The following is a 72,089-nucleotide window of genomic DNA, read 5'->3' on the forward strand; positions in this document are numbered from 1 at the left end:
TTAGACCAATTGGGATTAGATGAGGTTTAACATCAAGACACTGGTTAATTTTTTGAATTTTTTTTACTGCCTGACCCATTTGGTGCCAGTCAGTCTTTTGCTCCTACCAGTATCCCCATCACACAAGGGCAGTAAGGACATTCATACCCCTTTTTTGTACGTGTGACACATACAAAACATTCACACCGCCAGCCGCCAGCGCCATTCAAGGGCCCATCACTTTCACACGCCCACATATCTGACACAGCAACTACAGAAAATGATGGACTGCGTAGAGTGTCACTCAACTAGCAGTGTGTGTAGTGACCAACAGAAAGTAACTACTCACACACCGCCAGCCGAGTGCCAGTCCACCCACACCACCATCCAAGCACCAGACCATGCACACCGCCAGCCAAACACCACTCAGCGCACACCGACTGCCAAGTACCACTCCACGCACACCATCCAGCCAAGCGCCACTCCACACACACCGCCAGCCAAGCACCACTCCGTGCACAGACAGCCAAGTACCACTCCACACACACCACCAGCCAAGCGCCACTCCACGCACACCGCCAGCCAAGCACCACTCCGTGCACAGACAGCAAAGTAGCACTCCACGCACACCACCAGCCAAGCGCCACTCCACAAACACCACCAGCCAAGCACCACTCCGTGCACAGACAGCAAAGTAGCACTCCACCAGCCAAGCACCACTCCACACACACCTCCAGCCAAGCACCACTCCGTGCACAGACAGCAAAGTAGCACTCCACGCACACCACCAGCCAGGCGCCACTCCACAAACACCACCAGCCAAGCACCACTCCGTGCACAGACAGCCAAGTACCACTCCACACACACCACCAGCCAAGCGCCACTCAACACACACCGCCAGCCAAGCACCACTCCGTGCATAGATAGCCAAGTACCCCTCCACGCACACCGCCAGCCAAACAACACTCAGCGCACACCGACAGCCAAGTACCACTCCACACACACCGCCAGCCAAGCACCACGCCAAGCGCCACTCACCGCCAGCCAAGCACCGCTCCACGCACACCATCCAGCCAAGTACCACTCCACACACACCACCAGCCAAACATCACTCCGTGCACAGACAACCAAGTACCACTCCACGCACACCATCCAGCCAAGCACCACTCCACACACACCGCCAGCAAAGCAGCACTCCGTGCACAGACAGCCAAGTACCACTGCACGCACACCATCCAGCCAAACACCACTGCACGCACACTGCAAGCCAAGCGCCACTCCACACACACCGCCAGCCAAGCGCCACTCCAAACACACCGCCAGCCAAGCACCACTCCGTGCACAGACAACCAAGTACCACTCCACGCACACCATCCAGCCAAGCACCACTCCACACACACCGCCAGCAAAGCAGCACTCCGTGCACAGACAGCCAAGTACCACTGCACGCACACCATCCAGCCAAACACCACTCCACGCACACTGCAAGCCAAGCGCCACTCCACACACACCGCCAGCCAAGCGCCACTCCACACACACCGCCAGCCAAGCACCACTCCGTGCACAGACAGCCAAGTACCACTCCACGCACACCACCAGCCAAGCGCCACTCCACACACACCGCCAGCCAAGCACCACTCCACACACACCGCCAGCCAAGGCAGTAAGGACAAAAAAAGACCAACCGGCACCAAGGGAGGCGGACAGTAAAAAACAACCAAAATTAAACCAACATTGGAACAAAACTCAAATCCTAGGGCCTAGTGGGACAAAAAACAGGAGGCAAAACGTCAAAAAAAACAGGCCGATTTGCCCCAAGGGCGGGCAGAAATTCAAAAACATAATTACTTGCCACCAGGAAATGACCCTTGCCCAAGGGGTCGCTTCCTAAAAACTAAATTTAAATTCCCTGGTGCTAGTGGGCATTTTCTGCCCCCCCCCCTGGGGGCAAAACGGCAAAAAAACGGGCCGATTTGCCCCCAGGGTGGACAAAAAAACAAAAACACAATCATGGCCACCTGGAAGCGACCCTTACCCAAGGGGTCGCTTCCCAAAACAAACACATTGCCCCAACAAAAATCCCTGGTGCTAGTGGGAAATTTCTGCCCCCCCCCTGGGAGCAAAACGGCCAAAAAATGGGCCGATTTGCCCCCAGGGAGGGCAGAAAAACAAAAAGTTAATTGGGAGGCCACCTGGAAGCGACCCTTGCCCAAGGGGTCGCTTCCTAAAAGCTAAAAACAAAATCCCTGGTGCTAGTGGGCATTTTCTGTCCCCCCTGGGGGCAAAACGGCAAAACAAAACGGGCCATTTACCCCCAGGGGGGACAGAAAAACATAAACAAAAAACATGGCCGCCATCTTGGCATCAAAACACAACCCTGGTGCTAGTGGGGAATTTCTGCCCCCCCCCCCCCCTGGGGGCAAAACGGCCGAAAAAACAGGCCGATTTGCCCCCAGGGGGGTAGAAAAATGAAAACATAGTCATACCCCGCCTGGAAGCGACCCTTGCCCAAGGGGTCGCTTCCTATACACTAAAATTAAATCCCTGGTGCTAGTGGGGGCATTTCCGCCGCACGATCGCGACGCTGTGCGCGATCGTGAGGCAGAAATGCCCTACAAAGAGACATCAGGGGAGAGGAAAATCTCTTTCCTCTCCCCTGATGCCTCTTCGCTGCCCCAAACCCCCGCCAGACACTTGAAACCTACCTTTCCTCCAAGCGCGCAGGAAGCAAATGGCTTCCCGAACGCTGGGAATCCCTGATGATGTCAGCGCGCGCTGTGCGCGCTGACGTCATCAGGGATTCCCATGGGGGGGCGGAGGCGGCAGCGGAAACTCTTCCGCTGCCGCCCCCAGTAAAGCGAACAAGATCGGAGACCCTCGGGGGGAGCGCCAGCGCTTCCCCCGAGGGTGGGGCTGATGACGAGCTGGCCTTGTCATCCGCGCACGACCGGTGCGCGCCATGACGAGCCCAGCTCGTCATCAGCCCCGAAGGGGTTAATACTCAAACGATGTATGCATTATCCAATGTCACAGTTTGATGCCAATGTCTTCTGTGCCTGTTTATTTTCTGAAATTCCAATAAATAAATAAAAAAAATAATAAAAAAATAAAGTAGGAAAGGTGTGAATGTCCCCTACTGCTCCACAAGTCTGTGAGCATGACATGTATTACTGCTTCCAACAAGCCACGTACCATGCCTTGCCTGATGGCGCAATTCACAGGCAGGATGGCAAAGGTAAGTATGTGGCTTTTTAGGAGGCAGCTATTGTGTTCCACGCTTTCATTTAGGGCTGGCAGCTCGGATAACACCGGGCAAGACAATTCTCTGTAGCTAGATAACCTAAGGAAAACTGATGATGCAAAATGACACAAGAAAGGTTATATTTCAAAAACCCTTTGTTATTTAAAACCTATGTGATGTTCTCCTGACTTGATAAATGGCTATAAGGTAGGGCTTTGTAAACGTCACCAGAACTCCATAAAGTTTCATATATTTTGGGGATTTCCATACATAAAGTGTGTTACTCTGCATCAATTCTTGTATAATCTGTAATACATCTGCCCAAAACATGAGCCTGCTCATTCTGGCAATGCTGTGACATGTAACGGCAGGCAGCCACTGATGCCTGTAGCGCTTACCTCACCGGTTACCTAAACAGCTCGCCCAGCAGTCAGGTGGGTCTGAATGCTTACGTTCTCAGCCCAGCCTGGCGTACAAAACAGGAGTGAAGCCATCACCACCTTTTGTTGCTGAACCGCCAGCGGTTTTATAACCTGTCGCGCGCGGCTCCCCGCTGGCCAATGAGGAGCGCCGCCGCTGGTCACGTGGACGTGTTTTATGTAACTCTTCTACAAGCGACGGTTATTTAGAAGCCCGGTGGGATGCTGCTCGGCAAAGAGCTCGGGTGGCCGCGCGATAGGAGAACAGGCGATCCCCCGCACCTCCGACGATGAGTCAGGAAGACGGCCAGCTCATGCTGGAGTTCGCCGCCGAGGCTTTCCAAGCGGGCAACTTCGAGTTGGCGGCCGAGATCTACGAGTGCCAATGGAGGGAGCGCGGAGACGCAGCCGGCTGGGACTGGGAGCTGCTGCTGCGCACGGCCGATGCCCTTTGCGGGGCGGGCAGGGTATCAGAGGCCTTGACCCTGTACCAGAGGGCGGCGGCGTGTGGGGAGGTGGGAGCCGGCCGCCTGGAGGCGGTGGTGCGGGCCCTGGCTGAGAGCGTACGGAGCCGTGAGGGCGTGTGTGGGGAGCGACTGGAGGGCGCCTCCGAGTTCCTCTGCCCGCACTGCGGGGGCTTCTTATGCGACCCGGTGTCCCTGCCCTGCGGGCACACTTTTTGCCGATGCTGCCTCGAGAAGGACCCCGCTATGGTGGAGATCGACCCCACGAGATGTGGCCCCTCCACAGCTGCGCACGACCTATCCGTGAGTCACACTGTCAATTGTCAACCTGGCGATGGGGGGCACACCCCCGCGGAAGAGCTAGCCAATGATGATATGGACTGCGAGGGGAGTCACGCCCCCGCGGGGCAGGAGAGCGCTGGAGGGCCCCTGGCCAAGGACTCTGAAGAGGGAGCTCCCCCAAATTCTCATCAGACTGTGTGTCCTCTCTGCGGGGAGCCCGTGAACCCGAACACTGTCCGCGCCTACCGCACCAATGTAATCCTCACCCATCTGCTGACCAAGTGGTACCCCTCTCGGGTGAAGGCCCAGCATCTCAGGCACGAAGGAAACGCTCTCTATAAGCGGAAGGAGTTGGCAGCAGCCCTACGAAAGTACGACGAGGCCCTGTGTTTAGGTAAATGCTGGGGACATTTATACTAGATGTCGCAGTTCAATGGCGCTTTTACAGGCGTTACCCGTTATATATGAGATGACCATGGTCAAAGTAGGGTGATGGTGCTAGGCAGCAATAACCTCCATTTCACATTGGAGTTGTTCGAGTCGGGCCGAAAATACATTGAGCTTCCCTGAAGCATCCACGAAATGTGGGAGGTGTTCCTAAATAAGAGGGATGTCCAATGTTTGTGCACGAATTCAGAATCCACTACGGAAGGACTACTCAAGATTACAATTTAGAATAATTGCATGCAAAGTGATTCGATGTGGGTGTTGTGAAAATAAGGCATTAGTAGAGGTATGTTGGACGTCTCAGTTCTATACCACTCAGCAAGTGCTTAACAGTAAGATTATACGAGCTGGGCCGTAGTATTTCTCACAGAGGTGGCACAAGTTTTCACATATTGAGCGTGCAATAAATGCAATAGTTTCTTGTCAGTACAATAGCAAAAGAAAACCCGTACTACTGATGTGAACTTGAAATCATCCAGTAATCAATTCAATTGCCGTATTTTACAGGTTACTGAAAGGTCATTTTCTCACATCCCCTGTGACAAAGAAATATGTGAAATAGTTACAATTATTGCGAGTAAGAGGGCTGTAAATATATTTTGGGGGAGGTAAATCTGACATTCACTTATTTGGCCTATGACTGGTAGAAATCTATGTTCTACTTTGGCAAGAATGGATGTGCTTGTTGGTTGAACGTTTCCTACTATACTGATAACATTTGACTGCTCCCTTTCCTACCCTCTTTTTCCATACACACATTTTCCGTTTCACGCCTCTCTTTATGCATCCGACATCACCGCGGGTGCGCACAAAGTACCATATACGGGCACAAAAGTAAGACCCAGGTTAAGAGAGAGGACTATTTTGACACATTTATGTCCTCATCTTATAAATGTGAATTTTTTTTCTAGCGTGGCATATTTTTCTCGCTCTGTCCTTTGGGTTATGTGGTGGGGACATGAATATACACTGGGAAAGAAAAGTGGGTTCCCGTTTCAATGTGAACATATTGTTCATAAACCTTCCCAGTTGTTTCCCGACCCAATTTGCTCAAGGGCGCTTAGTACCCGAAAGAATCGAGTTAGCGCGCAAGCTGGCTGTGAATATAACACACAAAGCACATATTTTCTGGCCCGCTTTTCTTGCATTTAAGTGCGTACACCTAGAGATGTGTGTGCGTTCCCTAAAAGTACTGACTTCAAGAACATGGTAAGCATAAACTTGGACTCCTAAAGAGATCTTTCTGTGTGAAGCTGCCCTGCGCCTGCTGTCCGGTCAGATCCCAGGGTCGAGTGTCCCTGTCCAGGGATGCTCCATGCTCCGCACAGTACTTCCAGAGCCTAGGTGATGTGTGGTGGTGTGTCAACTAACGACGGTGGCTCTAAAAATAGATGTGATAACCGAGAGGGACAATAGGAGCTCGCAGTGATAACTTTTCAGTGAAAGGTGAAACTAGGTCAGCAGCCCAGTTGCGTAAGCAGCTGCTCTGGATTCCCTGCCCGCGTGTGAACTGGTTGTGTAACTCGCATGCTAACAAAGACATCACATGGGCAAGGCTCAGGAAACTGCCGAATTTTAATGACTTCTGCTGTTCTTGTCGAGCAGTCGTCATTTCCATGGAATGACTACAGAATAGTACTATGTATCAGGGCCCAAAGTAAAATTGTTATATTTATAGTAGGCTGCGGAAATCATTACGTTGCCCACTTCTCTCTTGAAAACACAGGCACTGCTTGCTGCTTAAGAGCGCTGAATATCACCTACGAGGCCATTTCCACGGATAATGGGAAGACCGGGTACTTCGTGGGTTAACGATCGGGTGTGAAACAAGGCAGGGTCAAGCTGTAAACTCGACTTCTCAAGATCACCGAATGGTGGATCCTGATAACAAACTTTCTCCCTGTGCTTCTGTACTTTTGTTTGCACGAATTAATGGGACTTAACAATAGGATGCTTTATGAAATAATGGACGTTTACATGGTCAGTTTAAACCCTCCTATTGATTCAGTATGTGTGCTCACGACCCAACTTCTGCACCGTATGATACTTATTGTATAGTAAGCCGCAGCAGTACATTGTTTTGGATTACTAAAAAGCCTTTTGATTTCGTAAACTTTGAACGTTAACTGGTAAGGATGCCTAGTAATTCATTAGAATTGTTTATATTGAAGCTCTTAAGCCGTAGTGTACGAGCTATGACTGTCAGCTGAAAAGGCACATTGTATTTTCTAGAGATTATATGTTTAGAGGAAATTACGCTATTTGCTGCTCTTAGTATTGTAAAAGCAAACTTTCTCCTTTTCATGTTTTCTATTTATTACAGCAAAATATGACCACGTGCTCCACAGCAACCGTTCTCAGATCAATATGAGTCTGAAGTGTATTGAAGCTGCATTGCATGATGCTGAAACTGTGTGCAGAATCCAGCCATTGTGGTTAAAGGTGAGCCCATGAAGAAGGCAAAGGTTGTGTTCATGCCATCACTTGCCACCTTCATTATTCTCTGCGCCTTTGCACTTTTCATTTTATGACCTGTTTTTACCCCTTCCTCCACATTTTTGTTATTAGAAATAAGTTGTGTCCAACCTTTAAACTATTCTGTGTGGAATGTGTTTAGTAGATTTTGAATTTGGCAAACTAGAATGAAAATAAGGGACTTGGAATCTTTGTCTAGAGATGACTCCATGCCAGACTGTGACTCTAAATATTTGTTGATGTCCGTGCTTACTTTGTTGAATGTACTTTAAACCGTTTGGGAATGCCCTCATTATTTGGTAATTTTGGTCACCGCGTTTTTCAATATGGTTCAAATCATGAGTCGTGATCACATGTTGTTTTGGGAGTATCCCAATTTTATAGTAATTAGTCAGCAAGTAGGTCAGTTCTTTTCTACAAAGTAAATGCAATATATAATTTTCTGTTTCTAAGGGTTTCTTAATCATTTGGTAGACAGATATGCTATAACATTTGTTGCGTGCTACTAATTAATGAAAGAGGGACCACACCAAAGGCTACCTTTAATCACCAATAAATTCAGTGCTTGGGGATCTCCTGTACTAAGCATTAAAACACTGTATACACATAGTAACTTTAAGACTTAAGAAAATTCTGCAAGTAGTCACAAATGTGTGACTGTTTTGAAAGCAATAATTTGCTCTCATTGTAAAAGTAATGGACAGAACATTAATTGCAATTCCAGCTTAATATCTGTGCTGAACCAAAAAAACTATAGCATGTTTTAAAAGGCTTTTGGATCCACGTATTTCCTCTTTTCCACTGCTGAAAACTCCATCTAGTGGAATGTACATTTATATTGTGTACTATTATTTTTAGGGTCATCTGAGAAAAGGCCATGCATTAGCCAAACTTGGGAAGACTGAAGAAGCTCTAAGAGAGTATTTGTTTTGCCTTGCCTTAGACATGAGTAACAAGACTGCTAAAATGGAGGCCCAGAAGGTGAGTTTTCACTGTCCCTTTTTGTAGTGAAAAAGTTAAAGAAATTGATACTAACTCCTAGCATTTTGTTATTTAGTCTGTTTATGAGGATTTATTAGCCCAGGGCTCTCAGTAGGCAGTTGGAACATACACTGATAATACGAATTTTGATATTTATATGTGTAAGTCTACCAACCAGCTTTAAACACTGTCTGGGCACCTCTGTTGCAGGCTATCTTTATTCAAAGTGTATGATAAGAAATATCCTCGCATGTTCAATCACTTTTGAAATAAATGTGTATCTAGAAGAAAGTTAATACATAGACGATTAAATGATATAACGAAAGCAAAACATAGGGAAAATATCAAACTTACAGACAAAAACCCTAATATGCTATTGTTTAATATTGGATCTAGAATTCCAACATGCAAGTGTTGGTCGTGCAAAAGTATATGACTTTGAATAATACAACACAGTATTTGAGCTAGACATCTTTGTTCAGCAGTCTTATTGTAGGATAATTGACCATGAGTATTCTGGATTTGCTGATTAGCTGCTCATGGGTTGTTACAAAACATTCAGGAAATAGTTCTAATCTAGCAAGAGTGAAGTCAACCTTTATTGCTACTCTGCCTTTGTCTCCTTGATGTACTTTTCAGACTGGAGCTAATAGTGCAGGCCTGGATACTTTCTGATTGTGTCAAAGTCTTTTTTGAATTCAGGGCTGTTTTTTTTGTTTTGGGTTGCCGGTTCGTTGTGGTTGGATTTGTTGGGGCCACACAGACCACAGGCTTCAGCAATGTTTAAAAGTATGTTTTCTTTACTGTTATCTGCTGTCCTACTCTGCCATGGTTCCCCTGTTGCGTTTCTTCTGTTTACGGTGTAAATAAAAACATTTGTATATAGCTGTTCCATGTTTCTGTTATTGTATGAAAAGTCGTTTAACACTGAAAAGGAATTAACTTTTTTAAAATACCTTTGTACCTCCCTTTTTACCAGTTTAAAATCTGTCCAAAGCACTGTTTTATGATGAAGAGAATGTGATTCAGGGGTAAAGCATAATTGATACTTTGCTAGGTTGTTTTTTTGTGTTAGATGCTGTATCCCCCATATAACACTAATAATGTAAGAAACTAGGGGTCTCATGTATGAAACTCTTTTGCAATGAAAAAGCCTGGAAACTGCAAAATAACAAGCTTTGCCACCACAAATTACTATTTTGTTATATACAGAACCCCTCATTAAGAGTCAGAAAAGTCTGTCTGACTTGTATAAGGGGATTAGTGACCAGATACAAATCGTAAATATGAAGGGGCATGAATTAGGCGTTCTATTTGGGAGTTGTAGTGGAATTTATACATTCTTTGTGATAATTAGGCAGCACCAGGGAAAGCGGTGGGCAAGCAGTCATCTAGTGTCCCACTCCCACACCTCCCCGCCTTCCTCTTGATGTGTTGCCAAATGGAAAACATTTTTTTTAAATGAAAAGCAAACAAAAAAATTGCACCTATCCTTTTAATGTACATGGGCTGCTTTTATTTTATTTTTTGAAGATGTTTCTTGAATGTAAGAGGAAATGCAAGGATGGTTGGTGGCATGCTGACCCTTGGATGCCACCATCCCTACAATTACAACCATTCATAGGAAGTCACAAATTTGAACCTGCCTCAATCAATACTCACTAGACATGTCTTTTTATGACCTCCCTGCAATTGTACAATTTGAAATGCAAGCTATTATTACCTAGGTCTCTTCGCTATCTTTATGGCCATTTACAAACCAGTCAGTGTGCAAACTGTACACACTGGTTTGCAAATGAGTTTTGTACATTGAACCCCTAGTTTGCTAGCTGAGAGGCTTCACGTTTGCAAATACCAAGATTTAAGAAGGAACTTATCCTTGTGGTATTAACAGCGATAGGCGAAGGAATTGATTGCACTGATGGTGTGCTTCATGGCATGCCTTAATATTGATTAATGAAGCAGCATTGATGCGTCAAGTCGACATTTTCAGCGTCTTTGAACATATGTTTGCTTCTATTGTGACAAAAAATGACAAAAACGTGCAATTATATGCTAGAACCAAGTAAATGTGGTTTCCTTTTTTCTTTACAACAGCTCCTTCTAAACTTATTTTCACTCCTGTCCGGAACGTCTGAAGGACAGATACCAGATATCCTGCAGGTGTTGTCACATCATTCGAGGTTAAAAGGAAATATTCTGAATTCATGGTCTCTGGGTGGTGCCAGCAATTACCCACATAGTTCGTTAAAGGTAAATCACAGCTTGTTAGCCATTTTCTATTTTTTTGCTGTTTTTGTCGTCGGTTAAAATGAATGGGGGCGGGGGAGGCTTAAAGGAAAATAGGTGTTGTATATTGTCTGTGACAAAGAGCAAATATTTGTCAGGCAGAATCCTCATTGGGTAGCACTAATCTGTTATGATATTTGAATTCTTAACAGGAATGAGGATGTGCGTGTTATATTGTTGTCCATTTATCTGCTATTTATTTTGTCGTGGGGAAATATTTCCGCTTTTCTAAAACGAGGATCACTTTATTCTCTTCTCTACTTTGATCAAGAGAGCTCCATTATTCTCTTATTACAGAACTGTGGCTATTTTATTTTTGGCAGAACATCATTTAGCGCCATGTCATCAAGTTCCTAACACTATAGTAGACGGATTTTGTAGCGGTCTTCCATTTAGTATTTTGACAATGATAGCCAACATAAGCTAGGGGGTTACGCATGCAAACAAATTATGAAAATAATGAAAACCCTAGCAAGAACTTGCATTACATTATCTCTGATTCAGTAGATATTATACACATTACTTGTCAGAATGTATGTTTTATTTGTGGTTGTATTTTGATACAATTATTTCTCCAGTCTTCATACTCAGAGTAACTCGCATGTTAGGTGTGAGAAGCATAACATTAAGGATGAGACTTTCTTACTCTATAGCTAAAACTTTGGGTGTTAGGCTAACATGCCTTTTAGATTATTGAGCGATCTGCCTTACTTTCTTACCCTATGCAGTTTATACTTGTGTGTTTTATAAATCTGTTTCCTTTTTTTAACTGATGCGTTCAGAGGCAGTATCGCCTATTGTTGCCGATTTGCATTGTATCAGTTGGTCCAATGGATAGTAGAATGTTGCATTTCTTATTTATAACCTTGTGATAGGAGGACTCAGTGTTTGATGCATTATTTAGAGACCATACAGTCGCAGTGTCTCTGTATCCAAAGTACCATCTCCTAAAGATAACATGTTTATTTCATCTAGGTGATCATGGAGCAGAAAAGGGATTCGAAAATCCAAGAAGATCCAGTACCTACCAGTTGTGATCTAATGAAGTCTGTACCCAAGGAAAATAAGATGAGCTTTCTGGACGTTGAAAACAAGCAGTCTTTTCTACTGGAGTCTGCGAGTCACAACGTCTTAAAAAGGAAACACTGTTCCTATAATACAAATGACACAAGGAGCTTAGAAATACCCAGCAAGCATCTGAGAAAAGGTAACTGTGATATGCATGGTGCATTCTCGGTACTTACCTCATCCTTTCTCCCTCATTATCTTGCACCCAGCCGGTCATCTGACATTGTTTTCCTCGTCTCCCCGTCCGTGTCTCCTTCCCTCCCCCTCCTTCTTCTCCCTCTGTGTTTCTTTGACTCAAACTGATGTAACTATGTAACCGATAACTCGCTGATTCAAATGATATAACTATGTATCCTGTAACTCACTGATACTCATGTAAAGCGCTCTGGTACCTCCGGGTCTAGCCAGCGCTATATAAAACTTTGCAAATAAAATAAATAAATATATTTTATGTATTTACCAGAAGAATGGCATTTGAATGCAAATTTTTAGCACGTCCCAAGATGATGTAGATCTGAAAGATAGTAAGCATTTGAAAGCTACAAATTGACTAACATGGCGTTCATATATGTACAGTTAAGAGACTGCAGCCTTGTTTAAATGCCAATTGGAAAATATTGCTTTGTTGGGCCTATTCAAATATTGTTATTGGAACGGTTTGTCAATTTTGCATTTTAGACGTACCTGGTACTCAAAGCTCCGAGACAGAACAACCCATGCCAGCAGAATGTATTGACCCAGCCGACCTGGACTGTTCATTGTGCATGAGGTATCAATATCTGCCTGCTGAGCGCCCTGACCTGTATTTTACACTTGGCACAGTTGATTTCCTTGTTTGTTAATTATGGATTCGAGACTAGTTTTTCTTTACAACCATTACTCAATGAATATGGTGTAAAACTAATTCAGCAAATATGCACTGTAATGTTTGAAATAATTGTGCAACAGTTAATTGTGTACAGGAAGGCGCAGATTACTGAGCATTTTGATTCAATTTCTTTTACCGATATGTAGGGTCGCATTTTCTCATTATTATTATTGTGATCGTTTTTTCAGTCCTACAAGTATATAGATCATCACCTCTCAGTTAAACTGCTTTGACCATTCGATAGTCTTACGTCAAAGGTCAGAGTTCAGAAGTGATTTACTGCAAAATTTAGAGTTCTGACAGGTTACGTTGCCATCATTCCCAACACTGTGGGCCTTGCATAATGGATGTGATTGGAAAGCTGTGAAATATAAAGATACCTTCACAATATTTAATCCATATAGTTCAGTCTCCTTGCTGTCTTTGCCGATATCAGTTTGCTGCACGCCTTCTAATTTCTCCACTATTGCCTCCATTATACATGAAACAAGGTGTACATAGTTTTCCACCTTACAATTATTGGTGGGTATAATCTCTACACCACCTACCATGGTATTACCTGTAGCATGCCTCGGTGTAAACAATGTAGGGTCAAATTGGCATATTAGTCGATTGTGGTCACTTTCTAGCCATTGGTCTAGGACCATATTCACCCAAGCTACATTAGCATAAAAAAGTAAAACATAGTTGCTAATGATTGGCCTTTTGCCTGAATTAAGCTTTTATCTGCTGGAGAATCTGATTGAATCAGTATATTTAAAGAACATAGGTCACAAGCAAACATACATCATACATAGGAAGCACTTTCATGCCTGCTGTTTTTTTATGCCAATGTCAAAAGCAAAAGGGGGAGAGTAGAGGTAGGCTAGAGTAGGGACCTGTCCTCCACGGCACTATATAAATAATCAAGAGAGGCACCCTCTAAAGGGGGATTCTTTACAATATCTTGCAGGAGATACGAAAAGAAAAGGTTTTATTTTTCATAAAACCCTCACCCACCCAGGTTGCCGCTTGGTGGCATGCTTCATCATTGGGTCGATCCCTGTCCTCTGCGGACAGTGCAATGCTGCTACCAACGAATACGCGGGAGCACTGAATTGTTAAATATAAGGGGGTCTCTATGCACCTAACCACATATAATAAATTTAAAGGGTGCGTTGTTGTTGCAGAAATGAAAAAAAAATACAAAATTTGTGGTCCAAAAACAAATGTATTCCCTACTTCAAAGAAGGTACGTTAAAATCCGGGGACATGTGTGAAAAACCTTAGGCGTCAGTACCTATTGTTTCCCTTTATGGTCAATTAGTTTCATGCCTCTCCCCAAGGCATTTCGTCAAGACCTAGAAGGAAAAATGATGTTCCCACTCCAAGTGTCACAATTAACACAATTATTAAGAAGAAAATGGTCAAAATAAATATACAGCACCTAATTGGCCTGTGTTAAATATCAAAAAGAATTATAATGTGACCATCATTGGGCCCCATGAGTCCATCGTTGAGTATGAGGGACGCCTGTAGTCAAACCTCCGTCAAGGCTACTCCCTCTGTGTAAAACCTGACTGTGCTCGACCGTGGTTCAACCTTGTTCGAACTTCGGAGACATGGTTGGGTACGGTCAGGGTTTACAGAGAGGGAGTAGCCTTGACGGAGTAGCCATCTTAAACACTTAGTTATGCTATGGCTAGAGGATGGCAAAGGTATTCTGCCTATAGCAGTAGTCCCTCTTGATATGGAACAAGCAGACATGTTTAGAGAACAGCCATATTTGATATTGTCTTGCTATCAACATTACCCAGTTTTCAATCACAATTAACTTAGTAGCACAGGAGGCCATTCTTGAAGCGGCAACATTTTACGTGTACAATTGCAACCATTTTGTACAAGTTCATGTGTTGGAAACTGAATTAAGTATGCAGATTATATGAACTATGATTATAGTGTTGATGAATTTGATATAAACACATATTCAAGTGCCAATAAACAAAATGTCTTAATGGAAAAGGGTGCAGTGTAAAATAATTAAATTGTCTTTTATAAGTACCTTATCTTTGATTAATGCAATTTGTATTTTATTGATACATCTGCAAGCAAGGCTAGACAATAGCCTAACATTCTTTCTGTTGCAAGATATTGTTGTCTTCTGTTTTTTGCTTCAGGCTGTTTTATGAACCAGTCACTACACCCTGTGGACACACCTTCTGCCTCAAATGCCTTGAACGATGCCTAGATCACAACTCAGCATGTCCACTCTGCAAAGAGGACCTTTCTAAGGTATGGCCAAGCGAAACTGAAGTTGCCATTGGACCAAACCTTCAGGTTCAAATGAAACCACCAGTTTTCATTATTAAAGTGTGCATCTAGATCGTTTGTATTAAGAGTACCTTACTTCCAGCTTGTTACCCCAACTAGCTATCTGGTGACTTTTCCGCTATGGTGAACATAGAATTGTGTAAAATCCATATTACTGCTCTAGCTCTTTTTCCAAGTACAAAAACAGTAGATTGGGTGCAATGCTATGGTTTGTCATACAAGAAGGAATATTTATAAACGCCTGTGATGAGATACATTTAGCAAGTATTTCAAGAAAAGCTAAAGGAGCTTTTTGGTGTTGCGTTATTTATGCATGATCTTAAACAGTAAGATGTGAAAATTGGCTTGCAGTATGTCTAGCTTATTCTTGAGCTCAATGATTTGGGTATTTTTTAAAGTACAGTCACCTGTTTACTCTGGAAGTAGTTTAAATATGAATGTAACTGATTACAATAATACTCCCTCACATTTGAGCATTTTTCACAAATTGAATAATTTTTTTCTGCATCGTAGGCATCTTTATTATTAGTCATAAACCTTAAAATAATTGTCCACTGCGATCCATATTAATATATTTATCCATAAATTCATAAATGGGTTGTGGATGACCATTTAATGTACAGCACCTTGAGAAAACTGGAACTTATTACATGCAAGATTTTTTCAAATATGTAGACTGACTAACTTGAAAAAACTTATCTCAAGACGTCATTACAGTATCTAAACACTTTTTGAAACTTTGTGGGATAGGCTTACATTGATGGAACCTAGTGAATAGTTTTCTGTCCCTTAAAGACTGCACGTGCTCTCACAACCCATTATGCTTTTCACTGGCAGTTGCCTCACAGAGCTGGTTCTTTTTTTCAGCTCTTATGAGGAGGATCCCAGAACACACTCGAGGTTCAACACCTCTGTTCTGTAATATTTCACTCCGAATTTGTGTATTTTCAGTTTCACTCTGTACATTTACTAACTAACTACGTAGCAAACATGTTTTTTTATTTTTATTTAGCAGACTTTTTTTCTGTCACAATGTCTTCCTTATTTGAAAAATGCCCCTACTGTGAGAAATAAGGCAGGTACTGACCTGCATAAGGTGTGCGTGCTAAGCCTGCCATATTCACATGCAATCAAAGTAATTTGTACAGAGGACGGCTACCCCAGCAGAGGCATCCCGGCTCTCAAAAGGAAGGCACAAGGACTGGATTGGGCGCCCATATCTACATTTGATTAAAGAGCCAGCTTGTTTAATCTTTCCTGAAGCAGTGTTTGGACTCTGCCATGCAAAGATGAATAGGCAAGCAGTTCCAAATCCTGTCCGTTAGTACCAAGAAAGACCTGCTTCCTCGTCGAACTTTGGCAAACATTGGTATGCACAAGAGTCGCAGGTGATTAGATTTCAAGGATCTCTGAGCTTATTTCTCAGGTATCTAGACCTTTGCCCCTAATGGCTCCGAATGCAAATGTCGGGGCTTTGAACTCAACCCTCTTAGCAACCGAAAGCCAATGAAGCTGCTTCAAATGGGGTCTGGGGAAGACCCAGATATAAGCTGGAAGCGTAATCCAAGCACAATGTCACAATCGCATGCAACACGGTCTTTGGCAGGAGGTGCAATAGTTTCCTGACTGATCTTAACTACATAAAGCAGGAAGATGAGATCTGCTGTACAAAGATCAGAGCGGAATTGGCCGGGTTTTGTGGCGGACTCAATTCAGTCGGCCACCAGAGACTAGATGGAAGGGGGTGCCATCTGATTGAAGATTAGCACCTTCGTTTTGTCCGTGCTCAATTTCAAGAAATTGGTATCCATTTGACAATGCCCTTTAAACACTCTTTGAGGTAGAGAAAGGCAGCTTCTGAATGTTCTCTATCGAAACCACAAGTTGTGTGTCATCTGCATACGAAACAACCTTCACACCCCAGGTCTAAATTAGGGTGGCCAAAGGGGCCAAGCAATGGTTGAAAAGCAGTGGATTGCGGGCAGAGCCCTGTGGCATCCCACAAGCCACAGGTTTAGTCGAAGACGAGAATGGGAAAATGAAGACTGTGAGTTTGATCTTCTAAAAAAGATTGTATCCATGACATCACAGTACTCTGAAAGCCAATATGGCATAATCTATTCAACAAGGTAGAATGTGGTACCGTGTCTAATGCTGCTGATAGGTCGAGATTCACTACTATAGCAGAGGCACAGCCATCCAGAGCCTCTCTGACAGTCTCAGATACTTCCAGTAGAGCAGTCTCCATACTGAAGCCTGCACGGAAGCCAGATTGGGTTTTGTGAAGCAAATCATTAGCTTCAACAAAGGTAGACAATTGGGGATGAGCCAGTTTTTCTAATATCTTTGCAGGTAACAATGAAATAGGCCTAAAATAGCTTTGCACCCCAAGGTCCACATTAGGTTTTCTCTACCAATGGCAATAGGCACTCCTGTTACCATAACCTTGAAAAAAGGTCTGATTTCAAAGAAGCATTCCTAATCCTATTAAGGATAGGATTTACAATAATGGCAGCCAGTCTAAGAAATTGAGGAGGACAGGGGTCCTCTGGGGAGACAGAGTTGCATTTGAATAACTCGTCAAGCGAGTCTTTATCAGGAATAGTGCAAAAATCCGATAAAGCAGGTACTGGACTGTCAGACGGTGTCAGAGGTCTTTCTGAGCAGATTTCGGGTGGGTACATGGAGTATAGTTTTTTAAAATCTTCTCATCGAAGAAATCAGATAGGCTAGTACAAAGGGCCGGGGACACATGAAAAGCACTTCCAGTCACTTCCGGTGTTGCAAAAGATTTAACAATATTACAAATTTCACTGGATGAGATAACAGCATTCTTGATGCGAAACGAGAAATACTCTCTCATCGTATGCTGCATAAGTTTGTGAAATTTTTAAAGGACCGCCTTATAGACGTGTTCTGCAACAGGGTCATAGGACCTTTTCCAGCACCGCTCCAGCTTCTTACAGAGGCTTTTCTCTGCTCTAAGGTTAGCAGAAACCCCGGGAGCAGATGGTTTAGATCTATTGTGTTTCACTGTTTGTAGAGAAGCAAGCAGGTCCAGCACCTTAGAGATCCATAAATTGAAAAGGATCTAATCACTGTCGAGATTGTTTGTAAAGGATGGCAAAGTAGGTTGACGAGAGGGGACATAGGACTCTTTGTAAGATTTTGTCAATTCCTCCTCCTTTCAGGTGCTGTATTTATCTCTGGTTTATTGCCCACACCATAAAAGGTGACCGGGACAAGACAAAGATCCGCCCATAACAGGCACAAAGGGACATCAGTTTGAAGGCCGGGAATATTGGGAAAAAAGGGGTCCAGTATATGGCCAGTTTTATGGGTATGGGTGGGGAGTAACTGTGTCAGATTAATGCATTCCAAGGTATAAATCAGCTGAGAGGCCTGGGAGCAGTTCGACTCATCAACATGCGTGTTAAAATCTCCCAAAACCGTGAAGTTAGCATATTGTAAGGTTAGTTGGGCGATGACATCACATAATTCTGGGAGGCCGCTGTTCGTGTAATCCAGGGGTTTATATATCATCAAACCGGCTAAAGAAAAAGAGGGGGTACGTTTGGTACAAAAAATAAGGTCCTTAATATTCCCGATTTGACCCAGCCTAGATGATGAAACTTCTCATGTCTTCCTAAGAATAATAGCTACACCTCCTCCTACCCCATCCCCACCTCGGTTTGCACACAGGAGCTGAAAACCAAGGGGAAAGGCCAAGGAGAGATCATGATTAGAGTCGCCATTCATCCGGGTTTACATGAGAAACATAAGATCCCAAGTATTATCTGATAGGGTAGAGTCATATGTCAGCAGAGTGAGTAGGAAGGGACCTGAAATTAGTACGGCAGACTTACTCAGTGAAAGGACATGAGTTTTGCAAAAACATTTCGAAAAAAAGCTTGAAGGATTGTAACAGTGTCATGCTGAGGCAGGTTGGAAGACATAAGGAAGAACAAAGAAAGAAGAAAGCCGAAAAGCCCTCCAACCATGTAACCTCTGCTCAAAATGAGCCAGTACCTCATGAAGACCCTCATAGAGGGAGAGCTAAAGAGAAGATCTCGAGCAAAGGGGAAAGGAGGCATTATCACCATTCTCGTTGTCATCCTGCTTGACGTCGATGGGCTCAACGTCAAAGGATAGGGCCCTGACAGGCTCACTGTCCAAGGCTGGCTCAACGATGCTCACCAGCACACCTAGAGATCATCTAAACCTACAACGTCAAGGAACACCTGACCAACAGTGACTTATTCACCTTCATCGCCAAAGTCAGTTATTCAGCAACGCCATCACAGTCTACTACAAAGTGCATGGCGCCCCTCCATTTGCCATCAATACAGTCCATCAGATCAATGTTGCCACAGCCCTCCCGATGCTGGGCTTTCTGTAACTCTCCCCCCACCCCCCACATTATGATGCCAAGATTGAGGCCTACGTTCTCCATGTCATCATTGTCTCTGTCACCAAGGAAGAGACTGAGACTGTCTTCTGAGTATCCAGCATCTGCACCATTGGGCCCTCCATGCTTCACCATCCCTGTAAAGGCTCTTTTAAAGTACACCTGAAGCCATTAAACCTGCCTTTACCTTAAATTATTTCATGTCTAATGTCCCCGTCAGAAAGATTCCTATGGCACCCAGAGAACCATCACCTGCAGGATCTCCCCAGCGTGAGCCAGCCTCTCCTCAAGGGAGAAAGAACTTTTTGCGCACCCCTGAGTGGTGCAGAAGACACAGATCTCCTGTATTTTCCTGATAGTCACAATTTGATGGTGGTGATGCTCATACATCTTACAGTCCATTGTCTCCTGCAGCTTCACAAGTGTCACCGGTGGGTGACATCACCACCTTCCAAGACATATTCATTAGGGGTACTGTTTAATTGAATATCCCAGTAGAAGCACCACAAGCTGCAGAAGTCATCATAATGGAGGTGCTAGAAACTGAGGTTTCACCAAGACCTCTCTTGCCTCTAGCTCCAGGGCTTCTTGAGATCATAGGAGAAGTTCCTAACTCCAGCTGCTGTATTTACGGAAACTCTATGACGTCTTAAATAATAAAAGCTACAGCAAAGTGACTTAGGATTCTTCAAATAGGATAGAAAACATCAGTAAACTGATGACATGCCTCAGCTTCAGAGATCACTCATCCATCAGAAAGGGCGAGCAAGCGCATAGATGCTACAGGAAAGAAAGATGTACAGCACAGCATTACCGCATTGTAAAAACACCAGTATGACAGCTTTCCTGGGAAGGTAGAGCAGAGAGCTATAGGAGGAACTGAAGTCTTTTACATAGAACCTCCCTTGACATATACAGGGGCATAATAAAATAATGGTAAAAGAGGGCACGTTCCATTTGTGCTGCAATGGGCTCAGCTGTCCTGGCAAAAACAGATTATTGCCATGGAGTCTCTCTTCGAAGAGCATCTAAGATCATCATGGCTAATGCTGACACGCGCAAACTAAGGATCTCAAACCTGCCTTTCTAAGGGTCCATCTTATTTGGTCAGCATACCGAAGACAAAGTGGTGAAAATGAGGCAGGGGCCGACAGGTAGTAGGGCCTGAGGAGAAAGAGTCTTCTCAAGCCTCAATACAAGTCTAAGGAGCATTAACATTACTGTTGAAGGATTTAGTCCTCTTGCTGGCCTTATCAGCAGCAACAATACCATCAGCAAGGGCAGAGTTATCACTACAAACGGCAATCGACCAAGGCCAAGTTAGCACCCTCAATGCCTTCTAATTCACTGGGATAGCATTACTTTGGTAACTTTCAGTGATGACCTCACATACACACACACACACACACATAAGGAATCAAACATCTGATCCTTGGAGTCCTTTGTCCTGGGTACGAGGGAGGAGACCCACTCCTTCAGGGCGCCTCTCAGCAAGCAAGCAAGTCCTCTCCTGATCTTCTGCAGGTCCAGAAATTGTTCTGAAGAGGGTGCCACATTTATGGGTGACACCAGTTAGTGAGTGGGAGTGACTCTTGGCTACTCCCTAACCCACATGACAATAGCTCCCAGGGGCAACCCAACCCACATTTCAGCAGTTCCTGTTTGCCCTACTGCAAACAATCACCACAGTGCACCTAAAAAATTCAAGATGGAGAGACCCTTTCTCACTTGTGCAAAGTCTGTGTGCCCACCCAGAGTTGTTGCCTCCATGATCACTCAAAATAGTTCTTGCTGTAGCCCTGTGATCATTTTCAAAATCCATGTCCATGGTAGCCTCTCACCCACAACACTCAAGGAAATTTGTCTATCCATATCTAGAAGACAGGCTACAGTCCATTGGGGTGAAGCAAGGCATCAGGACATCACTATTGCTTTGCAAACTAGGCCTCCAGGTCACTCATCTGAAATCAGTACTTGCACCTTTTCAAATTCTATCCTAGTTAAGGGGAACCATAGACACAGTAAAAGCAAAAATAATCTCTTCGCAGGAGAGCAGTTCAACAGCTCCGCAGATTCCGTCCCTTCTCGGTTCTGTAGCTTCCTGCATTACCTTGGTCCAGAATGTAAAACTGCATAACAGACCCTTGCAGTAGTGACTAGATAATTAGTGGTTGCATAGACATGACAACTGGGACACCAAGCTCTAGCTAGTGATTACAGCATAGCGCTCCCTCTCGTGGTGCAAAATAGGCGATTTTGAATAAGTTTCACTTCAACAAGAAACGCAGTTGCAGACGATTGTCACAGATGCATCTCTTATGGGATTGGAAGCTTATCTAGTAAAACTGTCCGTACCAGGTGATTGATCAGAGAAGGAGAGCTTTTATCAACTACTTGAAGTTGAGAACTGTGCTTTTAGCTCTCAAGGCTTTTCTTCTGTCTCTGATGATGAAAATCATTCTCATTCAGACAGAAAATATAACGACCAGGCGCTACCTAACAAGAAAGGAGGCCCAAGATCGAGACCATTATTGCTGGCGGCGCAGAAGATTTGACAGTGGGCAGTAACCAGAAGTCCCACATTAAAGGCAGTGCACATCCACAGCATGCAGAATTGACAGGTAGACTTTCTGAGCCACTTCAACGAAGAAAGTCCCAAGTCGGTTTTGGACGGTGATCTTAAAAGAGTTAGCAACTCCATTACCAGATCGTTTCACATTAGCTTAAAACTGAAAATTCCAAGACTTTGCACCCAGAGTTCCAGAGCCAGACGCTTTGGGCAATACCCTTTTAGATGAGTTGGAGCAGGACATTATTGCTTGCCTTTCCTTAAGTCTCACTGATTCCATCTGCACCTTTGAAGTGCCACTGTCTCGAATGACAGTGATACGCATAGCCTCAGCCTAGCTTCAACAGCAATGGTACCCAGATTTATTGCAGATTCCTATCATACACACACGCAGTTGCCATGGAGACCAAACATACTGACCAGGCCGCGGGCAGTTTCAACATCTGGATTTGATGTCACTGAATTTGGCAGTCTGGCTCCTGAAATCAGACAGGCAATATGATCATTTAAATCTGGCCCCTACATATACATGGTCATTCTAAGGAAGGCAAAGCAACCATCCACAAGGACCTGCTGTCCGCTTAAATTGAAATGATTCCACATATGGTGCCAGAACAAGGCCCATAACCCAATTACCTGTCACAAGGAAGTCATCGTTCCATACCTCTTGCAGTTGGCACAATCCAAACTACAGTTTTCATATATGAAAATACACCTTGCTTGAAATACGGCCATTTGAAATACTCCAAACCAAGCGTCCTTCAAAATGTCTGTGACCAAAGACTGTTTAGAAGGTGTTCCTCTAAATAGAATTCCTTCTCCTCCAGTGGAACTCAATCTAATCTTATCTAAATGAATAGGCCCTCCGTTTGAGACTATTCACAAGGTTACCTTACAGCATATTTCCTGGAAAACAAATTTATAGTAGCAATAACATCTGCACATATCATTAGCAAAATCCAAGCTCTGTCTCCTGTGGAACTTTACACAGTATTTTACTCAGAGTGGTAATGAAAACATCCCCATCTTTTCTCGCCAAGGATGTGTCAGAATCCCACATTAATCAGTCCATTACCGTGCCTTGTTTCCTAATTCACTCATGACCGCAGAATGTTCCCTTCACTCTTTAGATGCAAGAAGGCTAATGCAACACTAAGACACTTAGTAAAACCAGACAGTTATTTATTAACTATGCGCATATTCAGCAGGATCTAGCTACATCCAAACAATCTACTGGTTAGTGGTTTGTGTCCTGCATATTCATATGTTACCGATTAGCTTGTAAATCTCTTTGAAAAAAAACAAGGGCCCATTCCACTACGTGAAAAGTAGCTGCCACAGAACAGCTTAGAAATGTTCCACTCACAGACATGTGCAGAACATTCACCCGGAGACTATTGCGTCGTAAGATGGCGACGTGAGCGGATGCTTCTCCAGCTCGGCTCCGCCACGAGCGCCAAATATCCTGCCTTCTAGCTGCCGAAAAACCTGCCAGTGGCCTGTGAAATTTTTGTGGGACATGATCCGGGAGCCCAACAAACATTCAGTGCCCTCCGGAGAAAACCGCAGTTTCAGGGACGCGAGACAGTGCGGCTGAGACCCGGGTTGTGGCCCTTCCCCCATCGGATCTCGGCTATGGACATGACCGGCCGAGGGCACCGGACTAGCGGTGAGCGGCCCCCTCCGTCCTCACATCAAGCCCGCCGGATCGTGGGTGCAATGGTAGCATGACGAAGCGGGCGCGGCCGAGGGCCCCGCTGCCGCGTAGACTCCGCATAGGTCCTCCTGCGTTACTCCGGAGTCCGTGACTGGGAGGTACTTTAGACATTTGCAGCAGCTGCACACCATCCCTCTGTATACAAAACACCCCTCTCAGAGATATGACCCCTTAGCAACCACCACCAGGGTATTTCTCCTATGCCACCACCAGCGATCTCCACCTCCGCCCTCTGAGAGCTCTGAGACCCCAGTTCCTGTTGGAGGCAAGGAGGCTTTAATGGCAGCTGACCTCTGTCCGGGTAGCTACATCACTATGTGACCCTTGAGCTGGGGGAGAGCAGGAGGATGAAGCGGGAGTTCCCCAGCAACACCGTGACCGGTGCTCCCGATGGAACTTTGACGATGCCCCCTGGGCGGAAACCTAACTGTCTGTACTTACCTCGGTGCCCGAGTAACCTTGACCGATGCCCGGTGGAGCTGTGATCTATGCAGCTAAAGAGGAGTTTGGCTTTGGTTCATCTCTCGTCCATCACCTACCCAGTCGGACATCGGAGATTGTTTTCCTCGCCTCCCCTCTGTGTTTCCTACCTGCTTCCCTTACCCCTGTTCACCATTCCTCCCCTACCTTTTCCCTCTGCATAAGACATGTGTAAGCGCTAATAACTCACATTATTGTGTAATTAATGTTTTTTTTTCTCCTATGTCTATACTTGGCTATGTAACCTGTAACTCGCTATGTAACTATGTAACCGGTAACTTGTTGATCCTCATGTAAAGCGCTCTGATACCTCTGGATCTAGCCAGCGCTATATAAAACTTAGCAAATAAATAAAATAAATTAATAAATACTTTCACTAGGCGTTACTGCCAAGAGAGGGATGATTTCCAGTTCTCTACTCTAATCTAGCATTTATGACAATCAATAAAGATTTTACTATGCAGAATAAATGATTACCTATTTATAATCCTGGTTCTGAAACATGGGAATATTATTAAAGTTGTAAAAGGCTTTAACTTCTCCCTTGGTTCGACTAGGCCATTCGAAACAGTAACTGCTTCATAGTTTATCATATGCTCTTTAGCGTACCTCAGAAAGAACTATCTCTTTGATGCAGCTGCCAGTACAAAGTAATGTGAGTAGTGGAAGCTCCAGGAGTCTTGAAGGCTATTTACCACCCCTCTTCAATGTAAGCCTGTCAGCCTGAACTTTTCCCTCAGTGTTAGACAAGTACTCACAATTTTGCACTGTTGGTGCTGCAGTGAAGTCTCAAGGCTGAGTTTTTGGGAATTTGTCGATCTAAAGTTCAGAAAAATCTTGTCTTTGCTGGTAATGTGTGGGCAAATGTATTGATACGAAGTATCACGTTCGCAGCGGCAAATTATTCTGTAATTTATTACTTCAGTGAAGATTCATATGATGCAGAACCAGGAGTATAAGTAAATAACCATTTTTATTGAGTATACATAACCTATAGTGAGAACATTTAAATACACAAAGGGTTATTCTGAGTTCCTCATTGTGTCACCAGATCTTTCTTTAAAAAAAAAATAATTTTAAGTGTTATATGAGGGTTTTGCTTTCTTGTTCCAGTACCTCGCATTGAGAAAATACTGTAAAACTGAATTGATGGAAGAGCTGATTGCCAAATACTTGCCAGATGAGCTCTTTGAAAGACGAAAGGTTTATGAAGAGGAAGTTGCAGAGCTTTCAAAGTAAGTAAGCTACAAATTCAGATTGGTCTTTTTAAAACTGTGATATAATATACATGGTTTGTGGAGGGACTGACAACTTGTTAATCAAAATACTTCACATTTCTGTAACATGCATTCATGCTGTGAATGGTGGTAGGAGGCTGCTAGGCCTTTTCTGGGAGTGCTATTAAAGAACCTAGTTAGCTAGGTGTAATAACTAGTCGTACATGAAAGCAATTTAGCAAATTAAATGTGTTACTGAAAAGCGTATTGCAGAATACACCATTGCCCTATTGTAATGTACGTGCTGTAAAATATTTTCTATTTAAAATGTATTTTGGGTGCACATTCAGTGTGTAAGCAAGAAGTTGGGCACTGAGTGAAAATGTCTACGGTTTAGTGTAAGCATATTAGGGATGAGATGAAGGTAATAATATATTGGTAAATGGTACCAAATTATACTAGAAGATTTCCCTGAGTGCAAAAATAAATGCGGATACAATGGCTTTGTAAACGTGTCACAGTATTCCCCCCAATGTCATCAGTGCTCGGAACGTGAATAGCAAAGAATTTCGTACTTCGCAGTTTTATTCATCAGTATGGTCTCCTAAGTACGGCATTTATTGCTTCTTTCATCTTTGAAACATGGAATGCATGGGGGTGTTCACAAAGCCATTTATGAGTATGTGGAGCATTATACCTCTGGTATTATTTCACATGCATTTAAATGCCTTTGCAAATTGACCCCAAAACATATACAATGTGAATATTTGGGAAATATGAATCTACAATTAGTATAAAGAGAGATAACTTTGCCCTCTATGAACTTTTACAAGTATGGAGTTTGAACATTTTTGGCTCGCCTTACAAAGGTATTGATGAGTACACAAATTAGTACTTCTATAGTACTACTTCACATAGTTATAAATGTTACATTATACCTGGCCCTTGAAAATCGGGCCTGTTTCAGTGTATGTAGTACAATCATCCCAGCTCTTATCAGCTACCAAAGTGTCTAATTTATCTATGTTGACTTAGACTCCATTTAGCATTTCTCCATGGTAGGATCCGTGCTGAAATTCACCAACTCTGAATATCGCTGCGTCCCTGTGGGCTTCCAGAATCATTCATACAAGATAAATCTCTCTAAATACAAATCTCGCCAATCCTTCAACAATTTGTATACCTATGAAATGAGACACTTTTTTATTTTTCTGTACACATAGGTGCCTTTCTAATAAGCATTCTCGACTGCAATATGCCAAATTAATCTGAAAAATATTATTTGTTTATTTTTACATTTTTAAAGAAAAATACTGCAGTTTCACTTTTTTGAGAAAGAGAAAATTAAAGAAAATAGCTGCATTTACACAGAGAGCCCATAACTAATGTCAGAAGAGAAACTGCACACTGCGTTTCATACTGCAGCTTGTCCTAGGTATTCTACGAGCCAGAACTCGAGGCAGTGGGGTTTCAGTATATCTTACTGCACTTCAAGTCAGGATCCTTGAACACAAGCATCTTCACAATTTTGATTAAAATGATTGTTTTAATAAATGTGGGCATGATTTAGAGTCTGGCAGAATGGTACCAAAAAAGCAGCAGTTACGTTGCATAAGGACACATTCATAGCTTTTGGACATTATTTTCTTCAGTTTTGAGACTCCCAGGCTTTTGACAGGTGCCTTTGCGTTTGTAAAATACCCACAGTGTGCGAGAAAGAAACAAGTGAAAGATCCATACATGCTTTCTTTGTAGGTCCACAACCATGGTGACACCAGTAGATTATGTTATTACTTTTCAGGAGCTTTTAGCTAGAGGAAGTACAAAGCTAGGCATAGCTTTTGAAACTGTGCAAGGTATCTCTTCCATAATATTTGAAACCGTACACCACGTATGTCAGTTGATGCTCCTTGTTCCAGGAATTCTGCAGCCAGTCATGAATATTTTTGAAACCCCAGCAACTCATTAATCCACCACTCATCATCGTCTTTTCAAAATATACAGGGACCCTTAGCATGAACCATCTTTAGTTAGAAGTTATCATCTTCCAGATTCAATTATTCTATTGACAGCTAAGAAAAGATTCTAGCATATGATCTCAACACAGTACTCCCAGAAAAAGAAAAATTAAACTGGATGCAGTGGGGAAGAATGGTTTTGGAACATCTCTGATACATTAAGAGCAGCAGGCCCTTGAGCCGTGTAAGGAAGATGTGATCACTCACTACAGTGTACCCTCATTTTGTAGATTGTCTTCCTTCTGAAGATAATTCTGATTTTTTTTGGAAGTACTTACGAAGTTAAGCTGGTGGCTAACCAAAATATTGGAACTTCGGCAGATGTTGAGTTTTTGCAGCATATGATTTCAGCCACAACTTATGTCTCAGAAAGATCTGCATGGGTGTGCCTTGCAGGTCTCAGTCCTGATGCACAGCAAAATATTGTGAGTCTATCCTTTCTACAATACTACGTTGTTTGGCTCCCATATTGATTGCAAGATGCTTAAAATGATACCTCATCTCTAAGCCGATTGGCTTAAAAAGGAAAAAACATTTGTCTACATCCAGGTATAAGCACTGTCATCATTATCATTAGCAAGAACAACAAGTCCATTATTGGACCTTTTAAAAGCAAGCCTAAGCTAACCATCGAAGGGAACCTTCCAAGGGGAGGGGCACTATAAAGAAGCATAATAAACTGTACTCGAACATTTCTTATGTAAAGTGTCCAGGAGAGAATGATCTTTGATTAATAGCCTTGATTGTTTCAGATCAGAAAGTATTTATTCAGTTTCATCATGAACATGTGATTTCCATAAAATATCAGAAAGTTAATAAGACGCTTCAAGGTGGATCTAATACACATTCCAAGATATTAAAAGCAGTTGTATCTCCCTTGTTAATAAATATTCTAGTTTAAAAAAAATACAAGGCTGCAACATGGAGAATATTTTGCCAAACATTACTGTGTAAACTCAGATGCAAGACTAGATGCTCAAGTAGAACAAGTATCACTATTCAGTCTGGCTAGAGCAAATCCTTCTGAGCTCATCCTTGGGTGTGGCCTCTTATTGTTGGCCCCTCTTATAAGTAGTGAGCTTGTTATTCTACTCAGTTATAAATGTTAGCAAGGATTCTACAATGCGAAGAAGCTACTTGCATATAATACTGGTCTCCATCATAGGTATCCTTGCTGATTCATGAACAGCCTCCCTCTCCAGGAATCAGGGGACCAGGTCATGAGTTCTGGTTTGACTTTAGTGCAGAACATCAAGATGAGCTGAAGTACAACTCTCACAAGCTGTGCCTCATGGGATTCTTGCAGACTTAAATGCATATTATAGATGTTTTCCTTACTTTAGTTAAGGGCTCTCTGTGCCTATGCCTCTATTTTATTACTTTTTCCCTCGTTCAAAAGTACAAGATAGGGATATTTTTTCTTTATAAATGGAAAACTAAATGGAAGAACAATATCTTTATTTTAATTAGGCATAGTCAATCTAAAATACTGTTTAGAAAGTCACTTATGTGCGCAAAAAAACCCCGTCTAATTTCCCTGGGGTGGGCATTGGTTAAGATATGGTGATTGTATAAAAAGAGATTTCTCTTGTATACAGTGTTTCGGAATCCTGCACGGAGGAGAAGCTGTTCAGTGTTCTTGAATTCAACAACTATACCTCTCATGGAGAAATGGTATTAGATGGTTGTAACTTTTTGCATCCGAGTCCAGGGCATGCAGACTAGTTGTCACTTGTCTATCTTGTAGAGACTGTAGTCCTGATACATTCTGGTGTACACCAATAAAGAGAATGTGAAAAAAAGTATTTCTAGAGTTACAAAACAGAAGTTAAAGTGGAAAGAATATATAAATGACATGGGAGTATACTATTTATTTAGTCTGCTTGTCTTCCTTTTTTATAACTGGCTTTGTTGGTGTCAGTCTTCTAAAATAGAAGTGTAGAAAGTACATAATGTCGAAATTTAATATTTACTTGTGAAATGGTACCACATTTGTAGTTTGATGTGATAGTGGATGTATAGGTACTGAGATATTTATTTTTATATTTTTTTAAAGCTTAAATACAAATGTGCCTATATTTGTCTGCACGATGGCCTACCCCACTGTGCCATGCCCACTGCACATATTTGAACCCTGTTACCGGCTAATGATTCGAAGATGCATGGAGACTGGCACCAAGCAGTTTGGGATGTGTATTAGCGACGCTGTGAAAGGGTGAGTGCTTTTCCATTATTCACTATTTGATGAGTTTTTTTCGGTGCCAAAGTTTTCTGAAAAAAGCCATATTTAATACTTACTGTGAAGGAGACTGCTGCAAGTGTTTACTGCAGTGGCATGTGTTCAATAAAAAAATACAATTTCCTCCAGAAGAATCAAGATTCCACCCATTTATTTATTGGAGCAATGACATTTCATTGTAATTTCTCAAAGTGGTTTGGATTTTGCAGCATCTAGGTATTAACGGACAGGTTAGAGAGTAGAATTAAGCAATTGTGATACTGTGTTGGAATTTACTCTGCTCGCAAATGGGCTCAAGAACCTAGATTTCAATAAAGCCTCCTTTAAGTTACTATTAATAGGGGAAGATTATGGAAAGCAGCTCTCACTTTATATTGATATTAATCTCTTGATGTTGTCGGAGGTGTTGCACTGTGAGGACTAGTCCAAATGAGTAAAAAAAACTGCAAAATTCCCCCCCCCCACCACCCCCTAATACAATTCTTACTCCGAATGGGCTCAAGTGGCGATCTTTTCTTGCACCTACTTTTTTAATCTGTATGAAGGAGACGTCTCAGAATTCTTGCGATCTGCAAGATACTTCCCCCTAAATTAGACGCAGTCCATGTCAATTTCTAAGATTGTTGAAAACCTCGAACTGGTGGGTAATACTCATGTTAGTCTGTAGCGCTTCTCAAGTACTCTCTCTAGATAGTTATTTTAACAGTGTAAATGGGAATTTAAAGAAGATAACATTACAATTTTAGGGAGAGATTTGTTAATGGACATAAAATTCGGAGCATAAAGGATGCGAATGGCTGAGCATTAAATTGAAGTGTCCTGGGTCGAACAGATGGGTGATTGGCTGCTAAATAAGCGAGAAGGCTGGCATACGAAGATTCCAAACCAAGTACCTGCTGCCCTTGCTACCTGTGTTGCACCAGCTTGAGTGAGAGTGCATACCACAGAGGTGCTGCACTTATGGCTCAGGAAGTCACAGGATTGAGCGACAACACAGAGGTTTGGTCTGTGCCTCTGCAGAACATTTCTGTATCTCATGCTGTGGACATTTCCACTGGAGGCATGGAGCTGCATGGGGTATCAGTAGCATAGATGCCCAGTTGGTATTTCTTCTGCAGTGAGTTTCCTTTAACCCTAATTAATTTTGGGGGGAAGTGCTTCTGATTAGCATGCCTCATTGTAAGTTTAAATATCTATCCATTAGGATCCTGATGTGACCCAAACAACATTGCACTTGGAAGGCAATTTTCACATTTTCTACTACTTAAACTTTCATTGCTTCCAAGGACAAAGCAGAAAATTAAAACTAGAAATGGAACAAAAACTGCTTGGTTTTGCACAAAACAGAAGCCCTTATCTACTAAATGACTATGTCATTCAGTCCGTCCTTTATATTTAGCTAACAATATAATCATTTGCCTGCATGACTCAAACAGGAGGACAAGGTTACCTTTAAGAACTGTTTCACAGCGGTTGCGTAAAGTATTGGCAACTTGCTTTCTATTTATAATGAGACTGAGAACAAGGTGTCCTTTTAATCCCTAACAAAGTAAGAAAAGGTGTTCAATGCTACAGTGTTATCCAGGCTGAGTTACTTTAATGCTGTTCTGCTATATACATTGATTGACAAACTTAAGTTAATACATAATATGACAGGGCACCATCTCCAGAGCCGACAACGTATCCTTTCTTGGACTAGGTACATTGGTTAATGATAGAGAAATGGATTGTGTTCATATGTCTCTGCCTGACACTGCGCGTTCTACTGAAACACTCAATCAGGAAAGCTTCAAGAAGCTTCACTTGCTCCCCATTCACAAACACAGCCAATTCAAACTTCTCACACACATCTGCAAAGCCCTACACAACACAGGACCAGAATACCTGAACAGCCGCAGACACTTTCACAAACCCACCAGACACCTACGCTCTGCCTCACCCGCACACAATCCAGCATTCGCAAAAGCAAAACTGGAGGTAGCTCATTCTCCTACATCGTACCCAAGATATGGAACAACCCCCATCAACACATCAAGACCTACTCCTCACTTCTTGAGTTCCACAAGAAGCTGAAAACCTGGCTTTTTGTGTAGGCACCTCTGGGACTACACACCTATACACCGGGCCAAGTGCCTGGATACCCTCAGGTGATTAATGCACTGTACAAATCAACATACCATAAACTGTGTATGCCAAATATATGGTTGCGACAAAATTCTAAGGCCAAACTGGAGAAACCTATGTGTAAAAGTGAACGTTAAAGTTGACAGTCCTTTTCTGTGCAGGCAGCCAGGTAGTGGAAGGCTTTTGAATAATCTCTTAGATTGACATATGATTTTTAGAAACACCTGTAAAACATTGTTATATAAAAGATGATGATTTTACATGTGCTTATTTGGTAGCTAATGTTAATGGTCTGTCTTGATGCAAAGACAACCTTGTGGAATATGCGACGCCCTTCTAATAAAATAACATAACAAAATAGCATAATCTTATGGGATTTCGAGTTTTGCATTCCCATTATAAGTAAGGGTTAAAATATGCTACCATGTAAAGCTGTGTTAGTTAAAATTACGAGACTAGCTGAAGGTGCCACATGGCATAGAGACATTTGAGCGCGAAGGACCCCTGTTGACATACTTTGTGGAAGTTCAGGCTTTGACCCACATCACCCATTAAAGCCAACATTGTGTTTTATCGTTTGTTAAACTGCAAGTAGTAGTAGTGCAGTGAAAGCCACCTCCCTTTATGGACACATGCAAATGTAGTGTAACAACAAGGAAAGCTTCTGTCCCAGTCAAAACAGATACAGATCAGGCAGCAGTGCAAGTTTCCCTTCTCCATTGAAAAGGTGTAGAAGAGCAGTAGAAGCGGTGCAAATCCTCCTGCTTCATAGAGATATATAGCTCAGGGAGCAGCAATTCAAGATACCCTTCATCCCAGAACAGGCACAACAATACAAGGTACCATCCTTCACAGAATATGTACAAGTCATTGATTAGTGGCTTGTAAGTTACACACAGATCTCTGCAGTAAGTGTTTAACCCACTGAACAGAGTTTGAGTGGATAGGTAAATGAATGCACGAGTATTGCTGCCACTCACATTCAATTGTTTTTCTCTTCCAATATTCTTGATATCAGGGTTTCACTCTTAATCTCACTTTCTATGCTGTTGTGATGCTTCACTTGTATCCTCATGCTTCTGCTCTGAAATCTTTGGGTTCTCCATCGTTGGATCTTTCATAGATTTACATGCTTGGAATATTCCCTAACATTGGGGAACAATTCAAACATGTGACTTTATGAATGAATCTTTTGGATACTTCTTCACACCTCGCAGTTTTCTTATGTGGCAATCATCTACTCTCAATAGCGTTTTAGAAAGTTCGTCTAAGTAAAGACAAGTCTACAAATACAATATTTGCCACATACCGAATCCTAAAATGTTATGCTGTAATTTTACAGCTTTAAATATTCTGTGACCTTGCAATTATTATGTATTCAACTGATGCCTCTGATTTGTTTTACATTTCAATAGATTTGCAGATTATGGCTGTATGCTGGAGATCAGAAATGTAGAATTCTTCAGTGACGGTCGCTCGGTTGTGGACAGCATTGGGAAAAGGAGATTTAAAGTAATACAGCATAGCCAGCGTGATGGCTATAATACTGCAGATATTGAATACATTGAAGACAAGAAGGTGGGTGTGAAAAGACGTTTAAAACCATAAGCTATATCTCTAACTTTATGTAACAGAAAGACCATGTGCTCAAATCATTATAAAAGCTATATAGTAGAGACTTTTAAGTAATACATTTACTGTGACTTTTATACGTTATTTGTAGATTTGATTACACGATCAGAAGGCTTTATAATTAGAGGCCATGTCAACCTTCTGGGCATCACATCCTGTGCCATGCGATATACTTGCAGATAGTTGTAAGATGTTCATTGTCAAGTAGAGCACTACTCTCAAAGATGGCATTAATATCTAATCACCACTGTACATTTTCAATACTTTAATTATGTCATAACGAACACTACGTTGCCCTCTTTCTAGAAGAAGAAATATGTTCACAATGATATGGCATTAACAGGACCACTAAACTAGATATTTACCCTGAAGTGTTGGAAACTTTGCTAAAAAAAGAATAGCCTAGATTCTGTCTCAATTGTGAATTGTTTTGCCGATTTTGCCCTAGCACCGGCTGCTGAATGGCATTTTCATGCATTTTGCACCCTTTTTGAAAGTTTTTTTTTTTCATGATGCTTTTTTATGTTGCTCTTCTGGAACTGTGCCACTACTTGAACACATTCAGTGTCTGTGCTGCATTTAAAGGTTTCTGTATCTCATACAATGTTTTGGATTCAAATTTAAGTCCAGTACAACTCTATTATCTTTTTGGGGATGGCTTTGAACCATTCCAGTAATTCTCAACTGGATTGTTTCTAATCCTTTTTTTATCTTCTTGTATATATTTCCACAGAACTAGACACAGTACTCAAAGTAACTTAATTGATTGATACAGTGGAAACACAATATTACATTTTTCTTTCCTTGATCACCCAACGTTTCACAAACTCTTCATGCTAGCATTGGACAAATGCATTCATTTTGGGAAGGTCACAGGCTCAAACCCCATGAATATTATCATCCTTCAGAGGTCGATATAATGAGTGCTATTGAGTTGGATAATAAGTCCATGTTATCAGTGCCTGGAAACCAAACAAATGGTGCAGTTTACCATATAACTACTTATTATTGTTACTGCCCTTTTACGCTATTTGGAAACTTACAGTTCTTGGATGTGATAACTCCAATGAAGCCTAAATCCCCAATACATCATAGAATTGCAGAGAGTGCTCTGACTTAGTGTGTTGACAAATCAAAACCCGTTGGTTAACAAGACCCAGTTTAAAGTTTTGATTACAGACCGAGTAAGGCTATCTGCGACAAGGTATAATGAGATGTATTATTTTATCTCCTGTGCTGGTGACATCTTTTCCCTTAGGGACAGTACAGAAATAGATATCACTACACTGAAAAATGTCCATAGGCATATTAGTGGCCCGCCAAGCCCTTGGATCACCACAAAGTTATAATTGTAAATTGTATGGTACAGGAATTTAGCACTTTTAAAGAAACCCATGTTATCTTCCATTATCTGACGAGAAAACCAAAACATTGGCAATAGTGTTTTATTGTGGAAACCAGGTCATTATTTCCTTGGGGGGGGTCCTACTGATTAGTTACAAATGGACTTTGGTATGCAAAGTATTCAGATTCCTTCAGTGACTGGCCCTCAGTTCCCTGTGCATATATAACTTAACCAGGTTTGTCATTGCGTAGTACTGTTGTACTTTGTTTCTTTTATTTACACTGCAATACTTCACATGCATTTTCACTGTGGTTCTGGTTGCACTCCGTTTCACCATGTTATTGTAGCCAACAGCAAACCATACTGCATCAGCTACAGCTTGAGGATCCAAGAGTTTTAGAGCCAGGCTTCCGTTTTTGTACTCTGCTCTTGAAATGTTCGTTGTATCGCTTTTGTACTGTTAAAAAAACTAAAATCTCAATAAAATGATGTTAAAAAGTTTTGAAAAACACTCCAATAGAGAGGAAAAATAATAGTTCATAAAAATCTGCTACAAATAACTCTTATGTTGCACGTATTTCTGGTGTGTGTAGGTAGGTATTTGGATTATGTGTTCATTAGGTATGTTAATGTTATTTTCAACGTATTTATCTTTTTTGTGGTTGTCAATAAGAACTTAAAATTTTGATGCACAGATTATTGTATTCCAGACATCTTGATTAGTAAATATTACTTGATAGTACTACTATTTTTAAAAATCCTAAGGAAATCTTGGCGACAACACTAACCATTCATTTGATATTTTTTCAGGTGCAAGGAATGGATTGTGCTGAACTTCTCGCTTTACATGACTCTGTTTATGATCAGGCTTATACATGGTTCAACTCACTTAAAGAAGCACTTAAGAGTCGAATTCTTGGTCACTTTGGTCCAATGCCATCAAAGGATCCTGACCCACAGGTACATCTTATTTTAAGCAGAGATTATTATACATTTGAAATTACATTCTGTCAAGAATACCTTTTAGCCAATCCAGCCCCTTCCCGCAGTAACATAGTGCCATTGAAAACCCTTAAGGTAAACTATATTTAAGCCAATAAAACTGTACTTTGCCGCCTCATTTCTGAAGCTTGAGAAAAACAACTTTAGTGGCTGTGCCCCCTCACTTTGGATTAGTGTTAAAAAAGTATGAGTGACAGAAAATAACAAAGGCTTTTTTTAAATAATCAACAAAACATAGATTACAGAAATCTTGCAACTTTAAACCCAAAACAGAGTATTGGCATACACACGAGGTTGGTTTTGGCATTTTCTAACATTTCTGACTTTTAGTTATCTTATTCATTTTGTAATATGCTCGCTCGTGAAAACTGCCACTGGTACGGCAGATTCTTAACTTTCATTTATAATTTATGGATTTAAAGCAGTTCCTAACCCCTCCCTGGTGGGCAAGCCCTTTGAGCTCCCTGGCCAACACATGCACCCCCACCCCCCTTTGTGATCACAGATGTGTGTCATCATTCTGGCATTCGTTCTGTTTTGTCTACTCCAGCAATCGTATTTGATGCATTTAATCCTGGACTCGATGAGTGCAAAATTCCCTTTAGTTACAAATTGCCATTTGAGATTTTTATTTCAGTGCAGCAGTAGTATACTTCTGCCTGCACGCTTGGTCCTCATCCTTGTATATGCTACAATCTTTGGAGTTTAAAGAATGTAATTCTTACTGGATGTGCAACGGGATCTCGGTCAGATGCTACCTGTTTAAATCTTCTGCCAAACAAGTCCCAAGCACCGCAGCCATCTTAAAGCACAAGAGTGGCCGGTCCTGGGACAGAGAGAGACTCTTAACGAGGAAGTGGCGTTGGACCGAAAATGTCTATATTTCAACACGCCAAAAGAACAGATGTTGGACGAAATGCTGAACAAATCAAACATTTACCCCTAGTCACAGATCTGGGTTAAATCCGCCACAAACTGGGGTGGCATGATGAGCAAAACAACAATGGATTTAACCCAGATTTCTTGAGTGGGGATGAGTGTTTGAAAAGTTTCAGCACTCCGTCCATCATCTTGTTGTGTTTTCTAGGTTCGCCCCAATTGGCCAAGGGTATGTTCAGGCGTGGGTCCCTTGCTCACTAGGCCACTGGATTCAAGCTAACCTGGCTGATGAGGGCTGATACCCCAAAACCGGTCCCAGGATGCTTGTTTCTGGTCCACAGAGGACCTGCCCTCGCAGTTCGGGCTGGCCTGTTCACATGGGGAGCAGGGTCAAGAGTGATATGCATATGGCTGGGTCCAAACTGGGGTGACATTATGAGCAAAAGAGCGATGGATTTAACCCACGTCTCTTGACTGGGGGTGAGTGTTTAAAAAATGTCTGCACTCTGGCCATCACCTTGTTGTGTGTGCTAAGGGTGCTAAGGTTTTGAGTGGGTAGCACTTTAAAAAAAACATGCCAAATGTAGTAACCTTCTTCCTACCATACTCAGAGATCCTGTCCACACTCCATAGTTGAATAACACCTGGCTAGGGAAAATACCTTCTGGTAGTATTGATGTGGGTTCTGCGTTTGTCTTCCAGACAATACTCCCAGAATAAAGCGATACAAAAGGGGATGATGGACGGAGCGTTTGAGCAAATCAAACACTCACCCCCAGTCAACTGATCTGGGTTTAATCCATCACCATTCTTTAGCCCACTCAGCCACCCCAGTTCAGACATGGCCATTATGCAAATCAGTCTGACCCTGTGCCTCATGGGAACAGCCCAGCCCGAACTGCCAAGCCATGTCTTCCCTGGACCGGAAACAAGCATCCTGGGACCGGTTTCGGATTCATAATCCTCATCAGCCAGGCAATCTTGAATCCAGTGGCCAAGTGAGCAAGGGACTCACGTCTGAGCATACCCTGCCACACTTAGGGCGAACAAAGCGATACAAAAGGGGATGATGAACGGAGCGTTTGAGCAAATCAAACACTCACCCCCAGTCAACTGATCTAGGTTTAATCCAACACCATTCTTTAGCCCACTCAGCCACCCCATTTCAGACATGGCTATATGCAAATCAGTCTGACCCTGTGCCTCATGGGAACAGTCCAGTCCGAACTGCCAAGCCATGTCTTCCATGGACCGGAAACAAGCATCCTGGGACCGGTTTCGGATTCATAATCCTCATAAGGCATCAGGAATAGGCAGTCCATGTCCATTTTTGCGGCCCTGAGTGTCTATAAAAACGTTTTTTTTGTGGATATGTACGTGTGTGTGGTTTATTGATTTCATTTAAATAGTTTATTTTCTTTTATTGTTTCCTATGGGGTGTAGTGTTTACTGTAAAGCCTGCCTACAATGTTTGGTGTTGCAGTACTAGTGGTTGACGATGTGCGGTACTTGCCTTACTCCAAGGCTGAGCTGTATGACATTTAAGCCTGTTTGTCACCATCAGGTCTCTAGTAGAATTAGAAGAATTTTTGTGAATGGCAATTGTGATACCTTTATGTGTATGTGTGGTAGCCTGTCCCTCCCTAAACCACTCCTTCAGTTGTCCTTAACTCAACCCACTTTTTAACAGATGGTTACATTTTCCCATCACTTACGAGAATGCAGATCGCTGCCACTGGGGCAGAAATCTCCTTATAGAAAGGATAGGATAGGAGAGGTGGAGGTGGAGATCTCCACCATGGGTATGGGAATTTCATGTTATAATACATAAAAGTAGTACTACTGGCATACTACTTTACGTCCTCCATAAACGCCTTTTGTGAATCAAGCTCAAAGAGGTTTCACTTGCTAAATGTTGTCATTACCAATATGCAAATATTGAGTGATGGACTAGACGTGGTGATGACCTGGTAAACATAGTTCAAGCTTGTGAATCCATGAAAGAGCCTATGCTACAGGAAGTATCTCTCAATATCAGGCTGAGACCTCCAGTAGCCAATGTTTGTACAGCAGTATATCAATACAGCAATTAACATTGATAACAAGTGGACAAACAATGTAAACAATCTCTAGCCCATCCACCTCATTATATGACCTGAGCTCCGGCCAGTCAGGTGGAGGAGCTCAGGGTGATCAAATAACCGTCGAAATCCCTTTAATTCCACTAAGTTTCTTTTCTCCACTGGATTTTTTGACTGAAACCCATCTAAGAAATTGTCAAAGACTATGACTACTTCATTTTTCTGAAAGCTTGAAGTTTCGTTTTTTTTATTATGGTGAATAAACCATCGAAGAATTCTCTCAGCCATGGACACTCTACAGGTTATGTGGCACTGTGTATCGAAAAAGGTATACATGGGTGACCTACAAACTAAATGTATTTATTGCTTTCTGCAATCTGGTCACACATACAAGCATTACCAGATATCTGCAGCTTTAACTCCAAAACCTTGAAACACTGAGAGGGTAGCGTTCTATGTCTACTCAGTGACAAATCACCAGGTCTTCAGAAACAAAGCTCTCTGAATTCTAAAAATTGCAAACATTAAGACTTTGGATCTAGGGAAGCTACTGGGTCTACTTCAGAACCCAGTCTTTCTCCCACAAAAAGACCCTCTGTGCATACCTCGAGTGAACAGATTTTTGGTCATAGTGAAGTTCCACCTGTGATGTCAGTCGTTTTGCAGGTGAAAAAGAATTCAAGGTCAGTGCCTCCATCATCTGCAACTATGAATTATACTCCATTGACTGAAAAAAATTTCATTAGAGACATTACCAAACTTTTAAAGTGTTGGTGTCGTTGTCACCAATAGTTCCATCATTATAAATGTTAGTCGATGAGAGATTACTCTGTGTTGACGAAACAACTGTTGACTACGACTCATTCCCCAAAGTCTGCACTGTCACTCAAGAAATCATCTTATCAATGAAAAAACACTGCCATCATCATCGTTGGCAAAAACGTTAATGATGAGGAAACCAATGCTTTTAACAAAGGCATTGTCAACGAATAAACCACCTCTGTCGACGAAATTTGTCGTCGATCACCAAACCATCTTTGATGAAGGCTTCAACAATGAGGCAGGGGCCTCTGTCGACAGACACACTGGCTTCTACCGTCCAGAGGATAAAATCTATCACATCATCCACGTCATCACTAATAGTGGCAGTGACAACATTATCTGCAGTTTTACATGTCACTACAATCACCACTGCTTTGCCTCAGATGCTGATTACCTCTGTTACCCTTTTTTCAGTTGGTACCCCAAAGACAATTACAGCAAAATCACCAGAACAGTTCCTAGATGATTCAGAACGGTCTCCTGCTCATACTGACAGGATCTCTGATGAGCACTGTGACAGAGACCTAAACTACACTAATGATGTTATGTCAGATCGGCCTCCCAAATAGAAAGGCCACTTGACTTGGACATACATTTTGTTCCAGAAAGCTCAAGGTAATGACAACATAGAAGACTCGTATGACTGCCTAGAGCCATGCTACTCTGGTGTCTCGCACAAAATGCAGATTCCACACACTTCTATCTTTCAAATTGTAGGAGTACCCTTCGGAAATTTTCCAAGTTATGAAAAATACAATGCTAGACCTTTATAGAGGATTTCTGCCAAATAGACCCATGGCCCCCTTCATGATTCGCCTCTAGACTTGAAACTTAGACCACTGACGTGCAATGAAACAACCTGCCACATCAGATAAATATTTCTCATGAAGAACCAACGGAATTGCCAAGAAGAGGTACAGGGATGAAATACCTTCTGAGTTAGAATATGAAGAAGAATACGATTTCCCCAATCATGACACAGACTCCACTCTTGAGGATAAACAAGATTCCAATTGGGAAGTCTATTTGCGAACAGAACAGTCAACACTAGATCTGGTTATCTGGCTCCGAGGGTCTCCCCACCAGGTGACATTTACACCGTTCACATTTTAGTGGGTAGGCCCGCTCCAAAATCTAATTTGCTGGTGGCAGCAGTAAAGAAAAAAAATAGATTTGATTTCAAAGATGAAAATGGAAGATCAGTCAGAACAATTGCAGTGCTTCATTATATTTAGGAAGAATGACTTAGTTGCAATCAGAACAGGAGCCAAGCTAATAGCAAACCTGGAAAAGAAATACAAAGCACCTTATACAGCACCTGTGTGCTTGCTGAACCAGATCGATACAAACTCCATGATCTCGGCTGCAAGGCAGACTTCACGTAACCCAGCTACTACATGTGTGGTTTCAACAGACAAAGAAGGCTGGATACAATTGGAAGAGGATTGTGGTGTTCACCACAACAGTAGTAAAGATTGGCAACGCAAGTGCAGTCCTGTCAAGATATCACTGACAAATATGGAATGACATATCACTGTTTCTCAACAAACTTCCAAAGGATTGTAAAGACCAAATAAAACCAATTCCCACAAAGTGAAATCACATCAGCTGCCCCCATAGATATAGCCCTAGTGTCATCCAACACTGCCTTTATTCAAATGGCAACAGGGCAGTTGCAGGCGATGTTCCTGGATATGCTCCACAACCTTCTGACTAGAGTTGCAGTCAAACGTCATCAACATGGCCTTTAATGGTCATCAGCTATATGTATTGCATATTGATAAGGCCTTACAGTTAATTAAAACTGATATCAGAAGAGCAAACGTCTTAAAAATTATTTAAAAGACTACCTTATTTTTTCTATAAAAGACAATAATATGGGCAAAGGTCTTACAAGCTCGGGACTTCATCCATTTATCCTCCCTACAGACAGGGATTATGTAAAGAGGCAAATAGGAAACAAACAACAAAGTAAGAGTAGAGGCCTGTCAGCAAACAAGGGCCATGACAGAATATGAAGAATCTGATAGCCAGAGCAGCCCACCTTCATCATCGTTCATGCCAATGACAGGAAAGGTGAAGTTGTATTTACCCGCATGGTAAACTATAACATCAGATGGATGGTGACCTGAAGTAATAGACACAAAACAATTTACATTGATGTTGCCAAATGCACCTCCCATCAAAGAGAAGCATGACTACTTGGAGGCACTGCTCCTCAGAAATTCTATATGACCAGTAGCAGAAACCGAAAAATCTGGTATTTTATTCAAGTTACCTACTTATCTGCAAAAAGAACGGGGAGTGGTGGCCATCATGGATTTCCGAGCATTAAATAAGGTTGTAAAAAGGCAAACTCTCAAAATGTTACCCACTGCAATCGATAAACAAGAATGATTATATGGCATCAGTATATATAGAACAGGGTGCTACAAGGTAGGTCCTGGAGGGCCGGATCCATGCCAGATCTTTAGCATATCCCCGTTCAGATAAATGTAGTTGCTTAAAAATCTGCCATGGATCCAGGACCGACTTTGGAGAAGCCTGATATAGAAGATGCATATTTCATTCTGCTGATCCATCATAAGCACTGGAGATACCACAGCTTCATAGTAGATGGACATCACTACCAGTTGAAATCACTTCTGAAGTCAGTACCCAGGGGGTTCATAAAACGTGTGGCTCAAGTAGCGGTTTACTTGCCTTGTCAAGGGAGAATAATATATCTGCACCTCTACAGCTGGCTTATCAAAGCACCATTGCCTCAGCAAACAGTTTCTGCACTATCTTAAATAAGGACCTGCTAATCAAAATTGGGGCTCACACTGAACATCGAGTCTCTCCTAGTGCTAATACAGAAAATATTGTTTTAAGGGCAAACATCTCTTCAAATCAGCTAAAAGTGTATCCATCGCAAGAAAGGATACAAAAAGCTTCTCACTGTGATTCAGGATAACAGTAAGGACTGTGGCGGTGGGATTAAAACACCTCATCATCCTATCCATAAAACCAGTTCTGTATTTACAGAATGAGACAACAGATGCACTCAGCAGAAAGCACGTGGATATCCATGAATGGGAAATATACAGCAATCAGTCAGATTGGATCTTCAAACGATGGGGCAAGCTGCAACTTAAACGGTTTGCGATGCCAGAGAATGCCAAATGCCAAACCTACATAAGCAGGTTGTCGTGTCCAGACTTTCAGGTAGAATTGTTTTTTACACCCTTGTTAGAAAAACGTATCTTCTTCCATTAAGCCACGGTTTAAAGTTCCAACAACTTTCCATCTAAATGAAAAAGTACATCCACCAACCTTTTTTCCTCAACCGCCTACAGCTGCAGAGAAAGCGCTACACATCACTTGATATCTAAAGATGGGTAAAATTATATCTGAAAAATACAAAAGACTTTAGAAGAACTGACCAGTTGTTTGTTTCTCATGGAAACACTAACCAAGGCATCCTTCTGTCTAAGTAGATAATTTTGAGCTGGATCACTGCATGAATTTTATATATCCATATAAAAGCCGGCAGATATTTGAAATGTTGGATGGGACCTCACTCATAAAGAGTCATGGTGGCGACCATGGTGCTGTTTGCATGTGTACCTTACAAGTCATCTGCAAAGCAGCGATCTGATCTTTGACCCACATCCTCAAAATGCATTACTGTTGGGATGTCAAGTCATGAACTGAAACTGCATTGTTCATGCAGTGCTTCGTAACCGTTTTCAGTAAAGTAATCCCTATTTCCTGCATAAAGAAAATAAGATGCTGCTTTGGTAATTATAATTCAAGCATGTGAATCTATGAACGATACAGTGGTGTAGAGGAAAACGTTATTTTTCTGTAACTTCATTCTGCAGCATTAGTATCTTTTATAAGCCCTCCCCACCCCTGTTAATGAGGTTAATGCATAATTGCTAACAAATTATGAGAATGTGGCAGTTGGAGCGTCTGAGAAGGGTTGGAACCCTGAACATATCCACATCCTAGGCTAAAGTTCAGACCTCATAGGGCCCCATGCATCAAACGAAAAACCGGTCGCTAATGGGCAGATTCTCAGAATCTGCCCCTTTGTGACCAGTATTTTTGCATTTGGGATGCATCATCCCAAATGCAAAAATCGCAATTTAAGGAATTCCAGAATTTGCGATTGCTTAAATTGCGATTGCATTTAAGGAATCACAAATTGCGATTCCTTAAATCCAATGCATGATGCAATTTAAAATTGCAATTTCGCTATTAGGGGTCGCAAATTACCATAAAATGAAACGGGACGGTAATTTGCGAAATCTTTGAAAAATGCACTACAGTGCATTTTTCAAAGTTACATGTTACACACACACACACATGCCCTTGGGGCATGTGTGTCAAGGGCATGTGTGTGCGCAACATGGGTGCACATTACAATTTTAGGGGTGCAACAGGGTGTCCTTTTGGCACCCTTGAAATTGCATGCACATTAGGTACTCGCAAATTGCGCATGCAATTTCCATTCATTCCTTAATTGCAAATCTCAATTTTCGAATCCCAATTAAGGAATTTGTAGGAATCGCTATTTTTTTAGCGAGTCTTACATGCATAGGCTTTTGCGATTCCTCAATAATCGCAATTAAGGAATCGCAAAAGCCTACCTTGATGCATGTGGGGAATAATGAGATGGATGGGCTAGAGATGGCCTACTTATACTTGTCCATTTGTTTTCAATAGTAATTGTTGTATTGGTATCATACTGTACTTCCATTGGCCATCGTGGGTTCCTAACGTGACTTCAGGAGATACTTCAATCATGCGAATCTATGAAGGATAACAGTACTTTTGAACTGTAGTTACAGGTAAGTAACTTTTTCGTCCTTAGTTCTTCCTTTGTCTGCTTTGAAAAGTTGTAAAGATGCCACGTTTAGAAATGTAAAGCTATCTACAGAGCCTATTTTCTGACCACAATTTCTGTACCCCCACAGGTTAACCCTAATGGTCCCTCCTGGTGTTGGTGGGTTCTGGCTGTTCTTCCTTTGGAAAACAAGGCACAACTTCCATTTCTTGCTATGACATCACTGAAGGATCGTCTGAACAGCATTCGGCGTGTTCTAATGTTTATATCTCGCAGTCGATCACGATGATGTAAAAAAATATGTTTTAGTGTTTCACAAGGTATCCAGTTTCAGTAAGATTTGCCAAATTGTTGGTGGCATAACAGGACTTAAAATTGGATCTAAAGTTATCTTCTACTTGTGATTTCCCTGGGTTCTCGCACTTGTTCATTTGTAAATACATAACAAAAACACTCCTTAGTTACTGACCTTTGAAAGGTTGCTTATCCATTTTAATGTGAAGTTGTGTGTAAGTTACATGATATCCTTATACATTGGTGTTTTCTGAACTTTGCATGGGCCCTGTTACATATCGTTGTTGAAGGTTTATATTGTAATTTATTTTTGCATAACTGTCTTTGATAGCCCAATTGAACTTGTAATGTGCTATTTAAATTGTAAATTAGCGGCTTTAATCTATATGTTCCTTGTTGGTTGACTTGTGATTCAGGACCAGCTACATACGAGGTCTGCACTGAAAACACTCTTTAGCCCAAATATGTGTTCGACCCATTCTTTCTTTCATCAGTGTTTGCTCTGTTGATAGAAACTGTGATTATTAACGCCAAACCATTCCAAATATTTGATTTTGCATGGCAGAATGTTTTTTTTACTGTGGCATTCAGTATGGGTACAGCCACCATCTGCCTAACTAGATACCACCAATGAATTATAGTATCTTCACACATTTGTTATTTATGCATGGCTTCACTTTGTTGCGCAGTATCATTTTCTAAAGGCATGTACATTTTTTCAGTTGTATGCTTCTATAGTTATTTTTTAGAAATATCATGTAAAATCTAATGTGACTAATCTCCCTCCGTCAAATTACATTTCCTCTTCGTGTTATTTGCACACTGTAAATTACCGTATTATACAACTTAGCAATCAGTCATACATTAATTTGTGCTATGTATCTTATCTGGTATGCAGTTTGTGCGCCAAGTGAAGTGGAAAGAGTGTATGGATCAATTCCAAAACAACAATATGGCAAATGCAGCATCTCCTTGGTGGCTAATCTTTTGTGATTTGCGTAATATTTCAAATAATAAGTTGTGTATAATTTTACTTATTACCACAAGAAGATTATCTGACACTCTGGTAAAGTTTTATGGCAGTGATATTTTATAATCAGAAATCCTTATGGAAAACAGATTGTCATATACCAGGAGCTGTGAAGAAGCAATATTGCTCATTTAAACTGAGATACATATTTTAGCCTCGCAAGATACAACAAATATTTCTTCCTCGTGTAAAGTACACACAAGAAACTAATGGTATCTGAATTACCATCAAGTGTAGCTTATTTGTAAAGCTCTTATGGAATCTTTAGCAGTGGGATATGTCTTGTACCTCTTTTTGTGCAGTATGTAGTAGGATATCGTTTACAGGTTTAGCATTAATATGATGCAGGTGCAATGTGGTTCATGCGCTTTGAAACAGTACTCTTAAACTAATGTAGTAGTCGTATGATTTCCCTTAATCAGGGTTTCTTATATAAAGTTATTGACAGTTGTCATAAAACTGAATGTTCTCCCGTTTGGGATTATAATTTAGATGCTCTTAAAGTCACTTTACAAGTCACAGTAAGCTTTCAGTGTTAAGGTTCATGAAGAAAATATGAACGTGCTGCTAAAACAAGAGAAGGGAACCATTTATGAAGAATATGGGAATATTGATAGTTTGAATGTAAGTCTCAATTATTCCAAGGTTAACTTTCTTCCTGAATGACTTACTTTGGGTGCCATTTTTTCTGTGAAAATGCAGTGTCAAATAGTACTTAAAGAACAAATACATGTTTTTGCACGTTGGAAATATGAGGGCCTGTTCAGTCAATGTTTTCTTCCATTGCATGTTTGTTTGTAAATCCCTGGTAGAAAATGCATTAAAATATTTTTAAAAGACACACTTTTATATAACTATGTGCAGTAGTAAATGTCTTGACATGGGCCAGCTATACCAAGGATGTGTGCTGGCACATGTCCAAAGGGTATAGCAGGATTCCATATTAGTTGTTATGTGTATACCTAGCTACCTAGTTTTTTACTTTGGACCATTAAATAGAAGTGTGACAATTGAGGGCAATTGTACACAACTAAGGGGCTTATTTACAAGCACCATGCACCACCAGTGCGTCACTTTTAATTTAGGAGAAAGTGGCACACCGACAGCGCAAGGGCCTTGTAAATAAGGCCCTAAATGTTTTACAAATAGTGTTTGAGGGAGTCTAGGAGAGGATGTAGGGTACAGATGAGTCAGGGAGCTGAAAGCTCCTTACTAGTGTAAATCACTGTCATGGATGTCAATTCACCAAAACGCCAGTGGTAGTGGAATTTACATCATCACTCTTTGATGACCAATAACAACATAGGGTTCACCCCTTATCCACCCTTCATTACTCAACAACCTCCTATATGCTGCCTGGGGATTAAAGCAAGCAAGGCACAGAAACTAAATAAGCTAAGCCATGCAAGTCATTGGAACAACAGAAAATAAGCATGTTTCCTAGAACAATGCTTACTTTCTGTTCCTGCTGCTGCCTTCTTGACCTCCTGAGATCAGAGTAGAAATGGCAATTTTGAAGGTACCAAAGGGCAAACTAAAGGCAGCAGCTGTTACTTCTGGCACTCCTGAATTGGCGTCAATGGTCTCTGCGCTATCCTTTCCTTGATTGAATCCTAAAGTAGCCTGGCATACATTACGCCAGGTTGATAGGTCTGGCTGTGTAAAATCAGACCTTAAACTATGCAGCTTCATATATGTAAATTCATGGGGTGGGCCCAACTATGCAGATTTCCACATTCATAACTGGAAATCACCCATAATGTCTAAGGGGCATATTATCAAGAATGGCGTTACAATTATCGCCGTTTCAGCGGCAGGAAAGATAATGGGCTTGATAATATGCCCTTGTGAATTCCCATAGAAGCCTATGTTCTGGTGTGAACATGGGCTTCTATGGGAATTCACAAGGGCATATTATCAAGCCCATTATTGTCGCTTTAGCGGCAGTTTCCTGCCGCTAAAACGGCGATAATTTTAACGCCGTTCTTGATAATATGCCCCCAAGTTTCTTTAGTTTTTTATACATCTGTTTTAAAACTAAGTGTTGTTTTAAAAGCCCCGCTATTGCACTACTAGGTATTTTTGGTAATTCTTTGAACCCTTCCCCACTCTTTGTCCCCTCTCTTCCACGCCACGTTCCACTTCTTCACATCCAATGTAAGTATTAGAAATCCAATTAAATTAAAAACCAAACACGTTTTTCCTTGTAGGGTTAGTTAAAGGTAAAATGCAATAAATGCATGCAATTAAATTAAAAACCAAACACGTTTTTCCTTGTAGGTTTAGTTAAAGGTAAAATGCATTAAATGCATGCACCACGATATGCTATTGACTTCCTTATAGGCAAGAGACTGTAATACAATTCAAATGCAATGTTTGTTCTGTAATCCCGTGAAGATACTGTACGTTGTGCCTTACATGCTGTCTTTATCTTTGAAAGATAATTTATTTCTTTATGTATTGGAATTCAGTGAGTTTGGTTTACTAGCTCCTATGATCATTTGGGGTGAACTTGTATCAAACTCTTCTGCTTGTGTTGTTGTCAAGCTACCTCTGTTTTTTATTACTTTTTTACTTTTTGTTCATGTTGTCAATGATATATAATAATTTGTATTGACATAATAAAGTCAACGGGAAAACTATTTGTGGTGTTGCTTTCATATACTTATTTTGTGGTGGCTTGAAAATGTGTGAATGAATAATTTCTAAATGTATGCCTTTAAGTTAGTATAACATTGGGCCATTATTCCCTTGTAACTGTGTAATTAGTACAATAATTCACATATGTTGCAATGAGATATTTATTGTTGCTTATAGGTTTTGTGGGAATCATTGAATAACAAAAACGAGCATTGTAGCCACCGGACAACGAATAGTCGGAAAAACCAGATAAAAAATACGACAAACTTGAGTAGCACAGAGGTTCCCATAGAGTAACTAAAAAAGATAACAGACACAGAATAAAACAGTAGTCAAATGTAAATAATTGTTGATGAATGCCCTGATGACAGTAATTATCTTCATCCTGCTGGAGGTATAATGTATGTATGCATGCTTTCACATTTGTGTAACACAAACATAGCTGGATTGCAACCAAGTTATGTACATAGTTAAGGATGTATACATTTGCATTTCACAATGAAATATTTAATATTACATTTCTTACATAGTTACAATTGTAAGCAACTTAAGCACTAAACCGTTAATTTTGATATGGAATACCTTTTTTCAAGGGGAATTATAATCCTACATTTAGTTTTAATTTTCTTCCCTTGTGTGGGTCATAGGCAGTGATTGCTTGGTACTAACAGTTGCACCGTCTCAGCCGTTGCCTCTATTAGACCGATCCAGTGTTATCCTAAGTGGAAAAAGTCAACCAGTAAACTTTATATTCAGTATTTCATTGATCTCCATGTTTTCCAGGTTTTGTTTCGTTTATAGTATGTATCAGTGAATTTCTTTTGTTTAGAACGCACTGTCTCATGTATCAGCTCCAGTTGCTTAGTTTCAGGTTGTGTATTTATCGCTCATGATAAAAACTGAATTGACAGCATGTTGGGATGGGAATGTCCCTTGTAGGTTGGGGACCGACTGTTATCATACACATTGTTTCCAGTCCTGTTCTTTTGATGTTGCAACCAAATGCATTTTGGGTCTTGTGGTCTTAGTTTGCCTCCACTGAGAAAATTAAGCCAACATAGCTGAATCCAGTGCTCTATGGGTTTAAAGACCGCACATCAAACAATGTCAGTGATGACATAGAGTGAGGCGGTCATGAGTCCTCTGCATGGTAGTACAGATGTGCAGCCCTGTGCTGAGTGACTCCAGCTGTGGATTTTCTGGTATCCTTATATGTTCGGCCTAGCGTATGGTAACCCTGTGTGTCCTCTGAGCCTAGCCTTAAAATTGCCCATTAGATGCAGAGCTTGGCTCTGATGTCTGGAGAGGGTGTACTATACACGCTCTAGTTGACATGGGTCAACCATCCATATACTGGAGAACGGACAGTGGTGAAAGCAGATCATTGTTCTGATTGATAATACTAGGCAGACCTTTTTAGGTCTCGCCTACGCAGCGAGCAAGCTACATAGGAGAGAGACCTGTAGCCGTCGGCACAGCTTTGGGGGCAAAAACGTGCACACGTTGCATTGCTTGCAATGGTAACGCGTGCACGTCTGGCGATTCCCTTGCAGGAGCGCATGGCGCCATATGGTGGTGCCATATGGTCGCAGTTATCGCACGCACCCGCAAGGGAATCGTGCAGGCCCCCTCACCCTGCTGCCGCACGCATGCTTGTTTAAGCAGGCCGAGGGACACGTGATGTGCAGTCAGCTGCTGCTTCTTCCATCATTGTTGTCAGTACGCCTTTTGAAAGCGACGTTAATCTCTTATCAGGGCTTAACTGAATCACTTGTTGCATTTTTGTCTTCAAAACCCAATTTCAGGTATGTGTCTGACATTCACTTTGACAATAAGAAGCGGTCTTTGAATGACCTAAAGTAATTTATAGGGTGAATAGTGAATTAGTGACTTCTGACGCATCCTGTAAAACACTATAATTAAAATTCAGCGCTCTGGCATGAACAGGGAGCAAATAAAAAAAAAAGGTGCCATGTCAGGAACTACGTGGCGGCCATCTTAGAAGAGTTGTTTGTTTTTACAATGAGAGATCTGCTGCAGGAAAGAATGGGAAACATTAAAACATGTTTATTGTCTTTCATGCTCCTCCTTTCATTAGTAAGAGCACGAATCCTATCAAGTTCATCACAAATAAGAAATAGTAAAGTCAAATCCAAATGGATTTTAAAAGGTATCGTGAACAAATGTAGAATGTAAAAATAGAGCAGTTTCTCCAGAGCACACAAACCTTGTCTAATGCTCCTGTCTTTGACGGTTTTCTGTAGAACCTTCAACTAATCTACAAAGCACAGCGAATCGTGTTTATACTGCATGGTGAGTATCTTTGTTAACCCCTTCGCTACTGGCCCGTTTCCGCCGCTGTGCGGTAAACAAACGAACAGGGCGGGGCCGTGACGAACCCCAGCCGTCATCAGCACACGAGCACCGCGGAGCGTGACGGCTGGGGTTCGTCACCAGCATGCAAGGGGTTAATATTTTAGCCGGAAAGTAAAGGCGTTTTATTACTGTCCTTGACTTCCCTCGTACTTAACGTTGGGCTTGTTTTAGTAGAACTGGCGCATGTGCCACCCGGCCTGGTGTTGAATTGTACTCATAAGCGCCCGGCTGTGTCCTCGAGGGCCGGGTCTCGTGCCATGGAATGTTGAGGAGGGCTCGCCGTAGCCCGACTATTGAGGCTCGGCCATTATCCCGCTGACGAGGCTGCTCCTGGTGGCCAACGGAGGGCCCGTGTAATAAATATATTTACTTTATCTACTCTCTTTGTACTAGGTTTTTGATTGACTTCTCCTGCTCCCCCTCAATTATCCCCGAGCTCCCCGCTTTCCAATGGGCTAAGGCACCCGCTCAGATTTAACCCGTGCTGCCGCTCGAGGTGCTTCAGTGTTGGCATAGCTGCCAAGGTTTCAGATTGCCATGTGTGACATTTTTATAAGTTCAGTGAAATTATGAGTGACATTTCAACGACAATGAGTGACACTATCTTGGGAGTAAAAATCATGCAATGAAACAAGGGAAACTTGTAAATATCAGAAATTACAGCCATTTGAGCAACAAGAACTTCTTGAAACTGTTGCAGAGCACCAGAAATGGAAGGACACTAACTCTAGTGCTCCTGCCTGTAACCGGACTGTACTGTATACTAATGTATAATCATGATATTAAACAAGTTTTTCAGTAGCAGTAAAGTTATGTGTACAAATGTGGACACATGCACAGTTAAATACAAAAATACATACTGGATGCAACTGATAAAGCAGAGAGAGCCCTAGTGGCAAAACACACACAGGCACCCTGTAGTCTAACGATAGTACCCTCAAGTGATTAGTACTGGTACCCAAGAAGGATGACAAGATACAGCAGCCCTGCGGCCAGTGCTGAGATTATTACTGTGAGACTGTCTGAATTTGAAATGAAATCTCAGATCTTGCAAATCACGCAAACCTCAAGGATGATGAGACAGACCAGCCCTGCGCCTGCAGATTTTACTGTGTCTCAATTAACAGATCTCATCTCACTGCAATGCGTGGTGGTGCGCTCCCCGCTATGAAGGAAGTCACAACTGTGATCATCATGAGAGTGGACAGGGGACCTCTGAGGAATGACACGAGTCATAACGGACCCCCTCCCGCTCCCCTCCCCGCCCAGCAGTGCCGAGAGAAACCCATGAATAAACTGCCACACACTGACCCGTATTCTGTGATAAACCCAGTTAGTACTGTGGTGCCCAATGATAAGGATGGGGAGACAGACCAGCCCTTCGGCCTGCAGAGAAATTTACTGTGAATTAAATCAGATCTGCAGATAATAACCAGGTTCACTCAGGAAGGATGACAAGACAGAACTGCCCTGCCTGCAGATCATGCCATTGGGTATGAAATTTATTTTTTTGATCAGACTGTGCGACTACAAGGAGGGTATCAGGACGTGCGCTATCTACTGTTTATTAGGTAGATAATAAACATTAGGAACATACCAGTGGGGTATGTTCCTAATGTTTATTAGGAATATATGATGTTACCACGAATACAAGTTCCACGCATGGCAATACCACGCGAATTTTAGTTCGCAAGTGGCTTTACCACGCTGGAATTTGCAACGAAGGATTATACCACGCATTTTAACCTTCGTTTAAACACAAATAATAAAGAATATTTTCTTACCTGACACCTTCCCGTCTTTCACGAGCAGCCCGTACTTCCATCCACCATCGAAACAAGCGTCAAAACACGTCTGCCAAAATTAAAAAAGGACTACTATTTTGACGTAACGGCACGTCTTTGGGGGAGGCACTTTCCTTTTACCTCGGTGGTACTGAAGTGCGTTTTTTTTAAATTTATTTAACCCGCTCCTTTGTTTATTTTTGGGGGGGAGACCCCCCCAGGCCCCCCCAGCCCCTCCCCCAGCCGACCCCCGCCAACCCCCCAATCCCACGCTGAACGACTGGAAGGAATTCCACGCCTCCCCCTAGCCAGAACGTATATGCGTGGTAAAGACTGTCGTTGAAGGCATACGCGTGGAAAAGACGTTTGCGAGGTAAGTGCCTCGTAGTAAACGTCACGCGTAGAAAAGCCTTCGTTGAAAATGATGTTTCCCGTTTATTAGGAACATACCCCACTGGTTGAAACAGGGCAGTGGACCAAATCGCTGCTAGCAATAATTAGTAATTACTCTGCTCTTCCCTATAAGTCTCAGCCTATACTGTCGTTATTCAGTGCACTTAACTACATCACATGTGGCAGACCGGGGCCTCACCAACACTGTCCTTTGCCCCCATAGCTGTCACACAGAGCCCCCTGCTATTGTGCTTCCTTCACTTTAAATCAATCCAGCATCTTCCTGTATTCCAGTATAGGCAAGACGCGAAGTATGCCTGAACACTGAACCAAAGTTTTCAAATACAATAAAAGGGCCCAGACAATCATAAACAGGACACAATAAAACATTTTAAGAATAAAACATGTTCAGAAGGGTTCTCTGTCTTCTCAGCAAAAGCCATCAAATTGGAGTTGCAAAGTCACTCTTCAAAGGATACAAAATCAAGCAGCAGCTCTGCCTCAACCTCACAAAATGGAAGTCACAGCTTAAAGACATAGGCAAAGTCAATATCTCTGGCTAAATTTATAAGGTCCCAAAGGCGAGACCTATTGGGTATGCCAATGCTTGTTATTATTTAGGCTTGCCCAGGGCACCTACATTCCCCACTAAAGTAATGTTCCTCTAGAATATAATGCCCAGACCTGGTGCTGACCTGCCTATGTACATGTCATGTGCATGATGTATGCATGGTGACAGGTAACAAGACTCTGGTTAGTGTGAGTGTATGGTTGCAGAGACCAGTGCGATCGATTTTGAAGGCCCCTGCTAAAACAGTACAAATTGGAGGGTGTAGTACAGCTTCCTCAAACAGCGATATTGTATTGCTAACATCCTAGAGTAGGAGGGTATATCCTCAGACACTGACCTGTGGGAGGATGGAGGCAGGATTGGTTAAGAACCGCAGCAACGATGTTTGTTAGCACCTGCTGATCCTCCCTTCTAGCCACAGATTCCTTACGTTCGAATATTCCTCAGACGTCAGACCTGATCCCGAACTTTTTCGTCATCAGTACCCCTGCGCAGCAGTAGACACTTGTGGTACCCATATAGGCGCTGACATCAGTTCTGCACCAGTCATCACAAATCCGGAGAAGAGCTACCCCGAGTAACTTTTTGACTGACCTTTCTTCAACTTTTTGCCAAAGCTTTTTTTGAGTTATTGTCTATTAGTATGACAGTAATATATGCGAGGAAGGCTGGACTTAAGCCCTGTGGCGCATGTCACCAGCAAATATCGGTTACGGGCCACACCTTGTCTGTCTTTGGTGACTCAAGCCCGACCACAACACCAAGACCTGCATCATGTAGCGCCATGCGCCCCCAGCCCTCGAGGAAGAGGTCCCTCTAGCTCCTTGCTGCTCGACGTGTGATGGTCTCGATCCCGTTTGAGAGGAAGGTCCAGGGATTGTTCGTGGAGCCATTTCAAGCTCTCTGATAGAAGTCGTCGGGGTGTTCAGATAAGTCCCACAAACACAAGAAGACCAAGAAATCGAAGAGGTGCTCGGCTTTGCCCTAGCCGTCAAAGTCATCAGATGAGACAAGGGAACCTCAGCATTTGAGGCCTGGCTCTGCGGTTGACCCTGCGCCAGGGCCATTTCCACCCATCCCCAAGTTTCCTGTAGCCAGAGCGACCCCCTTTAACACTGTGAGTTTTATGAGGCCATGCAACTCATATTTGGACGCCCGTCCCTGCTGGTGTGCCATTGGGCCCCCTCTATTTTTTTTTCCAGCGGGCTCGCCCGGGTGCTATGCGGGCCCCTTGGATACATGGACGGATCTGGACTAATGCCGGTCGATCCACCTCAACCTTCCCTGGTGCCAGCTCCATTGCTGACGTCCCCAGCTGTGCCATCACCATACTCATCCCTGACTCCAACAAAGAACCAAACCGGATGCTTGTGTGGTACGGCTCCGGTGTCAACTGGAGGTATTCCCTCCAGGCCGGAGCTTTTGTCCTATTGTTGAATCTGAGGGATGCCAGTGGTCTGGACAACTCCCCAGACATTGGTTTGGTCTCTCCTACTACCATGGCTACAGAGGAGGGAGCCTCATTCGTCATGGTGGTGAGGAAGGCGACCAAGGTCCTGGACCTTCAGCTGCCCTCCGCTGGTCAAGGAAAACTTCTTGACGGAGGTGCTTCAACTGGGAGTGACCCCATCCGAACCGCTTTTCCTGGTTAACGAAGCCCTCATGTTCATCCTACTCTGGGCCTGACCAAAGCCCTGCACAGGGGCTCCTGTGATTAAAACAATTGCCGGGTGCCATTGTCCCACCCCAGGGGATCCCAACTTCCTCACCCAGCCCCCTACCCTGGAAAGCTTGGTGGTCCAAGCCTCCACTTCCAGAATAAATCCTGGTGCATTCCCTACCACTCCATTTGACGGGCTAATCCAGGAAGCTGAATACCTTGGGAAAGAAGTTTTCTTCCACCAGCTTGACTGCGGTCGGTGAACATCGCATGCCTTTTTGACCAGTACTCCCATTCACTCTAGGACTCAGTTTAGTAGGTGCTGCCTATGGTTTCGGAGGAGGCTTGACCCTTACTCTCCCAAGCTATTGCTGATGGAAGGGATACATCTAAGATTGTCATATGCTGTGGGCTGGATACTTCCAACACACTAGGCAGAGTGGTTTCATTGTCGATTGCCCTTGAGCACCATGCCTTGTTGAGAACTAATAGCTTTTCGGGGGATGTCCAGGTCTCACTCATGGATATGCAGTTTAATGGTTCCCTTCTCTTCTAAGACAGGGTTTACTCAGTGCTGCAGCGCATCAGGGACAGCAGAGCTACGGCAAGGTCCTTGGGCCTTTCCATGGCCCCTCGCCAACCCCAGTCCACCTCTCGCTCCTTTCGTGGCCACGGAAGGGGCTTCCAGCCCCATCTCTACCCTTCCAGCCACCGCAGCTCTCTGGCGTCCCAGTAGTTGCATAGCTGAGGATGCAGTAGCCACTGACCTTGTGGGTCAGGTAGCCAGAGGATGGGCCGTCCAACCCCCACCCACAACCCACCCTCCCGAGGTAGCTACAGCCTCCCAAGTCTTTTTAGTTTGCTCAGGATACTTCATCGCCTGCACCACTGAAGGTTGATTACGTTCGATTACTGGGATCTCCAGATTGTCTAAAAGAGCTACTCCATCCTCTTTGTTACAACACCTCCACTTGTGTCACCCAATTGCGACAGGCTGACGGAGGACCGTATCTCATTACTCCGCAAGGAAGTGGTGGATCTCTTGGCCAATACAGCCACAGAGAGGGTGCCGGCATCAGACGCAGCGGTACAAAAGGGGGTGGTGATGGACGGAGCATCTGAACTAATCAAACACTCACACCCAGTCAAAAGATCTGGGTTTTATCCATCACCGTTCTTTAGCCCACTCTGCCACCCCAGTTCAGACATGGCTATATGCAATTCAGTCTGACCCTGTGCCTCATGGGAACAGTCCAGCCCGAACTGCCAAGCCATGCCTTCCCTGGACCGGAAACAAGCTTCCAAGGACCGGTTTCTGGAATTACAGCCTTCTTCAGCCCGACTTGCTTGAATCCAGTGGCAAAGTGAGCAAGGGACTCATGTCTGAGCATACCCTGCCACACTTATGGCGGCTAAAAGCGGTACAAAAGGGGAGATGATGGACGGAGCATCTGAACCAATCAAACACTCACACCCAGTCAAAAGATCTGGGTTTTATCCATCACCGTTCTTTAGCCCACTCTGCCACCCCAGTTCAGACATGGCTATATGCAATTCAGTCTGACCCTGTGCCTCATGGGAACAGTCCAGCCCGAACTGCCAAGCCATGCCTTCCCTGGAGTGGAAACAAGCTTCCGAGGACCGGTTTCTGGAATTACAGCCTTCTTCAGCCCGGCTTGCTTGAATCCAGTGGCAAAGTGAGCAAGGGACTCACGTCTGAGCATACCCTGCCACACTTATGGCGGCTAAAAGCGGTACAAAAGGGGGTGGTGATGGACGGAGCATCTGAACCAATTAAACACTCACACCCAGTCAAAAGATATGGGTTTTATCCATCACCGTTCTTTAGCCCACTCTGCCACCCCAGTTCAGACATGGCTATATGCAATTCAGTCTGACCCTGTGCCTCATGGGAACAGTCCAGCCCGAACTGCCAAGCCATGCCTTCCCTGGAGTGGAAACAAGCTTCCGAGGACCGGTTTCTGGAATTACAGCCTTCTTCAACCCGGCTTGCTTGAATCCAGTGGCAAAGTGAGCAAGGGACTCGCGTCTGAGCATACCCTGCCACACTTATGGCGGCTAAAAGCGGTACAAAAGGGGGTGGTGATGGACGGAGCATCTGAACCAATCAAACACTCACACCCAGTCAAAAGGTCTGGGTTTTATCCATCACCGTTCTTTAGCCCACTCTGCCACCCCAGTTCAGACATGGCAATATACAATTCAGTCTGACCCTGTGCCTCATGGGAACAGTCCAGCCCGAACTGCCAAGCCATGCCTTCCCTGGACCGGAAACAAGCTTCCGAGGACCGGTTTCTGGAATTACAGCCTTCTTCAGCCCGGCTTGCTTGAATCCAGTGGCAAAGTGAGCAAGGGACTCACGTCTGAGCATACCCTGCCACACTTATGGCGGCTAAAAGAGGTACAAAAGGGGGTGGTGATGGACGGAGCATCTGAACCAATCAAACACTCACACCCAGTCAAAAAATCTGGGTTTTATCAATCACCGTTCTTTAGCCCACTCTGCCACCCCAGTTCAGACATGGCTATATGCAATTCAGTCTGACCCTGTGCCTCATGGGAACAGTCCAGCCCGAACTGCCAAGCCATGCCTTCCCTGGACCGGAAACAAGCTTCCGAGGACCGGTTTCTGGAATTACAGCATCATACGCAGGTCACAACTTTCAGGTGCCCAAGAAGGACGGAGGCATTCTTCCTATCCCACACCTGCACTTTCTCAATTTTTTCCTGGAAAAGGAAAAATTCAAAATGCTCACGTTTGCTCAAGTCCTATCTGCCCTGGATCCGGAAGACTGTATGGCAGTGTTGGGATTGCAGAATGCATACTTCCACATTCCCGTCCTCCGTGCCCACAGACAATACCTGTGGTTTCTGGTAGGCCACAAGCCTTTTCTGTTCCCCATGCTTCCATTTGGCCTGACCACCGTCTCTCTGGTGTTCACCAAGGTGATGGTTGTAGGTCATCTGCGGAGATCAGGGGTGCCAGTCTTTCCCTATCTCGACAACTGGCTGTTGAAGGCAGACTCGCCCAAGGCAGTCGTCTCCACCGCCAGACTGGGGAAGATCTACTGCACTCACTTGGGTTCACTATAAATGTGCCGAAGTCACACCCGGACTCTTTCTCAGATGCTCCTTTCTATCGGAGCTGTTCTGGACACTGCAGGTTTGGGCTTATCCTTCAGAGAACCGAGTTTAGGATATTCAACCTGTTGCTCATATATGAATTTACCTTGAAAAATGAAAAGACAAGAGGCATTTGGCAAAACAGTTATAAGTTGGTTTAATAAACGCAGCGGCTGGGAGAGTATCGATAGAGTAGCGTCTGAAAACAGTCTCAAAGTACATTGGTTTTGGCCGTCATTTTATACATTTCACAAAGTGTAATCAAGCGATTTGTGCATTCTTCTTCAAATAGGAATCTGGGCCCAGTCATAAATTATTAGTACAACCATCTGATATCAGGGACACAGGCGGCTCTCGACCTCGAGGAGAGCTAGGGAAAGCCAGTGTGTATGTGTCTAGATGTCCGGTAGGGGGAACGCATGAACACTAAGTATGGTGTGCGTGCTGTGTCCTGATTAGCTGTGTTCCTAACTACATGGGGCATCTAACTTTGTGGTATTTTGGGAATGTGAGCTTTTTGCTAAGCATGTTTTATTGGGGACAATTTCCTCAAATCTGTTTGTGGTGCAGCTGCCTATCTGTGGGATTGATTAGGGTTTTCCCTGGTTGTGCGTTTGTCTTTGGGCTGAGTGTAACCCCACCTGAGACCTATCAATCAGAAGGCCGGGTTTGGGTTGCAGTGTCGTGTAGCTCCTACAAATCTATATAAGATCTGTGCGTTTAGAGAACATAAACTAAGGGATTGATGTCCAGAATGATTCCAGTCTCCCCCACAGGATATGTTCGCCTGTAGGCCAGCTAGCTCCCAGTGCCACTATAAGCCCCACAACCTTACCGAGGAGTGGATAGTTTTTGGCAACTATTGAACATGACAACCCTGATCTCTCAGGGATCGTGGAAACAGTACATTACTTTTTGCTCAGTCACTCGTGCTCACTTTGTCGCAGAGAGATACACAGAATAAACAGTGGGGATGTTTTCAATAAGCTTTTATTGAACCAGAGTCATTCTCGTGTAAAATACGTGTGCTGCAACAACCATTAGAGAAAAACAGATATATACGATTACTAGCACCAACAGAGTAAATAAAAGATAGAATTCTACAATAGGGCTAAAACAATGGATATATGCAAAAGACACACAATTGATGGACGGAATGCAGAATAAATCAAAACATTCACCCCCAGTCAAGAGATCTGGTTCTGATGTATACATCTGCCAGTGGATTCCTCACCTTGTGAATATCCCCAGGGCCAGCAACATTAGGAAATTCTTATGTAGGTTCGCGCCGACGTGGACGATGTCACAGAAGCACTGCATCGCGCGCGGCTCCGCTGACGTCCGTTATATATGGAGCCAAATGTTTTTCTCTTGCAACGTATGGCGCAGATATTTGGGGTTTTAGAAACGCAAGGGAAATTCAAGTAGCTGAGGATACGTTTTTAAGAAACCTTTTATTGGTCCCACAATCCCCGGACCGGAAACAAGCAACCTAGGACCGGTTTCAGAAACAAGCATCCTAGGACCGGTTTCAGGGTTTCACCCCTCTTCAGCCAGGATAGCTTGATTCCAGTGGCACAGTGAGCCCAGGACCCACCTCCGGGCAAACCTGGCGCACTTAGGCCGAAAAAGCAAAAGACACACAATTGATGAACAGATTGCAGGACAAATCAAAACATTCACCCCCAGTCAAGAAATCTGGATTAAATCCATCATTCTTTTGCTCACCTTGCCACCCCAGTTTAGATCTGGCCATATGCAAATCAGTCTTGACCCTGTGCCTCATTGGAACAGTCCAGACCGAACTGCCAAGCCAGGTACTCCCCAACTGGAAACAAGCATCCTAGGACCGGTTTCAGGGTTTCACCCCTCTTTAGCCAGGATAGCTTGATTCCAGTGTCACAGTGAGCTCAGGACCCACGTCTGGGCATACCTGGCGCTCTTAGGGTGAGAAAGCAAAAGACACACAATTGATGGACGGAATTCATAACAAATCAAAACATTCACCCCCAGTCAAGAGATCTGGTTCTGATGGATACATCTGCCAGTGGATTCCTCACCTTGTGAATATCCCCTGCGTTGGCATTATTCGGAAATTCTTTGTAGCTTCGCGCCGACGTGGACGATGTCACAGAAGCACGGCATCGCGCGCGGCTCCGCTGAGGTCACCGACTCCATAATAGGCCCACGTCAGCGTGATGACATCAGTTTCCTTTTTTCCACTTTGTCGACGCAAACGGTTTTTCTAGGGATCCTCCTTAGCTTCGTGGTAACTCTGTTACTGTTGCTGTATTCTGGTGCTTTCTTGTTTCTTTGTTTCCTGCCGAGATGTCCTCGAAGAAGACTGGTGGATTCAAGCCTTGCGGAGAGTGCGGGAAGATGATGTCAATAACGTATCCCCACGAGGACTCTAAGTTCAAAACCCCCGTTCTTGACCATTCATGCTGAAAGAATGGTACTTAGGACCAGGGCTGCTTTTCTGCCTAAGGTGGTAACTTCCTTCCATCTGGGACAGTCCTTCTATTCTCCCCCTCACCCTTCCAAGGAGGAGGAGCGGCTTCAGCGCTTGGACCCAAAGAGGGCGGTGAGCGTCTACCTTGACAGAACCAGAGAGTTCAGAGTTGATGACCAGCTCTTCGTGGGTTTCGTTGGAGCCAGAAGAGGCAAAGCGGTGCACAAGAGCACGCTGTCAAGATGGATTGTCTTGTGTATCAAGATTTGCTACTCTCTGGCCGGTAAGGAACCTCCAGAAGGTTTGAGGGCGCACGCCATTAGAGCAAAGTCTACAACAGAAGAACACGTTACTTACCTTCGGTAATGCTTTTTCTGGTGGATACAGTATCTGCCTATGGTTTCCTCACATGCCCATGTATATATGTTACTTTCAAAGTAAGTGTTTTGCTACATTGTTTTCACACTGTGTGTGTTACCTTGATTATTTTGTACTGGGTACACTGTGTGTATATCTACTGTTGTTGGTCCGTCCGTGTGCCTCGAAGGCACGGAAAAAAGGACGGAACTGATGTCATCACGCCGACGTGGGCCTATTATGGAGTCGGTGACGTCAGCGGAGCCGCGCGCGATGCCGTGCTTCTGTGACATCATCCAAGTCGGCGCGAAGCTACAAAAGAATTTCCGAATGTTGCTGACGCAGGGGATATTCACAAGGTGAGGAATCCACAGGCAGATACTGTATCCACCAGAAAAAGCGTTACCGAAGGTAAGTAACTTGTTCGTTAAATGCATCATTCTTTTGCTCACCATGCCACCCCAGTTTAGACCTGGCCATATGCAAATCAGTCTTGACCCTGTGCCTCATGGGAACAGTCCAGCCCGAACTGCCAAGCCAGGTGGATGGGTATGCCCAGACGTGGGTCCCATGCTCTCCATGCCACTGCAGTCAAGCTATCCTGACTGATGAGGGCTGAAAGCCCAAAACCGGTCCTACGATGCTTGTTTCCAGTTCGGGCTCGACTGGTCCCATTGGGCGCAGGGTCAAGACTGATTTGCAAATGGCTGGGTCCAAACTGGAATGGCATGATGAGTAAAAAAACTGTGGATTTAGGCCCAGATCTCTGTACTGGGGTGAATGTATGTCATTGTTCTGCATTCTGTCCATCAATTGTTCTTTTTGCATTTGTCACTCCGAGTGGAACGGGTATGCCCAGATGTGGGTCCCATGCTCTCCATGCCACTGGAGTCAAGCTATCCTGGCTGATGAGGGCTGAAAGCCCAAAACTGGTCCTAGGATGCTTGTTTCCAGTCCAGGGAGGACCTGGCCTGGCAGTTCGGCTGGACAGGTCAAGACTGATTTGCATATGGCTGGGTCCAAACTGGAATGGCATGGTGAGCAAATGAACGATGATGCTTATTTATGAGCCCTTGCATCACTTTTGCACAGCCGGTGCGTCACTTTTTGTGACGCACCAGTGGCTTAAAAAATGCCCCATGTTGCGTTATATTTACAAAGTGATGCATCTAGTTAGATGCGTCACTTTGTAAACCCTTGCGCCTCATTATACCTGCTCCATGTATAATGTATGCAGGGTGGGTGTTCCGGCGCAAGTAAGCACCGTAGAAGTGGCGCAGTGAAATCTATGAGATTTCACTGCGCCACTTCTAGGACGCAAATGTGTCAATATCTTATGCCTGCCTCACAACAGGTATAAGACTGACTCAGGCACATTTGAAATGGGACTTGCCCATGTGAAATGACACATTGCTGAATTTGCGTCACTTTTGTGACACACTCCAGCAATGCATAATTTTTGCGCCTACAGATACGTCAGAAATACTGACGTATCTGTAACTCCTTGTGACATGATGTGTCATTCTGCAAATATGACGCATCCAGCATGTCACAAGGAGGGCGCAATGAAAAGTGACGCATCGCTGTTTTCACACAGTGATGCGTCACTTTTCATAAATGAGGCCCGATGGATTTAGGCCCAGATCTCTGTACTGGGGTGAATCTATGACATTGTTCTGCATTCTGTTCATCAATTGTTCTTTTTGCAATGGATATATGCAGGCATATAGATTCATGACAGTAATAATGCGTACTCCTACGATGCTAACCCTAACTAGATGTACCTAGCATGTATGTATGTGTAGAGCCAAGAATCCCCTTAGGATAGACCCAACCCCATTACCTGATGTGAGAGAGATCGTAGGACACCGTCTTGGTCTCAAGTTGGACACCCAGTGAGGGATGTTAGACGGAGCTTGCAACGCTTTGGTTGCAAACCTATCTTGTCACTTGAAAGGGTCCCCAGCTGCAGTGATTCATCTGGTATTCAAACTGCTCTTGAACAGGAGTTATTTGATGTTGAATGACTAAGCTCTGTGAAGCATAATATCCTGACAAATTAGAGACCCACTTAACAAACTCTCGCAGTCTATACCGCTGAGAAACACTTCAGTGTCCCCATTCCTGCGTCTAAATGTGTAAGGCAATTCCCCAAATTCATGCATGAATTCCCTGCCTAACACTTCATACCTGCCTACTTGGTGGTACTGTATACAATATTGAAATATTGTCACTGGCAATGTTATATGGCCATGGATCAACTGTTGGAATAAAAATGTTTTAGCTGTATTGTTCATGCATTGCACGTGTTAAATAAGCATTTGCGGCACCATTTTAGGTTCAGACGCCATTTTGAATCATTTCGCTAGCTATGTATTCCCTGACTCGAGAGGCAGGCTGTGGAGATTTTTATTTCTCCAAGGTTAGGCCTTGATCTGCTAATGAATACACTGTTCCTCTTAATGCATTCCTTTCCCATAGATAGAGGCTTTCTCACATTAGCCTAGCTGTAGACATGAATAGAATAACCTTGGCGTGTAGATAACGTGTGCCCGGTCCCAGAGTCGAAACTCATCTTACTGTACTCCTTCGTTTTAGCTGAACCTGCTGGTAGATTTCCATTAAGGGCGGGACAATCTTGGTTCAGAAAGCATACATATTGTATCTATATGTTTGCTGTAGTCAGTCTTGCTGCAGCAATCTAAGGAGGCTGGTCAGACCAGACTCCGCTCGAGTGTACCTGAATAAAATATACTTGGTTTGTATTCTCTACTGTATGACTGACTTTTCATTTGTATGGAAGGCTGAGAGGTGGTCGCGAGTGACCCGGGTGACCCTAATCGGGTCACTTCCTTCAATTGGCGCCCGAACAGGTACTCCATCGGGTGACCCATCCACGCCCACGGACGGGTGAGGAGGTCAGGGCCATTGTCAGGCCAGACGGGCAGACCAGGGATCCCTGCACGAGAGAGTCCTGAACTTGTAGCTGCCCGTCTGTATGACCGGGCTGCGCCTCACCCAGCGATCATCCCGACTGGGTCCTGAACAACAAAACCCTTGGATCTCACCGTTCTGACCTCCGGGGGCACTACCGCATTTAGCACTCATTTTCAGCATCCGCTTGGGTCCATGTCAAAATAGCATCGCTGAACAGGATGAACTGGGGCACCTTCTCATGCTCCAAATCCCCAATGCTCTCCCTTACCCACTGATGAAAGGCAAGGTCAGGGGTACTCTCCGGCAGTTATGCAAATGAATCCAGTTATTTCAGCAGGCGACTTTTACGACTGTGCGGGTAGCAAGGAGAACTTGGACAGGTCCCTTACAGCTGGGCTCCAAACTCTTTTTCCGCTGGAAATTCTTCACCAGGACAAAGTCGTTGGGCCGAATATTATGTCCTGGCCCCTCGGGTAAAGGTGGTAGGAATCATGTATCTGTTGGTGAATGGAACACAGATTTTTAGTTAACACACAGGTAATCTGTCAGCAAAGAATACTGGGGGTATATTCACAAGATCGTGTGATAACTACCGCAAGAGTAGCGTAATGCAACTTTCAACATCGTAGCCTATCACAGGAAAGTAACCTCTTGTCAACATGGAATTCACAACAAGGCGGTAGCATGCGATAGACATCAGAAAACGCGGCAAATGTCCGCATGAAAATCAACACCATGCCGCAAAAATGCGATACGCGAACGCTAAAAACATGCGATGAGACCAAAGGCGGTACAAAAAGTAGCGAAAATCAGCCACAGGCCTGCAAATCCCACACGTCTGGCGGGACAATGCACCATAAAACCACTGAAAATATACACCAGAAACAAGCCAAAGCATGTAGCAACATGGATGCACCCTGACCCAGCGCAGAGGTCAACTCGCACCCCACAACCCTCACAGACTACCAGCAAGGAACAACGGGGTCGGGGAAGGCCAAGGAGAAGCAACTGACCCACTAGCAGACCACATGGATTACAGTCGGAGTGCCGAGGAGGCCAATCCAGGAGGCCATTAGGCGCCGGCATGACGTGACTACCTAAACCAGGCACCAACCCGCTGCCAACAGGAAGGCAGCAACGGCAACAGGAGGTTGCAGTCCAGAGCCCCCGGAGGAGTTGGGGGAAACCCTAGCCACAGTCATCAGTGTGGAGACAGTGCAAGGAGTAGGGAGTACGGACACAGCTCGAGAGGACCTGGGGAGTGCAACAAACAGGGTCTAGGGGAACGGGGGAGATGGGCACAATGGCATACATGCACAATGAGGCTTAGCACACTGCACACCCACAAACTCCCAGGATCATGTCCCAGATCACCTTGGCACACTGCAGCACACACATAGCACAAACAGCACACCCACATTGACGACAATGTGGAACAATGCGCATAGCCGACACTGCAGAACAGAGGACATGACTGGCTCCGCACATGCACAGAAACATGCCCACTACATCTGACAGTGCTGGAAACAGTGAAATGGAAATGTATGCGTATAACCTCACATCCGTCATGTAGTCCAAATGTACACTGTCCCGCAGAAGAACCCAGTACCTCTCAAACAGTCTCAATATACATTGCCATACAGTCTGCATACAAAACAGCACAATGCATCAAAACATATGTCAAAACAAAGTCCACACGCATCTCCCCATCGCAGAGGGGCACACCACACCTTCATCACAGCACAGAACACAACACATCAGTGATGCCAGAAAGGACCACCACACAGTCGACACAGACGCCCTACAACGGACCATGGATATCCCACAAAACCCCCCACAAGGACCTGGCCAGTCAAGCAACTCAGGGGGGGAACACTGAGCCTGCAACAGACCACACAGCAGGAAGCACCCGCAATCACAGCAGGCTCACGACACTTCACCCCTCAAACATGGCACCCTAATGCCATGTGTCAGCAAGCCAAAAGGAGGTGGCCCAACAGGTGTGGGTGTGGGCCGAACCCATGGAATGCGAACCAGGACACATACGTAGGGGACTATCACCCTTCAGGGCTCACCCACACCCCACTAAGGAGACCCACACTGCCATAAAGACACATGCAGATGCACATTCACAGCACAGAACCACGCCCAGGGGCGCTCAAATAGCAGTCACACACCCATGTTGGCTGTGCGTATGACGGCCCTGGCCACTCCCCTTACGAATTGAGTGGGTGACGACAAAGCTACATGTCCAAGGTCCAACCCGCTACCTGTGGTGACATGTCTGCATCCGATGTACACAGCACAATGTAATGTTGTAGGGCCCAGGGCCCACATGCATACTACAAGACCACAGGGGCACACGCAGATATCATGTTGAACTGGCTACGGGCACATGCGCCCATACCCTTTATTGGCAGGGCCACATGTACAGTGACGCCTGTGCTGGATGTGTGTGGGGTGAGTGTAAGCCATTTCGCACGGAATGTCTGGTGCTGGCAACCACTTGAACATTGGACACCAGTGCAACGGAAACAGAAAACACATGCAATACAGAGTCAACTGCTGAGCAACATGGAGTGAGCCGGAGAAAGTCCAGCGGACAGACAACAAGAAGTGTTCATGAGTTGCAGTGCACTGGGCTTTGCACACTAGAGATGAGCGCGCTCATGCGAAGAAAAAGTCTCCGATTGTGTCCCTTCTATATATTTCTGATGCAGATACAGTGGGATGTGTTAGACCTGCATCATCTTCCCCATCAAAGTCTCAGAGCCCCCACACTGTTTGAGGTGACATACCTGCGCAACCGCTCCACAGCACAAAACAAAATCAGCAACGGACAATGGCCTGCGGTGCACTGAGTCACTGGCACCTGGAGTGCTGAGCAGGGTATCAGGCTAATGATGGCATACACGACAGGCATGAGCAACTCCGCAAGTCTGTCAGGACCACAGCTTCAACTCTGGCAGATGGCATTTGGAGGTGGTCCTTGCGATGGTGGCGTGTGCCTCTGGTGGTGATGCGTCGTCCAAGCCAGTCTGACTCGCTTTGGTGTGTGAGCCCTGGTGGGACGCATTTGAGCCAGGAGGCTGCGTACGATGCAAGGCCACAGAGTAATGGCGTTAATGACCCCAAGACCTACGCCTCAGGGCCCAGCCAATGTCTCCGGAGAAGGGGTTCTGGACAGGACCAGCACAGAGTTAGTGGCCCCGAATGCACTACGGCCGGCACAGGCACAAAGCCACGGGACTGTGACATGCGGTGCAGTCAAATGGGCCATGCGACCTGAGTGGGTCACCATCAATGTCCAAGGTGTATGTTTTAGAGTGTTTTGGGGGACAGTGGAAATTGTCAAGTGACACCAGGGCAGTTGTCTGTAGTGTACGAACACCTCCGAAACGATAATCCTTTTCTCTCTGCCAAGATGCAAAGCGTCAACCTCTTACACCTCTCCTTGGGTGCAATGATATGTCATCTGTCTATGCATACTCGGTGTTCAGTTCCAAATCTGTGACCGACTCAAGCTCAGCCTAGGCCGAGAGCAGTGTAGGCCGGAGGCAGCTGTCAGCACGGGCCATTCACTGAGTGTCGCCGGCATAGGTTGGCTGCCCCACTGGCAGTTCAGGTTCAGTGGCACTATGTGTTCGGTCATCTCCGTGACTGTGACCCGGCTTTCGTCCTGACTGATCCACAGCTTCCTCTTACTCCTCTCCATGTGACCACTGGTGTGGACTCTGCCATTCGTGAATTGCGACTAGGTGCTGGATGTGAGACCTACTGGTCCGAAGGATAGTCCTGGTTCCTCATCCACGTGTCACCAGCTGGCATTAAACAGGGTTTGTGGTAGCACGTGTTGCCGGCTGGTGTTGAACTGGGTTTGTGGTAGCACGTGTCGGCGACTGGGGTTGAACAGGGTTTGCGCCAACAAGTGTTGCAAGATGCGCATATGGAACTGTGCCTCACGGATTGAAGGGGGTCTGGTGCTGTGGCCGCTGGCCCAGATTTGGGGTCACTGTCATTCAGGAGCCAGGACACAGTTTCACATATGGGATCCACTGGGCCGCAGAGGACGCCAGTAGAATATGTCAACGAGGAAGGAGTAATGTGGGCCAGCATCGGGGGGACAGTAGTGGTCTGAAAGGCTGGCCGGGTCACGGGCCTCGGGCTTGGAGCTTACACAGACACGTGGTGGGCCCTCCTTGACACACCCTGGTGTTGGATGCTGATCAGTATGGCCTGGCTGCGTAGGGTCTGGCCTGATGGGTTTATGGTCAAGGGGGCCGGGGTATGGCAGGCGCACAGGATCTCAGGCAACTCCACTAACGAGGACAGCGTCAGCCTCGGGCCGGGGTGGGAGGTGCCGCCCTAACGGAGACGTTGGGCTTCCCAGAAGAAAACCATGCCTAGAGCTACGTGCTTTTTATTCCTTCCCCTACGCTGGCCTGACATACGCCGGGCCATCCGACTCTGCTCACAATTATGGGGGGGCGTAACAGGCAACATTTCCGCGAGGACACCCACTGGCTGGGGTGACATGGTTGCGTCCACTGTCCACTACACTCCATACACCAGAGGTGTATGTCGCCGTGGATATGGGTGTGTTCTGCATACTCCGGTATGTCCAGCACTTTGCCGACACTCTTGGCATTGTGTACTTTCCCAATCATGGTTCTACTGCATCCTTCACACATGCCTGGTTGCCTCCTCTCCCCAGATTCGTCTATTGTATGGCTGAGGTATCATGCCGTTGATTGGTAAAGTTCACGGCTTGCCCAGGTTACCATTGTAAGTTGTTCTATCATGTCTGGTGGGTGGGCGTGTTGGTGTGCATGTTGGTTGTGAACTTGTGACTTGTGCATTGCATGGTTGTGGAGTTGAGGTGAGTGGGGTGTTAAATAGGAACTTGCCAAGGGGCTGTTCATATCCCTTGGTGCCATCCTGGGAAGGCTGGTTGCTGATGGACTGTCGGAGGGTCAAGGGATCATGCACACTGGCTGTGCATTTGTGGGCAACATTGGTGTAGGTCCCGCGGTGTTCTGATGTTGCCTGCACATAGATGTGTGACATATGCTTCCTGTTACACTGATTGTGTGCTGTGTCACCAGGGATCACAGGTGGGACATGTGTGCAGTGGATTGCCTCCAACATGTGCGTGCATCCAGCTATGGCCTATGGTCCTTGCTTGGTCTCCAGCTGTTCCTGCGCATTGTGTTGGCCGTACGGGGTCTGGGGTGCCAGGGTGATGATGATGTCCAGGACAGGTGTGGGGGACTTGGATGTGGCTGGTTGTGAGACTCCGCCGACTCTGGCGGGTGTTGATTGGGGTGTGCCAGGGACCAACAGGTGCAGCACAGCCAGCAGTTTGGTGTGATGTTGGTTGTCCGCTGTGTTGGTGCTGTTAGCCTATTGGGCGATAATGGGCAGGATGCGTAGGATGGTTGTCCTTTTCAGCCTGTAGCTGACAGTGACATTGTCAGATGTTGTGCCTGTGAAGCAGGTGCATTTCCTGAGGGGCCGTTGCCAGGTGGGTGTTGTGGCCCTCGTGGGTGTCCGGGCTGCATGTTCAGTTGCTCCATGGCATCTGTTGTCCTTCTGATGACACCCTGGGCTCCCTATTGTGGTGCAGGCTGCCGTCCGACTTTACGCCAGGTCAGAGCAGGTGTAAATGTCCTGCTGCTAACATGCTTTATCGCGTGTTTTGTGTTCTCATTGCTGATCTGTCTTGTCGTTGTGAATGTTGAGGTGTGGTGTGCACAGGAATGCCTACTCTGCATCTCATTAGCGATCGTTGCGGGGGTACTCTGTGGCGATGTGTTTTGTTGCTGCTATTGTGTGAAAACTGGTGCTGTGGGCTGTTAGCACCAGCTTGTGAATGGTGGGGTAAATTTATCATGACTTTGGCTGCGATAAAGTGCCGTTAATTCGGCGATAGCTCCTTGTGAATATGCCCCTTAATTTCAGAAAACGTATGCGGTCGCAGGACACCCCAGACATTTGCCGGGCTCCCGAACAAGACCTCGTAAAGTGGCAATCCTGTCCTAGAATGTGCTGTTGTTCTTGTGGACAAAAGGGCTAATGGTAAAGCATTTGGCCACTAGCAACCCTGTGGTCTCCTAAATCTTTGCCAATTTCAGTTTGAGAGTACGTTGTACACTTGCTAATACCCTTAGCACTGATAAGAGATGGGCCGTGGGCCATTGTCACTACAGAAAGAACATATGCATCTGGCAACATCCATCTCTGCTTCCCTGCCTTATCAATCCAACATCCTTTCTTATACAAATTCGCTGTACTTTCTTGCCACACCGCTAATTCCTCCACTGTGGCCTCACTCTAGATCTCCTTCACGTTTTCTAGTGTATCCTCAAACATGGAGAACTCAGGCACCGACCTGGTGGGAACTGCTCTGAACATTCTTTTCATCTTTGTTCGGGCTGTTTCCTTAGCTGTCTGATCCGCAAAAGCGTTCCCCTTACCCAAATCGTCAGTAAATTTCTCATGGGCGCTGCACTTCACTATTGCCATTTTCTTAGGGAGTGTCAAAGCGGACAGGAGCATATGTATAAGGGGACCATTCTGAATACATGCCCCTTGGGAAGTAAGGAACCCTCTCTTTGCCCAGAGCCGCCCAAAATTATGGGCGACCCCGAAGCCATACTGGCTATCAGTATAAATATTAACAACCTGTCCCTCACTCAACTCACAGGCTCGAATAAGGGCGACTAGCTCTGCAGCTTGGGCTGACTGTTAGGGAACTTGTGATGTCTCAACTACCGTGCGCTGTGTTGTAATTGCGTGTGCAGCAGTTGCAGTGCCATCTGGTAACTTAAAGCAAGAGCCATCAACATATAGTTCCCCTTGGGGGTCAGATAAGGGAACATCAGTTAGGTCTACCCGTCCCTACCTGTCTCTTTGTCTCTTCCTCTGTCCGGAAGATACAATCATGTATGTCAATCTCCTCATTCTCAGGAGGGAGGTGTAGTAACGTGGCTGGATTCAGAACGGCAAAGCTTTTGATCGTAATGTGCTTTTGAAAGAAAGTTAGCTTATAACTGTCAGACGCACACTGGTGAGATTCTGTGTCCTTGTCTTATTTAAAAGTGTATCTACAGCATGGGGTACCATGACTGTGAGGTCAGTATCGAGTACGAGTCCTGCCGATTGTCTTGAGACGGCCACAACCGCGACCACTCTTAGACAGCTCGGGAGGACTCGGGCAACAGGGTCAAGTACAGCAGAGAAATAAGCACACAGTTGTTGCTTATCCCCGATTTTTTGTGTTAAAACAGAAAGCGCACAACCACCCCGCTCATGGACGTGCAATGCAAAGCACTTCGCATAAATAGGGGTACCAAGCACTGGAGATGAGCAAAGCACAGTTTTCAATTGCTCAAAAGATTGCTGACACTCTGGCATCAAAGGCAGGGGTTCATTCATATCTTTTAATGTTAGGGCAAGCAGCGGCTTGATAAGCAGGAGTAGCCAGGTATCTACTGCCTGCAGTAGGAAGTGATACTTCCAATAAAGTTAAATACAGGAAAGCTATAAAACTTTACAAATAAGAAATAAAATCTACTCAAGCCTGCTATTAACAAGATAAAATCGCATCGGCTGCAAACTCCCCTCAGGAAATTTTTCACATTGCAAAATCGCTAGATCAGATAATGCCCAATTTTGTGTAACCAAATTGCAGAATTTGTTTCTGCTAAGATACAAAATATTTATATGTCCTTTCCTCAGACAATAGCGCAACAAATGGTATTACCAAAAGACACAATAAATGAACAGGACCTGTTGGAGGAATTCCCCCCTTTGGATCTAACCTCTTTTCGGGGGATTTTAATTCATCTAAAATATGGCTCTCCCACAGATCCCGCCCCCATCCTCATTAAGATCGCGGAGACTGTATCTCCGGTTATACTGGATTTGATCAATGCCTCCCTTCTGACGGGAATTGTGCCCCCGCTATGGAAACAGGCTATGGTCAAAGCACTTTAAAAAAATCCAACTTAGACCCAGAGGAGTGGGCGAATTCTTGACAATTATCTCTGTTGCCTGGAATAAGTCAAATAGCTGAGAAGCATGTGAATTTAGCTCTCTCTGCATTCCTGGAAAAGAACAAGTGTCTCCACCCTACGCATACAGGCTTCAGATCACAGCAGGGTAGGGAGACCACACTCCTGTCAGTAGTAGAGAAAAGTCCATGATGGCGGAGCCTGCACTGCACTTATTCTGTTAGATCTCAGCGCAGCCTTCGACAC

At 44.1% G+C, this 72,089-nt stretch overlaps 1 protein-coding gene across 1 annotated transcript; it reads left to right on the forward strand.

Moving 5' to 3' along the window:
* The first annotated feature begins 3,821 nt into the window (after window positions 1–3,821).
* LONRF3 (LON peptidase N-terminal domain and ring finger 3) lies at window positions 3,822–48,156 on the forward strand. The gene is made up of 12 exons (XM_078688676.1): window positions 3,822–4,779; window positions 7,156–7,274; window positions 8,166–8,288; window positions 10,386–10,541; window positions 11,553–11,784; window positions 12,324–12,414; window positions 14,670–14,784; window positions 25,111–25,232; window positions 29,289–29,447; window positions 33,011–33,173; window positions 35,383–35,532; window positions 44,321–48,156. Exons 1-12 carry the CDS (start codon window positions 3,930–3,932, stop codon window positions 44,477–44,479), a joined length of 2,439 nt encoding a protein of 812 aa, XP_078544802.1. The 5' UTR covers window positions 3,822–3,929; the 3' UTR covers window positions 44,480–48,156.
* Window positions 48,157–72,089: the final 23,933 nt, after the last annotated feature.

Source organism: Lissotriton helveticus, chromosome 4_1 (assembly GCF_964261635.1).
Source record: "Lissotriton helveticus chromosome 4_1, aLisHel1.1, whole genome shotgun sequence".
NCBI classification, from domain to species: Eukaryota; Metazoa; Chordata; class Amphibia; order Caudata; family Salamandridae; genus Lissotriton; species Lissotriton helveticus.

Bases quoted from the DNA above. Each gene is read 5' to 3' on its own strand.
- LONRF3 (XM_078688676.1), top strand. From the start codon at position 3,930: ATGAGTCAGGAAGACGGCCAGCTCATGCTGGAGTTCGCCGCCGAGGCT. The intron at 11,785-12,323 runs GTAACTGTGATA...TTTGCATTTTAG, and splicing joins CAGCAAGCATCTGAGAAAAG to ACGTACCTGGTACTCAAAGC. The intron at 25,233-29,288 runs GTAAGTAAGCTA...ATTTTTTTAAAG, and splicing joins GAAGTTGCAGAGCTTTCAAA to CTTAAATACAAATGTGCCTA.